Genomic DNA, 69,537 nt, shown 5'->3' with positions numbered 1-69,537 from the left:
TGAATATATAACTAAATATTCTGTGAATATTTCAAGCGTCTACCTGTTGCCGTTTTCAATATCGAGCGAAAACGAACAAAAAATCACGTTGGTTGCATGGGAGCCCCTTTAAATATTTATTTTACTATGTTTTTAGTATTTGTTGTGTCTAACTATCACGGTGCATGAGATACAGCCTGGTGGCAGACGGACAGACAGACGGACGGACGGACAGCGGAGTCTTAGTAATAGGGTCCCGTTTTACCCTTTGGGTACGGAAGCCTTAAAATGTAACCCCACTCTTTTCATCTCAAACTTCGTCAGATTGAGATGATTTTAATAAGATCTGTTACCCTAATATTACATTTTTACTGATTTTCTTAGCAACTTAATCGGTCTCTATGGTGAAGCTGACATTTTATACTCTCAAGAGGATCGAAAATAATTTAAAGAATAATATGGCAAATAAAGGACTCATCACAGAAGTATATACATTATTCTGAGCCTTTTAAAGCAGAAGATGTATTATTACGAAAATGAAAAAATAAATTTTTTCTCACATAAACTTGACATTTTTGTTTCAAATGATTAATAGCATTAATATGTACGCATTTAGGACGTGTGATGAAATCATCACACAATTGAAATGAGTAAAACATAGGTATATCGAAAATGTGTATTTGGTAAAGTTCTAAATGACCACTATGCACTATTAGCTGGGATTTTAGAATGTCATTAGTTTCTCTGTCAAAATTTTACTCCAGAGAAAGTCGAGTATTCTGCAAAACAATATAATTGAACCCTCCTTTATAACATTACGGCCATGTCTCATTGTTGCAAATATGTAAATGCTAAATTTAACTGCCTAAAATATAAATATATTTTCTAGAATAAGAAAAGATCATGGTTATGAAACTTGTTGCTTACAGAAGGAGAATTGTTTGACATTCCATATTAAGATATTTGTATTAAATAAATTACCAACAATATTTCAAAAATCTATTATTTAACGAACATAGAAGATTAGAAGAATAGACACAAACTTGCACCAAATAGTCTGTTGTAAGCCTGTAACCCCAATGTATATCTGCAAGAGTGTCGTGTGTGTGTGTGGTATGACATAGTAGAAAAACTAAAATACTAACTTAAAGATTGGGGTAAACAGTCAATGGTAATGTATGGGTGGGGTGTTATCTATTTGCATTATATTCACGTATATTATTTTTATAGATTTTTTCATGGATGTTTTATGTATTTAGGTTAGAAAATTATTCAAAAATGTTTGAGAGATCACTTATTATAGTCATTAATTAACAATTTCTAAAACATATGTTGCTCTGCTTTATTGTTAATATCACTTACGTAAAAATAAAGTGTATAACATACGAGCTTATCATCCAGAGAAGACTTGTTTCGGTTGACCTTTAGCGCAAAATTCTTAAACCACAGAATTCACGGGCCCCCCCTGGAAATCCTACAGATTTGCGCCCATGGTGGCTACCATGAAAGTCTAATTATTCGATGCATTGAATACCTTACAAATTGTTCATGTACAATGCTATGTGTATAGGCCAGTCGTCTCCGAATTAAGAGGTATTTTTCGATGATACTAGACAAACATTTTAAACAATTCATGTTGAATATCAGGTTTATAGACCAGGCATCCCCAAACCACGAGGTCGATCTTGACCTGACTGAAGTCTTGAGTACAAACATTTAACGAAACTACACACATTCAACAAAAGGTAAAAAGACACAATTCATCAATGAACATGCAATGAACATGCAATTCACATAATTGACACGCAATACACATACTTGACACGCAATACATGATATAAACACGCAATTAACATGCAATGAACAGCAATGAACAGGCAATAAACATGCAATACACATGCAATGAAAATACAATGCATACACCGAACACGCTTTGGACACGCAATACATGCAATGAACACGCAATACACACATTTGACACATAATAAACATGCAATGCACACACCGAATATGCAATGGACATTCAATATACATGCAATGGATACTAAATAAACAAGCAATGAACATACAATGAACACTCAAAGAACACACAGTACACATGCAATGAAAACGCAGCACACACACAGTACACATAATGAATGCACAGTTCACATGCAATGAACACACAGTACATAAAATACACACAGGGCATGCAATGTACTTACAATACACACACAGGAACTGCAAAGGACACACAATACACACACCGAACAAGCAATGAACGCACAATACACATACGGAACACACAAAGAACACAGAATGCACACAATGAACACACAGTCACGAGAACTCCATCTTAGTTAGAAATCAGATATCGAGGCATATAAAAACCATTTCTGAAAGCCAAAATATAACTTTTTTTAATTTTATACAAATGCAGGTAAAACATTGGTGCATGTAGCCAGCTTTCCTCAGTTCTTTTACTTCGTTGAGGTGCGAATAGTTTCCTGCCCTAAGCGAAGCCATCAGTAGTCTCATACGATCGACCAATTGCAGAAGCTAACATGTATCCTGGTTCATTGTCTGTAGCTGTAACGAATATAAATCGCTGTAGATACATTGAAAAAAATTGGCAGACATCATGAGAGAAGTGTATGTATTTTGGGTCCTTGCCAAAAACCACTTAGTTGCAGTCATTGTCAGAAATCCTTTGTTACACCGTACTTGAACAAAAAAAAATTGGTTGTCTGTAAAGTTGGTTAACGGACGATAGTTTAACGTGACAACGTCATAAAAAAACACTGATGAAATGATTGCATACTTTTATGAATAAAATTGAATCATTTTTATTGAATTATCACTATTTTGTATGGATACGAAGGAGTGAAATGAAATCTACAATTTAATTGATAAATTTACTTTTATTTGCACTCATTAATTCAAATATGTTTATTACTTTACGAAAATATTATTTTAACTATAACTTTTATACATGTTTGCTATTTAACTTCTTCCAATCTGTGTTATTCTGTTAACGATAGGACGATGATAGGAAAAGTAGGAAACGAATGCGATTGTTTCAAGTTTAATGTGCCTCGAAGAAGTCAAATCGATGGTTGTTCGAATCGAGTGGAAGAGAGATAGATGCGGCGCAAGCGTACAATGAGCGTAACGGGACACAGCGTAACGGGAAAATGTGCGTAACGGGACACTTTTTAGTGCGTGCAGCCACCGTGGATCGATTTCTTAGACGTCACGTCAAAAAAGACGACTGATAAGTCCGAACTGACAGTCAATACTGCTCTAATCACCCAAAGACAAGGGTACAATGTGCCACAACCAGACTGCTGGTTGCTAGTGAGTGCGGCTGACTCCGTATCATCGCCTGCTTCCTGTGGGGAGTCTGAACGCCACTGTGCAGTGATCACGCGAACTCTCAGCCAGCGGAGTACTGATGCCCGCCAAATACCACTCTGCGCGCTCATCTTCGCCCTTGTAACATTGCAGGGTTCCTTTTTCCAGACCTAACAAAATTTGTTTGTTTCGGCATTCCCTGCCACCAGTTCAATTTTTGCCCCAATATTTGTGAACTTCCCGTACATATGGATGGTATTTGGCTTTAAAGTGACATCTGAACATTTAGCTTGTAGTAAATAAAATCGAAAAATTAAAACTGCGAAATCCTAAGAGTCTAGATAATATTTTATTGTGATAAGCCAGCAGTTGAAGTTATTCGTGATGTTTATTAATTTTTTGTTGAAATAATATGAATGTGTTTAAATATTTGGGGGTAGTAACATTTATTTCATTTTTTTGCCGGTGTTGTTACACTGCAAATATTTTGAGGAAATATTTCTATAAAAGCTATAAGTTTTGCGGTGATTGTATAAATTTGTTGAATTAAACATTAAACATACGTTTAGTTCTATTATAAATACTTTTAATTTCTTTAACTAAAAATAAATTATTCAGCCTATTTTACATTATACATTTACCACTGTTAAACCATAAGTCGTATCAAGTTTTAAACTTAAAGCTAAATTTAGTATCCTGACTCAACCTAAATAGCAAACGCAATATTCTGGAAACACTTTTCGACTGCGTGTAACGCAAAAAAATAATAATAATGATAATTCACGGTGTCTCATTCACAAAAAAATAGGGTAAAATAAAAACATTTTCCTTAATACCTACATGGCTATAAATTTATTCAAGATTTGTAAAAACCTTTATTATATTATTCAACCTTCCATGCCACAGCATATTGCAACAGGAAAATTATTGGCTATAAGCTGAAAATTCAGCCTCTAGTCAATTAGTAATAATACCAAAATATTATACACAGTTTGTTAAAAAACTACACATAAAAACTATGGGTAATTATGTAGAACATGTAAAAGAGGCAGAAATGTAAATAGCCATATATCCGGAAATGCTTCTGTTATGACATAAACCGGAGCCCTGTTACATATTTGGAACGCTTATGGCCGGTTTCACCAATGTCCCCTAACTTTTAAGGGCTGCTTAAGGCATGTGTAAGGGCTGCCTAGCACATTGAATCGTTTCACCAACAGTTAAGTAACTCTTAAGTAATCTTAAGAATCCCTTAGTTTAAGTGGTGGAAATCGGGCCCCTAACTATTTAAGTGGCACTTACTGTCACAAAACAAGAAAAATAAAATGGATGCCGTGGAGGAATACGAAGAACTAGCCGAAGATGTACATTTTATTTTTGATATAAATGTTATTGCTGAAGTTGTGGAACATTTTTAAGGTGAACTTAATGTGAAATCCTTTAATATAAATACATTCGAGAATGTTCGCATACTCCACTTTTATTTAAGAACTCATTTAATAAGGAAGTAATTAAAGGTTTTTCTTTTGAAAAGTCTTAAAAGAACATTTATTACAAGGAATTTTGTATGTGATAAAGGAAATAAACTGATATTTTTTTTTTCATCTGCTATTAAAACTTAGTTTAAACTTAGACAAAATTACAATAGCGAATAAATTCTCCCATGCTGCGTCCTTTTCTTTGCTCGAAACAGCATCCGTCCTCTTATTTTCTATTATATTTTTATGCCTCTCAACTAGGCTCAACACCTTCATTTTCTCATCAGAAGAAAAGTTTTGCATTTTCATTCTCTTTGTTTCAAACATTTTCACACTACTTTGCAACGACCATATAGCTACTACTTTCCGTGAAAATACACTAACATCGTACCATCCAATTACCGCGAAATTAATAAACATTCAGATATTTGTTTACTGTTTAGTAAAAATATTTAATTGGCTTATGTATGTCGAGTGACAACAAGTTCGAAGTACCAACCTGAAAACTATTAGTACTTATATCTGTACGAACCCTCACTCTATGGCAAGCCAGTCCCTAACTAAGCAACCCCTACATAAGTGAATGTGACGATGGTGAAAACCAATTTCGTGAGAATTGACTTTAAGGAATGCCTAAACTTAAGCAGTCCTTTGCTGAGGGCGTGTTTAGGAGGCGTTGGTGAAAACGGCCATTAGTAGGCAAGATACACAAAAATTAATACCAGAACCAGCAATATGCAAGAAAGTTTCAAATGAACTAAGACAGTAAAAGTGCGCATTGTTTCACACCCATCTTGCACTTGTGAATGCGTGAAATTACTGCGCAAAATCACAGCGCACAAAGCACTCGCACTATGTTGGCCTAACACACGATTTCTGGTATGGCATCGCACACAACACGGGTACAGCGATCTCTCTGTACATTGTGAACGGATTCATTTCCGGACCTATGTCCACTGTCCTTTCTATTTCCTATAGGTTCCTCTGATCGCCTTTATCAGTAACACGTCACTTTCTTGAGGCGAGAGTCGTGAGTTTGTTCCCAACTCATCGGTTGGACTCAAACTTATAAGCAATGAGTAGAAACCGGAAAAATTCGCGGGTTCAATGACCTGTAGGATGAACTCCATAGTTCTACGTACACTCGGTCAAATGTCACCCACTCATTGGCTGCTGTCTTGTGAGACGTCTCAACGTATCAGCCTGTGATTCGATAAATCTATGGTCGGGCGTTTCTCATTGGCCCAGAGTCATCCAGGTAAATTGTGAGCCAATAGCAGAGGCATCACTGAGGTATAACTTTTTGTATTTTAGCCTATCGCGAAATGAATTCGCGAATTTTTCCGGTCTCTATCAATGAGTTGGCATCAGTTGGCACAACCGTGTGACGTAACAAACTGTTAACTCTGTGTATGTCCTGTATTTGTGCCCACAGTTTTACATATTTTAGGTACCGGTACACGGAACCTAGAACGGGAGGAAAGATTAAAGTTCTCGTATGTTTTATCCCAATGTGAGTAGTACCTACAATTTTTTTAATAATACCACCGAATTAATATTATAAGTCAGATAATCAGAGGCTACTTAGAACATCAAGAATACTCGCCACACTCGCTAGGCAACACAGGTCTGATGGCCCTGCCATGCCGGAGCGGCCCATATGAAATGAGCACTTTCGAACCCTCATAGATAAGGCCATGCATATTTCGCGAAAAGATTCCGAGACCAGCTGAAAGTTAAAACACTGTATCATCGTCTGTGTTTCGTGATTGGGCGATTCCTTTCAGGAACATGTCGATTGTTAAAACACCAATCACAGTAATTCAGTGCGGAAGCAAACACGTCCTGAGTGGCTTGGTCAAATAAGGCAACGACTTCTCTCGCAGACGGCCGCCTATCACAAGGAAGAAACCGCTGGTGCGGACATACCTTGTTGCAGTCTAATAGGCGTTCCGATTTATTCGCGAAAAATGCCTGCCCATACTCATAGAGTATTCGTACTCAGTCATGATGACAGAAGATGCGACACAGGCTGTGTTTGAGTTTAAAAATTTTCCACCCGTTTTAACAGAAATGGAGGTCAGAAGCATTTTCGGGACTATAGCTTAGCTAGGGATGAGAGTGTGTAGTTCATATCGCACACACATTGAAACTTACGACACAGCGAAGCAGGTGTCCAAGAAGTACGTCTCTGATTAGAATTTAAAGTAGCAATCTCACGGCTTTAATATTTAAAAAAATATATTTGAGCATTTAAAATTAGGTTATGACATTAGATTATACCTCGCATTAAATAAATAAATGTCACGAAAAAAAGTAACTTTTAATGCTGTAATCATAATACCACGACGAAGTGACCGATGCAACAGCAAAATATCGCCTATTGTGAACACGCGGTTGTAAACAAAACCTTAAAATAATAACACGCAAATGACAATAGCACTACCACCAACATACCAGTGTCACCATATTTCGAAAACACAATTGTAAGGGAAGCCTATGATGTACATTCTATATTGCACAGACCCGAATACTCACGTTGGCAAGCCTTCTTTTCACAGACAAGAGAGCCAAACCCGAAGTTCCCCGAAGTTCATGCTCGCTTTTTTTTTCCGTTCTATCTCATTGTATAAACCGGTGTGGCATTAAATTTTGGGGTCGATTAGGATATAGGTTAGCTATATTATAAATACTTTAAAACATTGAGGAAGATTGGTTATATTAGGTAAGTATAGCTACATTAAAAATACTGTAAAATCATTTTATGGTTGCTTAGAAAATAGCTTTTTAATATGTAGCTATCCAGGGCTAGGAAACCGTTTACACGATTTCACAGTATCTTTAATGTAGCTATCCTAACCAAATCAATCGTCCACAATGTTTTAAAGTATTTATAATGTAGCTAACCTAACCTAATTGACCATTAGTTACCATGAGTTTTATATTTATTTACAATGAACAAAAAAAACCGAAGATGCACGATCGGGAGTTTGGCTCTCTCGTCTGTGAAAAGAAGGCTTGCCAACGTGAGTATTCGGGTCAGTGCAATATAGAATGTACATCATAGGCTTCCCCAATTGTAACACTCGTTTCAGTTACGTCACGACCACGGTCATACAGATAGGTTTGGCAACTTCCTATCCTTTGCCTTGGCCTGTCTCGTCGGCTTAGTGAAGCTTGCGGCGGCCTGCGAAATGATGGCGCTAGTAGTAGTGGAACTCTTCATTAACATTGTTTTTAAATTGAGTTTCGTATAAAAGAACTTCACTAGGCCGACGTAGACTGAAGGTAGGTTTCCAGACCCGTCTTTATGACCGTGGTTGCGAACGTATCAAATCCTTCGAAATGGAAAATCTGTGGCCAATTTACGTCGTACAGACGTCATGGTTTTTGTGAAACGTGATTGGTAGACGGAATATTCGCGTTCACGTCATCCGTTCTATTGTGAGACCAGCATGCCAAGAGTTTTAAAATTGGTATTTATTTCTGGGGGGGGGGGGGGGATGTGGTTAACAAGCTGTTTTCGTGTAAGTCGGACGTTTGTAGGCACATACACCTTAGGGGGCCATTAATAAACATATTGAATATCTTGAAGGAAAAAATGGCACTCTACTTAATAATGCACTTGAAATATATATAAATTTTTTTCACGTGTGATAAAAGATAATTTTTTATATTTATAAACGGCCAATTCACATTAATTAGGGTTTACTGAGGGTTTAATAAATTTAGATATACCTAATATATTTTGCAGCGCAGTTGTTAAAAAATTTTTACTAACATACATAAGCGAGGATGTAAATTAATACAACAATTTTCAGGATATTTATATTCTTCACTCTTCAGGAGTAATAATAGAAGAAACTTTATTTATTCATGGTCGTTAAAGTACTGCAAACACGTTTGGTTCATTGTTATTCATTATTATTTGTGAGTCCTTTATCAGTTTGCGTGTCGTTCGTTCTAAATTATTTTCGAAGGGTTTTAAATATTCATGTTATTAGCTGTATCTATGGCGCAAACATTTCGAGTGCAGGTTATGTAATCAGCTTATGCTCCTTAGAAAAATGTAAATTGAAAGTTATCTGGGGCCAATGGCATCGCCATAGGCATGATCAGGCAGGTATTTATTAGTTTAAAAGTATAGTGAATCCACAGAGAAATATGGCGAAATATCTGAAGTAAGAGAGATGTTTGTTCCATAAATACATGTCATTTCAACCTTTTATACATAATACTTTTATATTGCTCGTATTAAAAATGAAACACGAATTTTTTTCCTATGATATAGTGTATTTTGAAGAATATATAAACTTAAATTCCCTTTAAACCAGAATTTCTAGCGAGATAACGTTAATTTTATAACAAAATAACGCAACTTATCTTAAACTCCCTATTGATTAGTGGATTAGCGCATCTAGAAATTAGCAGCTAAACAAGGACGGGCTACGGTTAGAAATTGAAAACCAATTATTACGCCAAAGCGATGTTGAAGTATTGCTTAGACTATCACTAGATTATAGTTATTTAAATATAGGCTAAATGTTTATTCACATAAAATTTGCTTCATCTTAATTTTAGATAGGTACACAACCAGGAAAAACCTTGTCCATGAGTGTTCAGGCAAGATGCCTCTTTCAGATTGTAAGGAGTAGTCATTCTCACCTCGTATGTTATATTTAGAATACTGTCTGACATGAAGTCGATTACGAAATGTAACGAATGCAGTATTATAACGAGGCTAAGACTCGTACTCTGCTTGTCATTGGGTTGTCCATAGATCTACGTATCTGACATTCCTAGCAGAATGATATTAGTTCGTCATTGCAACTCGCTTACATGAGGTAGGAAAGACATCATAAATCGTTCTGAATACTGGGAGAAAATGTCCTCTGCCTGAAATGTTCTAGTTAGCAATGAAACTTAATGGTGCACATTTTGCACATATCACTGGATGAGCATTGAGGTGAGTAGAAAATGTGGGTGAGAAGGCAACGTTGAATGAGTTACTAAAACTGGTAAGTAGATATCCTTCTGGAAATTCTGCTTCGCCCTTTTGCCATTGAGTAAAAAGTACATTGAGGCGCTTGACTTGAAAACTGGAAATTTAGTGGAAGAGTCATGAAAATGTTTGCCGCGAAAATCTTTTGGCTTACCTCATCAGATTCTTTGATTTTAGTCCATCCACAACCAATAAAACATATTTCACCTGAATCCTTCCCCATAGTCGTTTGTTGAAGTTACTCTGTTTAGAAATGGTTAGTTATTGATATTCTAGAACACCAAATACTCAAATTATATTTTGGTAATTGGCTCTACATGCACTTATTTTAAAAGTCCTTGCTTGACCTAGGATTAAGGTCTTAATGAAGCACATAACAGTATACACCAGATATGCACTCCATTTTAAGTGGTTCCATAATTAATTCCAAAACTTTCTTTATTAAACCACGAACGGTTATTTATAATTTGAGTTGTTGATAACAATAGTGCTTTAATAATTGAATGCCAATTAATGCAACTAAACTGAGATAAATATTATTGTAGGTACCAAACTATGGTATTAACAAGCCAAATATATTGTTTACGTAGGTACAGTCATACGATGGGTTGTTGGTACCATACTACTTTCCTTGAAACTAGGGACAAGTTAAGGATGGCTTCTGTAAGCACTTTTTTGCTTTTATAGTCAAGCTTTAAATACAGTTCACTGGAAAGTTCTCACAAGAAATAACCAATCTTAGAATACAATCTTGCCCTGCCATTGCTTGCAACACCGACGATAGGTAGTTTGGAACTGGGATATTTTGTAAGGAATGTCCGTGGTCTACTGTAAGATACCTCCTCAGCATCTTCTTGGACAGAAATCATGAAACTATGGGAAACCGAAATCAGGATGGCTGGACTATGATAAAAATAATAGTGATAAATTCGGTACTTGGGACCTCTGGAATGCGAGTCCAGTGTATTGGTATCTGAGCCACATCGCTCCACACACGGAATTGTTATGAAATATGCTTTAGATTGTTATGCATACGGATGAAACTCTTTCCGGTACCAAGTTTGGCTACTGTTTCCTTTCAAAGTTCTATCAAACCTGTTTTTTTTTTTAAATTTCTCTGATAATTTTACTTTAAAAGTAAGTGAATTTAGAGCCACTGTTCAAAAATAATTTAGGTAGTTACACACAACTAAGCATTTTGAGTTTTTGACGTAGTATTAAGGTAGTGGAGGGTAAGTGTGCGCATTTAGTGGAATATTTGGCATAAATATTTACCAATACGCATTTGAAGAAAATTAATAATACAGGATGATAAAATAATTATTGGAGATTGTCCTGGAGAGCCCAAGTAATTGTACAGCAGGAGATTCTCTTTTAATAAGCAAAATGGTAAAAGTCGGCATTTGCGCACACTTACCCTCTGTGGGAGGGTAAGTGTGCGCAGCATGTCGGGTAAGTGTGCGCATAATTCTTATCAGTTGTACATTGTATACTTTATATTTCTGTACCAACTGTATTCACTTTTACACATAAAATCGTACTGGACGAACATTTATACATTTATACATAAATGTAAAATATTATTTTGGTAATTAAAACATTTAGAATTTATTTTTATACAACCAATAAATCTGATGCTACTATTCCCTACACACAATACTCGCACCCAGTCAAAATCATCACATATTCTTTAAACAATAATCACAATAAAAAACTCCGCACCCTTCATAAGATGAGCAAAGTTCATGTCACAATTCACTACACTCACAACATTGCACCCAGTCCTCATCACTGCATGATTCATCACATCCAGGGCAGATGTTGTCTTGTGAAGGAGATTGCTGATCGGACGCACTTCTCGTATTGAATGTTAGTTTGCGTTTGGCTGTAAGTAACTTCGATGTTTCACATTTCTCTTCTTTGTTGTTTTTCAACAACTGAGTGTTTGACTTGATTAGCTTTCTTTCAGCTCTTGCTTTCGCATTTTCAATTTTTTTCTTTTCTTCCTCTTCTTTAGGTTTCTTTTTCCTAAGAGCAAATTTTTGTAAGGCGTTGCAGTTAAAATCTCAGATTTCTGCCCAATTCTTTTCCTTTTGGTTTGCTTTTGAGCTTTGGTCAAGGGATAAATCGCTGTGACTGAGACAGTTGGTCCTGACGAAGTACCAGCAATTGGAATAATTTCTATTTGTGACACGTTTGTGTTTTCTTGCGTCTTTGTTTCTTCTCCTGTTATTTTATCCTACAATTCTTCAACTTCTACAACTCGAAAAAATAATAATATGAACCTATGATTCCAATACAGGAATTATGTAATAGCAAAATACTAATAATAAACTAATTGAATTTCGGGAACGAGAGGCAAAGTGTACGCAGGCGGGTAAGTGTGAGTAGTATGTGAATGACGGTCCGAGATCAGGCGCCAGGCGCTGGTGCCGGTGCCGGTGTCCGCCATCTTGGATTGTGACGTCACGGCGGCAAAAATTCCTCAAAATTCCTCAAAAATGACTCAAAATGACTCAAAATTCCCCGTTTTCGAGGGAAAAATTCCCGTTTCGAGGAAAAATTAGGATTTCAAAAAACCACAAATGTCTTTTGCCTTAGAAAGAACACCAATTCCTAAAATAGGCTTAAGCATCCTTAACTCAAGCCTCAGTTAAGCCATTTCTAGGAATAAGGATACCATGACCTTTGACCTTGACCCCGGCGGCCATCTTGTATCCGCCATCTTGGATCCGCCATTTTGGATGACGTCATTTCGTTTTCTAGAAAATTCCGGCATTGTGTTATCCGCCATTTTGAATTATGACGTCACGGCGGCCATCTTGGATGAGCGTAACGGGACGTAACGTAACGGGACATAACGTAACGGGACAAGCAGATCACTGCAGCCATCTTGGATCCGCCATCTGTAAATCGAGCGCCCCACTCATGATGAAATGTTCGTCTCTGTAGCCATATTGATTTTTTTCTGTTCCGCTGCAGGCCGCCATCTTGGATACCGTCGACTTTGTTTCTGTTGTTTGTTCCTAGATAGCGCCAGCGTCGCTCTTGATTTTTTTCTGTTCCACTGGAGGCTGCCATCTTGGATACCGTCGATTTTGTTTCTGTTGTTTGTTCCTAGATAGCGCCAGCATCGCTCTTGATTTTTTTTGTTCCGCCGCAGGCCGCCATCTTGGATACCGTCGACTTTTTTTCTGTCGTTTGTTCCTAGAGAGCGCCAGCGTCGCTCTGTCTCATCACATAAGGTCGATGTTCCATTACCTACCATAGTTATTAAGAACCTTATAGACATTTTAAATTTTATTTTTTATGAAAAATATATTGGAAACGCTGTGATTCGAACCATCGCAGCTCTGATCTCTAGGTTGGAAAACATACGCCTTTAACCGCTCAGCCATCGAGACATTTACCAGACCGAAGATTAAATAAGGTATATATATAAAAATAACATGCATGTTTGGACTTGTAATTTTTTTAAATTTAAAGTAATAATAGCACCACCTGTTCGAGACAGACCCACCATCTTGTCATTTGGCCGCCATCTTGAAAATCCGTAATTTTTATGCTAGAGATGCGGGAAAAAGTTCAAAATTTATTAAATAAATTGACAATAAACATAATGTTTGATTATATCGATGTACGTCCTTGGTTCGATTCCCGGCGAGAGTAAACGGTCGATCCTTCCTCCATGAAAGCTACCTAGACTGATCTACCACCAGCAGTACCAAGGTATATATCATCAACAGGTATGACATCATGTCCGCCATCTTGTCTATATCCGCTGGAGACCACCATCTTGTTTTTCATCTGCTAGTGTGCCGATCCCATGTAGTATAATTATCTGGTCACCATACTTTTGTCAACTGTTGACATTGAACATTGACCTTGAAATTTGACCTTGACCTTGAAAATTGACCCTAACCTTGAAATTTGACCTTGACCTTGAAATTTGACCTTGACCTTGAAATTTGACCTTGACCTTGAAATTTGACCTTGACATTGAAATTTGACCTTGACCTTGAAATTTGACCTTGACCTTGAAATTTGACCTTGACCTTGAAATTTGACCTTGACATTTAAATTTGACTTTGACCTTGAAATTTTACTTTGTCCTTGTCGACCATCATGGACCCGACATTTAATGTTCAGTACATGCTACCAGGAGCGACCAACTGCTGGAGTACATCATCTTGTGTGTGTACTCATATTATAGAGTACATTTACATCTGGTTAATTTTATTTTAACCTGCTACAGTGCAGTAATCATTTATTACCGAGGTGCCCCCCGCCATCTTGAAATTCGGACGCCATCTTGAAATCATGTAATAATGTAATTGAAAAGCGGGAAAAAATACAAAATTCATCAAAAAAATCACTCATTAACTTACAAATTGAATCGATGGATCCCTGTCCACGGTTCGATTCGTGACCAGAGACAGTTGTAACTAATTATTAAATAAATGTTAGGTTCTGTTTTCCATTACCTTTCGCGGAGTTTATTAATCATTCACTCTACGAAAATCAACTCAAGTCAATATACCGGACCAACGAATTAAATCAGTGCCGATTAGCCTATTATTAAAGTCTAATTTTTCAATAATCTGAATACCATATAAGCCGTTCATGTACAAAGCAACACATAAAGATCAATTGCCTTCAGTCCATAAGACCGAGTCATGTCATTATCAGACGTATAGGCTAGTCATTTCAGGACCACATGACCTTCGTAATCCATCGTGACATTTTTATACATTCTAAAGGACCAAGTAACCGTGTAAAATATTTTAGTAACACCAAGAGGTGATAAACTAGTAAATATTCAATCACTACATTTTGTACTACGCGCAATCAACAAAAAAGGAAGCACCAACAACGAAAAGACAGCACCACCAACGAAAAGGCAGCACATTTGGAAGCACCGACAACGAAAAGGCAGCACATTTGGAAGCACCGTCATCGAAAAGGCAGCACATTTGGAAGCACCGACAACGTAAAGGAAGCACATTTGGAAGCACCGACAACGAAAAGGCAGCACATTTGGAAGCACCGACAACGAAAAGGCAGCACATTTGGAAGCACCGACAACGAAAAGGCAGCACATTTGGAAGCACCGACAACAAAAAGGCAGCACATTTGGAAGCACCGACAACGAAAAGGCAGCACATTTGGAAGCACCGACAACGAAAAGGCAGCACATTTGGAAGCACCGACAACGAAAAGGCAGTACATTTGGAAGCACCGACAACGAAAAGGCAGCACATTTAGAAGCACCGACAACGAAAAGGCAGCACATTTGAAAGCACCGACTACGAAAAGGCAGCACATTTGGAAGCACCGTCATCGAAAAGGCAGCACATTTGGAAGCACCGACAACGAAAAGGCAGCACATTTGGAAGCACCGACAACGAAAAGGCAGCACATTTGGAAGCACCGACAACGAAAAGGCAGCACATTTGGAAGCACCGACAACGAAAAGGCAGCACATTTGGAAGCACCGACTACGAAAAGGCAGCACATTTGGAAGCACCGACAACGAAAAGGCAGCACATTTGGAAGCACCGACAACGAAAAGGCAGCACATTTGGAAGCACCGACAACGAAAAGGCAGCACATTTGGAAGCACCGACTACGAAAAGGCAGCACATTTGGAAGCACAGACTACGAAAAGGCAGCACATTTGGAAGCACCGACAACGAAAAGGCAGCACATTTGGAAGCACCGACAACGAAAAGGCAGCACATTTGGAAGCACCGACAACGAAAAGGCAGCACATTTGGAAGCACCGACAACGAAAAGGCAGCACATTTGGAAGCACCGACTACGAAAAGGCAGCACATTTGGAAGCACCGACTACGAAAAGGCAGCACATTTGGAAGCACCGCCAACGAAAAGGCAGCACATTTTGGATGCATCATCGAATAAGGAAGCACATTTGGAATGCATGTAGTTCTGCTTTTCAACAACAGATATCGCCACATGTTGCTTGCAGGTAAATAATATTTAGTTATTTTATGCGGGATGCGGGATGCTCACTAACGATCGCAAAAGAAGGATGGCTTCGTTAGACTCCAAGGAAAAGGAAGTTCGTCTTGCATGTTGGTGCTCCACAGATGTCTCATGGCGTAATATTAATTTGACTGAGTAATGATATTTGTTAATTCCACCTGATAAAAATATTGCAAGTTTTGATTTAGTAGCAGAAATTATCGAATTAAATGTAACTCCAAATAAAATGACATGTCTCATTAGAACAAAAAAAAATCCATGCAGAGAGCGGTTTCTCAGAATAGTCAGAAACACTTGAAGAAACCACAGGAATGATTGCAAGAACACGAGAAAAACCATCAAAATATTGTCAAGAATAATCAGGAGCACACGAAGAAAACCGCCACAAGTTTTCTTTGATATCATTAAAATACAAAAAAATTAATAAAAAATAAAAACGAAAAAAAATTCAAACATTCTGGCTTGTACTAGAACTCTATCTTTGCTCAACAATGAGAAGTTCACAAGCTAGCAGAATGTTTGAATTTTTTTTCGTTTTTATTTTTTATTAATTTTTTTTTGTATTTTAATGCTATCAAAGAAAACTTGTGGCGGTTTTCTTCGTGTGCTCCTGATTATTCTTGCCAATATTATGATGGTTTTCTCCGTGTGCTTCCGATTATTATTGTTAATATTATAGTGGTTTTCTCAGTGTGCTCCTGATTATTCTTGACAATATTTTGATGGTTTTTCTCGTGTTCTTGCAATCATTCCTGTGGTTTCTTCAAGTGTTTCTGACTATTCTGAGAAACCGCTCTCTGCATGGATTTTTTTTTTGTTCTAATGAGACATGTCATTTTATTTGGAGTTACATTTAATTCGATAATTTCTGCTACTAAATCAAAACTTGCAATATTTTTATCAGGTGGAATTAACAAATATCATTACTCAGTCAAATTAATATTACGCCATGAGACATCTGTGGAGCACCAACATGCAAGACGAACTTCCTTTTCCTTGGAGTCTAACGAAGCCATCCTTCTTTTGCGATCGTTAGTGAGCATCCCGCATCCCGCATAAAATAACTAAATATTATTTACCTGCAAGCAACATGTGGCGATATCTGTTGTTGAAAAGCAGAACTACATGCATTCCAAATGTGCTTCCTTATTCGATGATGCATCCAAAATGTGCTGCCTTTTCGTTGGCGGTGCTTCCAAATGTGCTGCCTTTTCGTAGTCGGTGCTTCCAAATGTGCTGCCTTTTCGTAGTCGGTGCTTCCAAATGTGCTGCCTTTTCGTTGTCGGTGCTTCCAAATGTGCTGCCTTTTCGTTGTCGGTGCTTCCAAATGTGCTGCCTTTTCGTTGTCGGTGCTTCCAAATGTGCTGCCTTTTCGTTGTCGGTGCTTCCAAATGTGCTGCCTTTTCGTAGTCGGTGCTTCCAAATGTGCTGCCTTTTCGTAGTCGGTGCTTCCAAATGTGCTGCCTTTTCGTTGTCGGTGCTTCCAAATGTGCTGCCTTTTCGTTGTCGGTGCTTCCAAATGTGCTGCCTTTTTGGTGTCGGTGCTTCCAAATGTGCTGCCTTTTCGTTGTCGGTGCTTCCAAATGTGCTGCCTTTTCGTTGTCGGTGCTTCCAAATGTGCTGCCTTTTCGTTGTCGGTGCTTCCAAATGTGCTGCCTTTTCGTTGTCGGTGCTTCCAAATGTGCTGCCTTTACGTTGTCGGTGCTTCCAAATGTGCTGCCGTTTCGTTGTCGGTGCTTTCAAATGTGCTGCCTTTTCGATGACGGTGCTTCCAAATGTGCTGCCTTTTCGTAGTCGGTGCTTCCAAATGTGCTGCCTTTTCGTTGTCGGTGCTTCCAAATGTGCTGCCTTTTCGTTGTCGGTGCTTCCAAATGTGCTGCCTTTTCGTTGTCGGTGCTTCCAAATGTGCTGCCTTTTCGTTGTCGGTGCTTCCAAATGTGCTGCCTTTTCGATGACGGTGCTTCCAAATGTGCTGCCTTTTCGTAGTCGGTGCTTCCAAATGTGCTGCCTTTTCGTTGTCGGTGCTTCTAAATGTGCTGCCTTTTCGTTGTCGGTGCTTCCAAATGTGCTGCCTTTTCGTTGTCGGTGCTTCCAAATGTGCTGCCTTTTCGTTGTCGGTGCTTCCAAATGTGCTGCCTTTTCGTTGTCGGTGCTTCCAAATGTGCTGCCTTTTTGTTGTCGGTGCTTCCAAATGTGCTGCCTTTTCGTTGTCGGTGCTTCCAAATGTGCTGCCTTTTCGTTGTCGGTGCTTCCAAATGTGCTGCCTTTTCGTTGTCGGTGCTTCCAAATGTGCTTCCTTTACGTTGTCGGTGCTTCCAAATGTGCTGCCTTTTCGATGACGGTGCTTCCAAATGTGCTGCCTTTTAGTTGTCGGTGCTTCCAAATGTGCTGCCTTTTCGTTGGTGGTGCTGTCTTTTCGTTGTTGGTGCTTCCTTTTTTGTTGATTGCGCGTAGTACAAAATGTAGTGATTGAATATTTACTAGTTTATCACCTCTTGGTGTTACTAAAATATTTTACAAGGTTACTTGGTCCTTTAGAATGTATAAAAATGTCACGATGGATTACGAAGGTCATGTGGTCCTGAAATGACTAGCCTATACGTCTGATAATAACATGACTCGGTCTCATGGACTGAAGGCAATTGATCTATATGTGTGGCTTTGTACATGAACGGCTTATATGTTATTCAGATTATTGAAAAATTAGACTTTCATAATAGGCTAATCGGCACTGATTTAATTCGTTGGTCCGGTATATTGACTTGAGTTGATTTTCGTAGAGTGAATGATTAATAAACTCCGCGAAAGGTAATGGAAAACAGAACCTAACATTTATTTAATAATTAGTTACAACTGTCTCTGGTCAAGAATCGAACCGTGGACAGGGATCCATCGATTCGATTTGTAAGTTAATGAGTGATTTTTTTGATGAATTTTGGATTTTTTTCCGCTTTTCAATTACATTATTACATGATTTCAAGATGGCGTCCGAATTTCAAGATGGCGGGGGGCACCTCGGTAATAAATGATTACTGCACTGTAGCAGGTTAAAATAAAATTAACCAGATGTAAATGTACTCTATAATATGAGTACACACACAAGATGATGTACTCCAGCAGTTGGTCGCTCCTGGTAGCATGTACTGAACATTAAATGTCGGGTCCATGATGGTCGACAAGGACAAAGTAAAATTTCAAGGTCAAAGTCAAATTTAAAGGTCAAGGTCAAATTTCAAGGTGAAGGTCAAATTTCAAGGTCAAGGTCAAATTTCAAGGTCAAGGTCAAATTTCAAGGTCAAGGTCAAATTTCAAGGTCAAGGTCAAATTTCAAGGTCAAGGTCAAATTTCAAGGTCAAGGTCAAATTTCAAGGTCAAGGTCAAATTTCAATGTCAAGGTCAAATTTCAAGGTCAAGGTCAAATTTCAAGGTCAAGGTCAAATTTCAAGGTCAATGTTCAATGTCAACAGTTGACAAAAGTATGGTGACCAGATAATTATACTACATGGGATCGGCACACTAGCAGATGAAAAACAAGATGGTGGTCTCCAGCGGATATAGACAAGATGGCGGACATGATGTCATACCTGTTGATGATATATACCTTGGTACTGCTGGTGGTAGATCAGTCTAGGTAGCTTTCATGGAGGAAGGATCGACCGTTTACTCTCGCCGGGAATCGAACCAAGGACGTACATCGATATAAGCAAACATTATGTTTATTGTCAATTTATTTAATAAATTTTGAACTTTTTCCCGCATCTCTAGCATAAAAATTACGGATTTTCAAGATGGCGGCCAAATGACAAGATGGTGGGTCTGTCTCGAACAGGTGGTGCTATTATTACTTTAAATTTAAAAAAATTACAAGTCCAAACATGCATGTTATTTTTATATATATACCTTATTTAATCTTCGGTCTGGTAAATGTCTCTATGGCTGAGCGGTTAAAGGCGTATGTTTTCCAACCTAGAGATCAGAGCTGCGATGGTTCGAATCACAGCGTTTCCAATATATTTTTCATAAAAAATAAAATTTAAAATGTCGATAAGGTTCTTAATAACTATGGTAGGTAATGGAACATCGACCTAATGTGATGAGACAGAGCGACGCTGGCGCTCTCTAGGAACAAACGACAGAAACAAAGTCGACGGTATCCAAGATGGCGGCCTGCGGCGGAACAAAAAAAATCAAGAGCGATGCTGGCGCTATCTAGGAACAAACAACAGAAACAAAATCGACGGTATCCAAGATGGCAGCCTCCAGTGGAACAGAAAAAAATCAAGAGCGACGCTGGCGCTATCTAGGAACAAACAACAGAAACAAAGTCGACGGTATCCAAGATGGCGGCCTGCAGCGGAACAGAAAAAAATCAATATGGCTACAGAGACGAACATTTCATCATGAGTGGGGCGCTCGATTTACAGATGGCGGATCCAAGATGGCTGCAGTGATCTGCTTGTCCCGTTACGTTATGTCCTGTTACGTTACGTCCCGTTACGCTCATCCAAGATGGCCGCCGTGACGTCATAATTCAAAATGGCGGATAACACAATGCCGGAATTTTCTAGAAAACGAAATGACGTCATCCAAAATGGCGGATCCAAGATGGCGGATACAAGATGGCCGCCGGGGTCAAGGTCAAAGGTCATGGTATCCTTATTCCTAGAAATGGCTTAACTGAGGCTTGAGTTAAGGATGCTTAAGCCTATTTTAGGAATTGGTGTTCTTTCTAAGGCAAAAGACATTTGTGGTTTTTTGAAATCCTAATTTTTCCTCGAAACGGGAATTTTTCCCTCGAAAACGGGGAATTTTGAGTCATTTTGAGTCATTTTTGAGGAATTTTGAGGAATTTTTGCCGCCGTGACGTCACAATCCAAGATGGCGGACACCGGCACCGGCACCAGCGCCTGGCGCCTGATCTCGGACCGTCATTCACATACTACTAGTGTGCGCATTAACAATATTGGTGCGCACACTTGCACGCCTGCAACACTAGTTCATAAAAGTCCCTCTAGATGGCATAAAAAGGAACATTTTCACAAGTGAGCTACAGCAAACGTAAGCTACGCCTGCCAGTTTTTACGCGACAACTGCGAGAACACGATTGAATTATTTTCAAAGGCTTAAGCCCTTATATTAACATACCAAAATATTACATTATATACGGTGAAAACTAGTATATTACCTGTAAAAATCGCAGAATTCGATTAGGAATCTTCGCTGTTCATTCTTCTTGCTTCTTTCCCAACTCGCTACAATACTAGCATGTCAGTTGCTGCACCAGTGTTACCATTTACTGAAAAACCATCACTGCGCACACTTTCCCGCCTGCGCACACTTACCCTCCACTACCTTACTGCCAATAGCTGTTTGGGGGAAGAATTGAGGTAAATGATTTGAATTTACCATTAAAGAACTTAACAACAATTTTTATATCTTTTTTTATTTGCCTAATTTTGCAATGGCTACTGACTACCAGTATTTGAATGTCAGTTTATTATCTTACAAAAAACAATAAAAAACACACTTTTCTCTTAATAAACATGGTATTTTTTTTAGGATGCCATGTGGATGAACCTAAATCCCTATCTTGCTGACAGTAGAGGCGCTCATTTATGGTCCTTGCAGGCAGCTAGTCTGTCCCGGCTAGCTACAAAATAATACACATACCTTTTTTTAATATGAAAATCACTGTAATCGAATGAAGACAAAATGGTTTAGCAATAAAAATGGGTGCGTGTACTTATGTGTGCGCGTTGGAAGTTATACTTTCTTGGCGTAGTAAAAAAGGAACTTTAATTTTGTTTGAAAATAATTTGTATAAATAAGAAAAAGAAAAATACTATAACTACGGTCGGTAAAGTTTAAATTAAATCAAATTAAAACATTAAATAAATATTCAGTATACAATTTAATATAAAAACGTGTATAAAATTATTTTAATTTAGTAAAACTACCAAGATAAATTATAATAAATAATATAAATAAATGTGATATTTTTTTATTATAATTTATAAATTAAATTAAATTTATTTAATAATAATGTAATATTTTATAATTTATATGCAAATATATTATACATACGGGAACACAATGTCACTAATATTCATACACTTGAAAAATTTATAAACACACTTCCTATCAGTATATATTCCCAATAAATACATGTTTTTATTTGTATCGACCAGTATTCAATATCAATCACTAATGTAAAATATTTAAAAGCACAAGTATAATTTTAATTTGTATGTAGACATTTTTCTTCCTGTCAATTCTTGTTGCATGCTGCACGCACATCGTAAAAATCCTTTTTTTTTTTTTTTTGAAATTTTCATAATGCGTCTAAAGAAGTATAACCTAACCTCACTTTATTTATTTATTTATTTATTTTCTTAGCACTCAATAGACTCAGTTGATGAGCAGTGGCTCTCTGAATATAGGGCTTGTCAATATGGTTACAATTGTTATGAAATACATGTATATGATTACATACACTATTTCTAATATTTGTACAATATATACATTAGCTAGCATAAAAGTTATATTAAAAATTTCTAATAATGGATATTATGTTAAACAATTGAAATAAGTATTAATAAGCAGAGTTTGTTGAACATTAGGTCAATTAGATCAATCTGTCTATTTATAGTCCTATTCACATTAGTCACCGTAGTTCACATCATAGTTAAAATTCATTAACATAAATATACACTCAAAAAAGTTTATAGACATAATTTCTACCATTAATAATCACAATAAATAAATGTTATTAATGATACGGGCCAGTATTCAATATAAATCACTAATGTATAAGATGCAAAATCACATATATTATTTTTTATTTGTATGTAGCGATATTATTTTTTTCATCCTGCGAAAATTGCGTAAAAATAGTAAAAATTCGCTCATAAATTTTTCAGTACTTGAATGACCGAGCTTTGCTCGTTTTTTTTTTGGTAAATTGTGGGTTTTTAGAAATTATATTTAAATACAAATAGCATACTGATTAAATGATGAAATATGAATAATATTTTTTTCAGCGGTCACACGTTGTGACGCACACTTTCGTGAAACATCTAAGTCATAAGACCTTTCTGCTCGTATAATGTTAGTCAAGTTTAGCAAGCATCTTAGTTTAGCAGCACGTGTGGGACGAGCGGAAACCTGATTCATTTCATGAAGGTTTTCTTGAAATGAGTATTCACTTTCTAAAAATGAATCCTAGCTAGATCGATTTATCGCCCCCGAAACCCCCTGCATACTAAATTTCATGAAAATCGTTGGAGCCGTTTCCGAGTTACAGATTGATCAGATATATAAGTATACAAGAATTTCTCGTTTACAGATATAAGATAACGCGCCCTAAAGAAGTACAATTCACTATGCAGTGGTCATAAAAGCGACGCATGGCCAAGGGAGGAGGTATTCAGGGGAACAGATACTGATCCATAGAGACTGGAAAAATTCCCGCTTTCGATTACCTTTAGGATAGACTCCACAACCCTCTACATACTCAGGCAAATGCCACTTGCTCATTGGCTATTGACTCGTGACACTTGTCAACTGGGACGCTTGCGATTCTATAGTTTTTTGGTTGAAGGTTTCCCATTGGCTAAAAGTTTTTCAGATAAACTGTAAGCCAATCACAGAAGCAGTATAAATGTACAGTTGTTTGGATTCTAGCATATCGTGAAAATGAATCCGTGAATTTTTCCGGTCTCTACGTGATCCATCACTAGAGACCGGAAAAATTCGCGGTTTCATTTCGCGATATGCTAGAATCCAAATGTGCTTAACCTTTTGCTGCTTCAGTGATTGGACCACAAGTTGTCTGAAGGGCTCTGTGCCAGTGAATAATGCTCAACGAAAGAAGTATCGAATCAAAAGCATTCTATTTAAAAGTTGTCACGAGTCAGTAGCCAATGAGTAGAGACCGGAAAAATTCGCGGGTTCAATGACCTGTAGGATGAAAACCATAGTTCTACGTAAACTCGGTCAAATGTCACCCACTCATTGGCTGCTGTCTCGTGAGACGTCCCAACGTAGCAGCCTGTGATTCGATAAAGCTTCGGTTGGGCGTTTCTCATTGGCCCAGAGTCATCCAGGTGAGTTGTGAGCCAATAGCAGAGGCAGCACTGAGGTATAACTATTTGTATTTTAGCCTGTCGCGAAATCAACTCGCGGATTTTTTTTCCGGGACTCTACCAATGAGCATATGTAATTCGTCCCGAGTGCATGGAGGATCTTGGAGTCCATCCCGTAGGTCGTTGAATCAGAGAATGTTTCCGGTCCCTATCCGTCACTCGTGGTATGTTGTCGGTCTGACGAGGGCGCCTGGTGAGCGACTGGCGACTGAGGGACCGGCGACTCCCTCCACAGGTGCTCACGCTGCGCTGGCTGGACGCCCGGGAGAAGAGCTCGCAGCTGGGCCGCTGGCTGCTGCTGGCGCTCACGACCCTAGACGTCGCCGTGGTGGCCGTGCTGGCGGCGCTGAGCGTCTACAGGCTCTGGCTGTGGCTGCTGGGGCGCCGCCAGGTAACTCCAACCCTCGTCGTGTCGCCAGTGCACGTCCGGGTTCCAGCACACTTCATCAACAACACTTCGAACTGGGGTTTAATTTGACAAATTTGCTACTACACTACACAACAAATTTCTGAAGTAGCTTGGCTTCTGGGTATTATCTTTGAAAGATTTGTGCAATGTGATTGCATGACTTCATGTAGGATTTTGGACATACGCCATTGCTAAGCACATGCATGTTTCTAGAAGAAAACTACAAAAACACAAATGACAAAAATTAAGCAAAAAATTTCTGTTGTCAGGATATAAACACCACACAATACTCCACAACAGGAATATGGTCAACAAAAAGAAAAAAGAAAAACAAAGAAAATTGGACTAACAAATGATGAAAAATGACAAATGATGACAGCACAAAAAAAACCAAAAAATTCAGCACAACAGTTGAAACGAGACAAAAACACAGCAAAACAAAAAGACGAAAACAAACACAATAGTTTTCCAAAAAAAAAACAGAAGAGAACGAAAAAAAAAAACCACAAATGATGATAGCCCAAAAATATTGAATTTTTTTGGGTTCAATATTTTTGTGCTGTCATCATTTGTCATTTTTCATCATTTGTTAGTCCAATTTTCTTTGTTTTTCTTTTTTCTTTTTGTTGACCATATTCCTGTTGTGGAGTATTGTGTGGTGTTTATATCCTGACAACAGAAATTTTTTGTTTAATTTTTGTCATTTGTGTTTTTGTAGTTTTCTTCTACAGACATACATGTGCTTAGCAATGGCGTATGTCCAAAATCCTACATCAAGTTGGCTTCTGGGGTTGTAGCCGTGACCTCGGTGAATATTTCCACCGACGTTTTCGGTCGACATTGCAGTCGCCATCATCGCCAGTAGAGGTGACTGCTCCCTGATGATGGCGACTGCATAGTCGACCGAAAACGTCGGTGGAATATTCACCAAGGACACGGCTTCAACCCCAGAAGCCAAGCCACTTCTGACAACAGCCGTGAAAGCCTGCGAACATTATTAATAAAAATGTCTTCCAAATTTTTATGTACTATTAGCGGAGAGTAGAAGAATTTACTGTAACATTTCGCGATAAACTGAAATCCTTAAAATAAAATAAAAAAATAAAAATTTCAGGCCTGATTCAATGTCTGGCTCACAGTTTGCGTGGAAGAATCAAAGCAAATGAGAACTATTCAAGAAAATAATGATCTTATCACGACCGACCCGGCATGGCTGTCATAAGCTCGACTAAACTACTCTCTTAAGTATTAATTTTTAATTTATAGTTTTTTCTCTTGTTTTTTTTATGCGTCTTTTATAAATTATATATATATATATATATATATAGTGTATTTTTTTCTCTGTAAGAAATTAGACTACCATTTAAAAGCACATATAGAAAAAAAATCATTAATTAACTATACAGTTTTTCAGTAGTTTAAGTGCGAGCTAATTTTTTTGTTTTGTCATATTTCTAAAGTGATCACTTCTTTGTTTTTCTCTTTTATGTTTATTTTTATAATTAAAAGTAATATATTTCATTAAATTCTCTGGTTAAGATTGCTACATGTAAGAATAAGACGAATAAATAAAATAAATAGACAATAAAGAAAGGGTAACTTTAATTAGGCGCAAAGGTTTCATCCCCTTGCTCTCCTAGCTTCTAATCATTGACTTTAACACATCTTTTGAATTATTGCCGATAATTTATGCTCTATATTGTTAACTACTTGTTGGCTTCTGGTTTTAAGCCATGTCTGTGGCCTGATGTTATCCAAGATTTATTATCTAGTACCACACTCGGTCAAGCTGTGATTGGTTCTTGTATATGGCCGTGATTGCAGGAGGGTCTGGCCAATCAGGACGAGACTGCTCAGTAGGTGCAGAAGCCGCATCCAGACCCAGCTTATATCTAGCCGCCTACAGGGACCAATCACAGCTCGACCGCGAAAGACCCTCTGTAAATACAGTTCCATAACAAAAGGCCTGCAGTTGTTAGTTGCTCTTGAAGATAGCTGCAAATAATCATTCTGGAACTTCAGACACACCCTTGTTACGAACGTTGTGTCAAACCAAAACGTCAAGATGAATTCCCAGATATGCTTAAAAGAAGCTTTCCATTAACACTTTCAAGCTTACTCAAGGCTTTTTATGGCTTGTATGATAATTTGTTGCAAGCATTAATCATGATAACAAGTCTCCAAGTGTCAAGCTTTCTGAAAGGCTGCCAAGGGAAGCTTATAGATAGAGACCCGGAAATTTCACGGATTCTTCTGGCCTCAGGATAGAATTAAAAGTTATAGGCGTGCTCGACCCATGTTTACTTTCCCATTGTTGATTTCTTAGCGAGAACAATTTTATCCTTGTTATTTGGCACTACCTCATTCGCTTACTTCTCTCCTAGCTAGGCAACGTTGTTTCATGGTCGTAGAGGGGCGTGTCCAAACAACTGCGTGCCAATCATGAACACAGTGCGAGAGTGTGAAGGTTTGCATTCTAGCTTGCGACTAAATGAATCCGCGAAATTTCTGGGTCTCTACTTATAGCTAACTTTCCACAGAGTTTACATGCAGAGAAAAATCTTTATGCAAAACTTTATGCAAGCTGGTAGATAAATTTTTAGCCTATATGGTAAATCTTAGTTTAAATAAAACTTGAATAGAGTTTTCGGTGTCATGCTTGCACGACCTGCATAGATCTAGTCAATAAAAAGCTTGCCACAAGCTCATGCAAATGGGGAGATTGCAACCTTGGAAGCCTGTCATATAGAATTCTATTGTTGTTTTGAGGTACCGGCTGATACCAAGGTCACCAAGGAGGAACACCAGGCCGTGATTGTCGCGCCCGTAGCACCGGGCGTGTACTCGGCCTTCTCGGCAGGCACGCAGCTGTTTGCGGAGAGCATGCCCGAAGATGGCGACTCCCTTTTCATGGCTCTGGCCCGCCAGCTGTACGGCTCACTGCCAGGCGGCGACCAGCACCGCCAGCAGGCCACGAGGCTGCGCATCAAGGCCGTCACCCAGCTGGCGGAGCAGCGGAGGGACTACTGGCAGCTGCTGCTGGATGCCGTGGCCAGTCACGGCCCGAGGTAGCTCCCCCCTACCTCCTCCCCTCACAACTCCTGCTGGTCATGGTGACTAGCACCACGAGCAGGCCACGAGGCTGCGCATCAAGGCCGTCACCCAGTTGGCGGAGCAGCGGAGAGACTACTGGCAGCTGCTGCTGGATGCCGTGGCCAGTCACGGCCCGAGGTAGCTCCCCCCTACCTCCTCCCCTCACAACTCCTGCTGGTCATGGTGACTAGCACCACGAGCAGGCCACGAGGCTGCGCATCAAGGCCGTCACCCAGTTGGCGGAGCAGCGGAGAGACTACTGGCAGCTGCTGCTGGATGCCGTGGCCAGTCACGGCCCGAGGTAGCTCCCCCCTACCTCCTCCCCTCACAACTCCTGCTGGTCATGGTGACTAGCACCACGAGCAGGCCACGAGGCTGCGCATCAAGGCCGTCACCCAGTTTGCGGAGCAGCGGAGAGACTACTGGCAGCTGCTGCTGGATGCCGTGGCCAGTCACGGCCCGAGGTAGCTTCCCCCTACTGTCTCCCCTCACAACTCCTGCTGGTCATGGTGACTAGCACCACGAGCAGGCCACGAGGCTGCGCATCAAGGCCGTCACCCAGCTGGCGGAGCAGCGGAGAGACTACTGGCAGCTGCTGCTGGATGCCGTGGCCAGTCACGGCCCGAGGTAGCTTCCCCCTACTGTCTCCCCTCACAACTCCTGCTGGTCATGGTGACTAGCACCACGAGCAGGCCACGAGGCTGCGCATCAAGGCCGTCACCCAGCTGGCGGAGCAGCGGAGAGACTACTGGCAGCTGCTGCTGGATGCCGTGGCCAGTCACGGCCCGAGGTAGCTTCCCCCTACTGTCTCCCCTCACAACTCCTGCTGGTCATGGTGACTAGCACCACGAGCAGGCCACGAGGCTGCGCATCAAGGCCGTCACCCAGCTGGCGGAGCAGCGGAGAGACTACTGGCAGCTGCTGCTGGATGCCGTGGCCAGTCACGGCCCGAGGTAGCTTCCCCCTACTGTCTCCCCTCACAACTCCTGCTGGTCATGGTGACTAGCACCACGAGCAGGCCACGAGGCTGCGCATCAAGGCCGTCACCCAGCTGGCGGAGCAGCGGAGGGACTACTGGCAGCTGCTGCTAGTAGTATATAATAGTTCCTCCGGCGCCAGGGTCCAGGGGCGTGGAGCTGGAGCCGGTCCGCCTATTTGGATTTATGACGTCACGGCGACCATTTTGGACTCAAAAATTCCTCAAAATTCCTCAAAAATGACTCAAAATGACTCAAAAAGTCCCGTTTTGAGGAAAAACTTCCAGTATTTGTGGGAAAAATTCCCGTTTCGAGGGAAAATTTCCTGTTTTAGTCCTTAAAAATCCCAGCGGCTAGAAATGTCCATATAGAGGCTTAAGCATCTATGTCTAAAGCCTCAGATAGGCCTCTGACGTCGTCATGAAATATGTCATCTTGGAGTATGACGTCACCGTTGCAATTTCCGTTACGCATGCCATCTTTAACTTTTTTATTTACTATCTAAATGAAATGAAAATTTTTTAAAAATTATAAAATCATTAATGTAAAAAAAATTTTAATAAAAAATATTTAAAAAAAAAAACATAAATTTACGGCACGGAGCTCGGAGTCCCCGGTTCGAACTTGGTGAGGGAAAAAAATTAAAATGGCATCCAATCCTTCCCTCACAGTGGCTGGAGGCAGACTGACCCCCACCACTTTTGTTAAAGTATATATATCGTCACCTAGAATGACGTCATGTCCGCCATCTTGAAAATCCGTAATTTCAATGCTAGAAATGCGGGAAAAATTTCTAAATTCGTTAAATAAATTGGAAATAAATATACTGATTGATGAGATCGATTCCCGTCCTTGGCTCGATCCCTAGACAATGTAAAACATTTGATTTTATGTAAAAAATAATAATTTTAATAAATAATGATCAAAGTCCTAAAAGAAGCGTAGTTTCCAAATCAACCATCATCCTATAAGACAGTACGACCGTCATCTTAGATATTTGTATTTATTATCCGATTTTAATGAAAAAATTTAAAATTCATTAAATAATTCACTCATTAATTAACATATTGATTCGATCGATTACAGTGTTAGGTTCGATCTCTGAACGAAGCTAAAAAAAATTTAATTTAAATATCAGAAAAGTGTCAGGTTCGAGGAATTAAACACCGCAAGTTCTTTTACAAACATAATATTTATTACATAATTTCTATTTTACTACACGAACATTTGCGAAAACCAGCAATCTTATAATCATTTTGTTCTGCAGCGGTGTGAAATGACTAATTCTTAGCTCCAATCGGTTTATACTATACAGAGTCCAGCCAGAACCTTTACAGACATAGTCCTCTTCTTGACAGAGTTTCTGGATACCGTTTTTAACAGTTTGCTTCACATCGATATAACTTTAAATTACTGCAGCTGATGTCTTGAATGCACACTTCTTCACTTTGTCATCGAACCGATATGGCTTTCCATATATACAGTCCAACCACAAGTTATATTTCAAAGGTCCGTTTGTTGCTACATCATCAGTAAGCTGATTGATTATGTTCTGTCTGATATCATCAAGAAAATTACAAATGTCTTTCGACTCACCTAACATATTTATATAATAATAGTCTTTCAATGTTCCACGAAATGTAGACTGCGCCAAGTAGAAGCCATTATCATTCACCTGTAGAGCACCGATCACAGTGTTAGGTTTAGTTCCATGTCCAGATGCCATAACAATCGGTTGCTGCGCATCTGTTCTCATGCTTGTACGCCTACGAGTCTCCAATCTAAAGCGAGGAGTCGAAATTTCTGCAGGTAGTTCAGTAGTAGGCGCACGGACTTCACCTTTACAGTTTTTCGCATGTCGACGCAAATTATCAATTCGAGTAAACCATTCATAACACTCATCACAGCGAAACTTAATGCGAGAAGGATTCTTCATGCATTTGCTCCGCTCATGTCTTCGTGCATCATGTGAATATGCGAACGACGTATCACAGTAGCTGCAAGGATACCGCAGTGATGAAGACCAACCTTTCAGACTCGATCCAGATACTGACGTTTCCGCCGACGTACCATTTCCAGGCATACTCTTATGCACATCAATCATTCGCTGTTGTATAGACACCTTTACTTTCTACCGCGCAACAGGTCCTTTGCATGTCTCCAAGTGTTGCTGCAAATTAGCATTTCTTGTAAATTGCTTACGAAATTTCTCACAGCCAAACATTTTTCGATAAAGGTTCTTAGCACATTCTCTCTTCTCGTGTCGTCGAGCATTGCTGTTGTTTGAGAAAATCTTGTCGCAGTAACGGGAGCGATGTTCTTTCTTTGTTGTCGAATCACCATCCATTGAAGTCACCATCGAGGGCGAAACAGCGTTCGTCGATGTTTCCTGTACAGCCAGCACTACCGGCATTAAAGTCTCTTCTGCTGGTGGTATCATGTCTGATGAAGTCTCCTCCAGTGTTGTCGTCGTCGTTGCCAACGGGATCTGCTCCTTCTCCGTCGTAGCTGTCGTCAAGGTTCCCGTAGACGATGTTACAACCTCCATCGAGTTCGTCGTTAAAGTCGGTAAAGATGCCATCGAGTTCGCAAGAAATGGTAATTAATTACGTGACTAATGCACCAGAAGAAACAAACTAGGCGATCCGTACACCGTCGACGACAGTAACAAACTGAGCGACCTGCTGTCTAGGACTCACTTATATACATGCTCCGAATGGAATAATATGCTAGTCAAATCAAGATCAATTTATTATAATACTAGAGTCAAAACAACATTTAAAATAGAAGCACCATCAACAAAAAGGAAGCACATTCTGGAAGCACAATAAAAAGGCAGCACATTTGGAAGCACCGACGACGAAAAGGCAGCACATTCTGGAAGCACAATAAAAATGCAGCACATTTGGAAGCACAATAAAAAGGCAGCACATTTGAAATCACCGACAACGAAAAGGCAGCTCATTTGGAAGCACCGTCAACGAAAAGGCAGCACATTTGGAAGCACCGTCAACGAAAAGGCAGCACATTTGGAAGCACGGTCAACGAAAAGGCAGCACTGCCAACGAAAAGGCAGCACATTTGGAAGCACCGCCAACGAAAAGGCAGCACCATCGACGAAAAGGAAGCACATTTGGAAGCACAAGTAACGAGAACTAAGTCATAGTTAAAAATCAGAATACACGAAATAAAAACATTAAATTTTTATAATTCAAATTATTTATTTTATTTCTTTACATTATAAAAATGCAAGTTAAACAAGCCATTATTGTATGTAGCCAGCTTTCCTCAGTTCTTTGAGTATGAAGGATATTTATTTGAAGCACGAAGAGTTTCCTGCACAAAGCGAACCATGTAGAAGTCTTAGCCGGTCAACCAATATGTTTGGATCTTTCCATGATGTGTAATCATTCTCTTCTACCATCATCTTCCTTGCTTGTTTATTATAAATATTGTGATCTCTGGTGTATTCCGTTTTAACACCAACCTCAGGGTAACTTTCATTATCGAGATAGTGATCATCACAAGCTTGATCAGATTTATTTAATATATCAAGACGTTTCCATCGTTTCTGTCTCAGGACACCGACACAGTCTTCGATCTTGCCTGCTTTAGCTGCTTTATCACAGTCTATGCCTTTGTCAACAGCCTCAGAGTCGCTGTAGCAATCACCGTAGAAGTCATCATCTTCACTCAGATTACCGTAAGAATTTTATGCCGATGATGTCGAAGTGTCTTCATCGTCTTCATGCTTCCTTTTTAGGAGTCCATTTTTACAGAGTAGGAAAGATCTACTTGAATTCGCCTAGAATGTATTCTCACTTTTCACGTTAAGGATTCTTCCATTATCTTCATTCTTCCATAAATAATCATCGTCCTTCAATTTAAGTTTTTTGTCGAGATCAGAAGAGCCCTGAACATAATCTCTCCCAAGACAAGGAAAATTATTGCCGTAATGCAAATCGCTCTTCCATAGCCTAGTAGAGCCATCGTTGTCCTCTAGCTTGTACGCAGGCTTGGCGTTACAAGTTCTGTCATGTCTTTTTAAGCTCTCTCTCCGCGTAAACGACTTGCTACATCTAACACAACTTATCATATTACGTAGTGGATTTTTAACACAGTCATTCTTCTCGTGTTGTCTTCCATTCTTTCTCAAGATAAATTCTTTGCTGCAAAACTTACACCTGTGTCCTTTTAATACAGCAACAGACACCAAATCAGGAATCATATTAGTTACTGAGACTATTGTCAGATGCAAACTGAGTGAATTAAATTAGATACATTACTTAAATAGAATTTTTTAAATATTTCATCAGCAAGAATTAAGTTACCTCATACAAAAGAAATTGTTACATGTGGTTTCAATTATTAGCATGAGATGTCGCCACGTGTTGTGTTGAGTCATAATTTATTTAGTTCTTTTATGTGGTATGCGGGATGCTCACTAACGTAGGCAAAACAAGGATGGCTTCGCTAGACTTCAAGGAGAAGGAAGTTCGTCTTGCATGTTGGTGCTCCACAGATGTCTCATGGCATATTATTCATTTGACTGAGTAATGATATTTTTTAAATTCCACCTGATAAAAATATTGCAAGTTTTGATTTAGTAGCAGAAATTATCGAATTAAATGTAACTCCAAATAAAATGACGTGTCTCATTAGACAAAAAAATCCATGCAGAGAGCAGTTTCTCAGAATAGTCAGAAGCACTTGAAGAAACCACAGGAATGATTGCAAGAACACGGGAAAAACCATCAAAATATTGACAAGAATAATCAGGAGCACACGGAGAAAACAATCATAATATTGGCAAGAATAATCAGGAGCACACGGAGAAAACCATCATAATATTGACAAGAAAAATCAGGAGCTCACGGAGAAAACCACCATAATATTGACCAGATTAATCAGAAGCACTCGGAGAAAACCACCACATGTTTTCGTTGATATCATAAAATTACAGGAAAAAATATTTAAAAATAAATATAAATTAATTAAAAAATTAAAATAAAATAAAAAAATACATAAAATTCTGCTTGTACGAGAACACTATCTTTGCTCAACAATGATAAGTTTACAAGCTAGAAATAAAATAAAAAAATACATAAGCTTGTGATGATCACTATCTCCATAATGAAAGTTACCCTGAGGTTGGTGTTAAAACGGAATACACCAGAGATCATAATATTTATAATAAACAAGCAAGTAATATGGTGGTAGAAGAGATTGATTACACATCATGGAAAGATCCAAACATATTGGTTGACCGGCTAAGACTTCTACATGGCTCGCTTTGTGCAGGAAACAATTCGTTCATCAAAGAAATATCCTTCATACTCAAAGAACTGAGGAAAGCTGGCTACATACAATAATGGCTTGTTTTTTTTGCATTTGTATAATGTAAAGAAATAAAATAAATATTTTAAATTATAAAGATTTAATGTTTTTATTTCTTGTATTCTGATTTCTAACTAAGACTTAGTTCTCGTAACTTGTGCTTCCAAATGTGCTTCCTTTTCGTCGATGGTGCTGCCTTTTCGTTGGCGGTGCTTCCAAATGTGCTGCCTTTTCGTTGGCGGTGCTGCCTTTTCGTTGACGGTGCTTCCAAATGTGCTGCCTTTTCGTTGACGGTGCTTCCAAATGTGCTGCCTTTTCGTTGACTGTGCTTCCAAATGAGCTGCCTTTTCGTTGTCGGTGCTTCCAAATGTGCTGCCTTTTTATTGTGCTTCCAGAATGTGCTGCCTTTTCGTCGTCGGTGCTTCCAAATGTGCTGCCTTTTTATTGTGCTTCCAGAATGTGCTTCCTTTTTGTTGATGGTGCTTCTATTTTAAATGTTGTTTTGACTCTAGTATTATAATAAATTGATCTTGATTTGACTAGCGTATTATTCCATTCGGAGCATGTATATAAGTGAGTCCTAGACAACAGGTCGCTCAGTATGTTACTGTCGTCGACGGTGTACGGATCACCTAGTTTGTTTCTTCTGGTGCATTAGTCACATAACTAATTACCAGTTCTTGCAAACTCGATGGCATCTTTACCGACTTTAACGACGAACTCGATGGAGGTTGTACCATCGTCTATGGGAACCTTGACGACAGCTACGACGGAGAAGGAGCAGATCCCGTTGGCAACGACGACGACAACACTGGAGGAGACTTCATCAGACATGATACCACCAGCAGAAGAGACTTAAATGCCGGTAGTGCTGGCTGTACAGGAAACCTCGACGAACGCTGTTTCGCCCTCGATGGTGACTTCAATGGATGGTGATTCGACAACAAACAACGAACATCGCTGCTGTTACTGCGACAAGATTTTCTCAAATAACAGCAATGCTCGACGACACGAGAGGAGAGAATGTGCTAAGAACCTTTATCGAAAAATGTTTGGCTGTGAGAAATTTCGTAAGCAATTTACAAGAAATGCTAATTTGCAGCAACACTTGGAGACATGCAAAGGACCTGTTGCACGGCAGAAAGTAAAGGTGTCTATACAACAGCGAATGATTGATGTGCATAAGAGTATGCCTGGAAATGGTACGTCGGCGGCAACGTCAGTATCTGGATCGAGTCTGAAAGGTTCGTCTTCATCACCACGGTATCTTTGCAGCTACTGTGATACGTCGTTCGCATTTTCCCATGATGCACGAAGACATGAGCGGAGCAAATGCAAGAAGAATCCTTCTCGCATTAAGTTTCGCTGTGATGAGTGTTATGAATGGTTTACTCGAATTGATAATTTGCGTCGACATGCGAAAAACTGTAAAGGTGAAGTCCGTGCGCCTACTACTGAACTACCTGCAGAAATTTCGACTCCTCGCTTTAGATTGGAGACTCGTAGGCGTACAAGCATGAGAACAGATGCGCAGCAACCGATTGTTATGGCATCTGGACATGGAACTAAACCTAACACTGTGATCGGTGCTCTACAGGTGAATGATAATGGCTTCTACTTGGTGCAGTCTGCATTTCGTGGAACATTGAAAGACTATTATTATATAAATACGTTAGGTGAGTCGAAAGACATTTGTAATTTTCTTGATGATATCAGATAGAACATAATCAGCTTACTGATGATGTAGCAACAAACGGACCTTTGAAATATAACTTGTGGTTGGACTGTATATATGGAAATCCATATCCGTTCGATGACAAAGTGAAGAAGTGTGCATTCAAGACATCGGCTGCAGTAATTTACAGTTCTAACGATGTGAAGCAAACTGTTAAAAACAGTATCCAGAAACTCTGTCAAGAAGAGGAGGACTATGTCTGTAAAGGTTCTGGCTGGACTTGTCTAGTATAAACCGATTAGAGCTAAGAATTAGTTATTTCACACCGCTGCGGAACTAAATGATTATAAGATTGCTGGTTTTCGCAAATGTTCGTGTAGTAAAATAGAAATTATGTAATAAATATTATGTTTGTAAAAGAACTTGTGGTGTTTAATTCCTCGAACCTGACACTTTTCTGATATTTAAATTAATTTTTTTTAGCTTCGTTCAGAGTTCGAACCAAGGACTGGAATCGATCGAATCAATATGTTAATTAATGAGTGAATTATTTAATGAATTTTCAATTTTTCTCATTAAAATCGGGTAATAAATACAAATATCTATGATGACGGTCGTACTGTCTTATAGGTAGATGGTTGATTTGGAAACTATGCTTCTTTTAGGACTTTGATCATTTTTTATTAAAATTATTATTTTTTTCATAAAATCTAATGTTTTACATTGTCTAGGGCTCGAACCAAGGACGGGAATCGATCGCATCAATCAGTATATTTATTTCCAATTTATTTAACGAATTTAGAAATTTTTCCCGCATTTCTAGCATTGAAATTACGGATTTTCAAGATGGCGGACATGACGTCATACTAGGTGACGATATATATACTTTAACAAAAGTGGTGGGGGTCAGTCTGCCTCCAGCCACTGTGAGGGAAGAATTGGATGCCATTTTAATTTTTTTTCCCTCACCAAGTTCGAACCGGGGACTCCGAGCTCCATGCCGTAAATTTATGTTTTTTTTTTTTTAAATATTTTTTTTTAAATTTTTTTACATTAATGATTTTATAATTTTTAAAAAATTTTCATTACATTTGGATAGTAAATAAAAAAGTTAAAGATGGCATGCGTAACGGAAATTGCAACGGTGACGTCATACTCCAAGATGACATATTTCATGATGACGTCAGAGGCCTATCTGAGGCTTTAGACATAGATGCTTAAGCCTCTATATGGACATTTCTAGCCGCTGGGATTTTTAAGGACTAAAACAGGAAATTTTCCCTCAAAACGGGAATTTTTCCCTCAAATACTGGAAGTTTTTCCTCAAAACGGGACTTTTTGAGTCATTTTGAGTCATTTTTGAGGAATTTTGAGGAATTTCTAAGTCCAAAATGGTCGCCGTGACGTCACAAATCCAAGATGGCGGACCGGCTCCAGCTACACGCACCTGGACCCTGGTTCCGGAGGAACTATTATATACTACTGCTGCTGGATGCCGTGGCCAGTCACGGCCCGAAGTAGCTTCCCCCTACTGTCTCCCCTCACAACTCCTGCTGGTCATGGTGACTAGCACCACGAGCAGGCCACGAGGCTGCGCATCAAGGCCGTCACCCAGCTGGCGGAGCAGCGGAGAGACTACTGGCAGCTGATGCTGGATGCCGTGGCCAGTAATGGCCCGAGGTAGCTTCCCCCTACCTTCTCCCCTCACAACTCCTGCTGGTCATGGTGACTAGCACCACGAGCAGGCCACGAGGCTGCGCATCAAGGCCGTCACCCAGTTTGCGGAGCAGCGGAGAGACTACTGGCAGCTGCTGCTGGATGCCGTGGCCAGTCACGGCCCGAGGTAGCTTCCCCCTACCTTCTCCCCTCACAACTCCTGCTGGTCATGGTGACTAGCACCACGAGCAGGCCACGAGGCTGCGCATCAAGGCCGTCACCCAGCTGGCGGAGCAGCGGAGAGACTACTGGCAGCTGATGCTGGATGCCGTGGCCAGTAACGGCCCGAGGTAGCTTCCCCCTACATTCTCCCCTCACAACTCCTGCTGGTCATGGTGACTAGCACCACGAGCAGGCCACGAGGCTGCGCATCAAGGCCGTCACCCAGCTGGCGGAGCAGCGGAGAGACTACTGGCAGCTGCTGCTGGATGCCGTGGCCAGTCACGGCCCGAGGTAGCTCCCCCCTACCTCCTCCCCTCACAACTCCTGCTGGTCATGGTGACTAGCACCACGAGCAGGCCACGTGGCTGCGCATCAAGGCCGTCACCCAGCTGGCGGAGCAGCGGAGGGACTACTGGCAGCTGCTGCTGGATGCCGTGGCCAGTCACGGCCCGAGGTAGCTTCCCCCTACCTTCTCCCCTCACAACTCCTGCTGGTCATGGTGACTAGCACCACGAGCAGGCCACGAGGCTGCGCATCAAGGCCGTCACCCAGCTGGCGGAGCAGCGGAGGGACTACTGGCAGCTGCTGCTGGATGCCGTGGCCAGTCACGGCCCGAGGTAGCTCCCCCCTACCTCCTCCCCTCACAACTCCTGTTGGTCATGGTGACTAGCACCACGAGCAGGCCACGAGGCTGCGCATCAAGGCCGTCACCCAGCTGGCGGAGCAGCGGAGAGACTACTGGCAGCTGATGCTGGATGCCGTGGCCAGTAATGGCCCGAGGTAGCTTCCCCCTACCTTCTCCCCTCACAACTCCTGCTGGTCATGGTGACTAGCACCACGAGCAGGCCACGAGGCTGCGCATCAAGGCCGTCACCCAGCTGGCGGAGCAGCGGAGGGACTACTGGCAGCTGCTGCTGGATGCCGTGGCCAGTAACGGCCCGAGGTAGCTTCCCCCTACATTCTCCCCTCACAACTCCTGCTGGTCATGGTGACTAGCACCACGAGCAGGCCACGAGGCTGCGCATCAAGGCCGTCACCCAGTTTGCGGAGCAGCGGAGAGACTACTGGCAGCTGCTGCTGGATGCCGTGGCCAGTCACGGCCCGAGGTAGCTTCCCCCTACTGTCTCCCCTCACAACTCCTGCTGGTCATGGTGACTAGCACCACGAGCAGGCCACGAGGCTGCGCATCAAGGCCGTCACCCAGTTTGCGGAGCAGCGGAGAGACTACTGGCAGCTGCTGCTGGATGCCGTGGCCAGTCACGGCCCGAGGTAGCTTCCCCCTACTGTCTCCCCTCACAACTCCTGCTGGTCATGGTGACTAGCACCACGAGCAGGCCACGAGGCTGCGCATCAAGGCCGTCACCCAGCTGGCGGAGCAGCGGAGAGACTACTGGCAGCTGATGCTGGATGCCGTGGCCAGTAACGGCCCGAGGTAGCTTCCCCCTACCTTCTCCCCTCACAACTCCTGCTGGTCATGGTGACTAGCACCACGAGCAGGCCACGAGGCTGCGCATCAAGGCCGTCACCCAGTTTGCGGAGCAGCGGAGAGACTACTGGCAGCTGCTGCTGGATGCCGTGGCCAGTCACGGCCCGAGGTAGCTTCCCCCTACATTCTCCCCTCACAACTCCTGCTGGTCATGGTGACTAGCACCACGAGCAGGCCACGAGGCTGCGCATCAAGGCCGTCACCCAGCTGGCGGAGCAGCGGAGAGACTACTGGCAGCTGCTGCTGGATGCCGTGGCCAGTAACGGCCCGAGGTAGCTTCCCCCTACATTCTCCCCTCACAACTCCTGCTGGTCATGGTGACTAGCACCACGAGCAGGCCACGAGGCTGCGCATCAAGGCCGTCACCCAGTTTGCGGAGCAGCGGAGAGACTACTGGCAGCTGCTGCTGGATGCCGTGGCCAGTCACGGCCCGAGGTAGCTTCCCCCTACTGTCTCCCCTCACAACTCCTGCTGGTCATGGTGACTAGCACCACGAGCAGGCCACGAGGCTGCGCATCAAGGCCGTCACCCAGTTTGCGGAGCAGCGGAGAGACTACTGGCAGCTGCTGCTGGATGCCGTGGCCAGTCACGGCCCGAGGTAGCTTCCCCCTACTGTCTCCCCTCACAACTCCTGCTGGTCATGGTGACTAGCACCACGAGCAGGCCACGAGGCTGCGCATCAAGGCCGTCACCCAGCTGGCGGAGCAGCGGAGAGACTACTGGCAGCTGATGCTGGATGCCGTGGCCAGTAACGGCCCGAGGTAGCTTCCCCCTACCTTCTCCCCTCACAACTCCTGCTGGTCATGGTGACTAGCACCACGAGCAGGCCACGAGGCTGCGCATCAAGGCCGTCACCCAGTTTGCGGAGCAGCGGAGAGACTACTGGCAGCTGCTGCTGGATGCCGTGGCCAGTCACGGCCCGAGGTAGCTTCCCCCTACTGTCTCCCCTCACAACTCCTGCTGGTCATGGTGACTAGCACCACGAGCAGGCCACGAGGCTGCGCATCAAGGCCGTCACCCAGTTTGCGGAGCAGCGGAGAGACTACTGGCAGCTGCTGTTGGATGCCTTGGCCATTCACGGCCCGAGGTAGCTTCCCCCTACATTCTTTCCTCACAACACTTGTTGGTGCTGTTGAATGGATCATTCCCTGGAACCACCAGCTGGTCACCAGTCTGTACATTAAGGGCTCCGCCTACCCGGACATACATACGGTGTGCAGAGTTTCAGGAAAAACATCGCGATTTGATATCTTCTCAAGATATCACGGTGGAGTCTGCTTACAAAAAGCATTTATGAGTTCGCTGAGCGCCAAAAGTACTTTTGATTTCGGATTATTTGTAGTTTTAGAAGAGTTAAAATGGCAAAAACATATGTTTTCAGAGTAATTTTTAGCTGTAAATTATCCAGTAGAGATTCTTGAAAGCACTTAAGGTACTTGCGTTATCCTTTTATTATAATTTTTAAGTCATACAATGTTACGGTCACCGCTCAAATTTCACAGTTATCCTGTGACGACGAGACAACTGCACGTCAGTTCAGAGCCTTGTGCTTAGAGGCTATAACACGCTTGAAGCACCAGCGACCGTCGTGCTTATCATCCTGCCTCACTAACACACATACACCCCTGACGAGGCGGGCCCCTTAAGGCCATCAGTCAGCTGGGTGCATGGCAGATAAACTATTGGCAGTTGCTGAATATTGTATTTAGGCATGGCGCCAGGAAGCTCCGTCTTTCCTTCTTCCCCCACAACACCTGCTGGTCATGGTGACTATCACCAAGAGCAAACCACGAGGCTGCACATCAAGGCTGTGAACCAGCTTGTGCAGGGGTAGAAAAACTCCTGCCTGACATCGTGGCTAAGCATGACTCCAGGTAGCTCGTCTCCTTTCCTCCTGATACTTTCTAGCCTTTTGTCTAGCATAAATATCTTATTAACTGTAGCCACTCATGTCAATTGATGAGTGACTTCCTCCCTATGGTAGGATCTGCGCATATCTCATGGCTAAAGTTTATGAAACTAAGTTGGTTCAGAGTGAGATATAATATTAGAGAAACCATCGTACACAAACTTATGTGCTTAACTGCAGGATGTTGAACATTGTTTAATAATATACTAAATTAATTTCTAACACTGTAGCTTTTTTCTAACCTACATTTAGAGGTGTAGACAACTTCTAAACGTTTTGCTCACATACACATCCTATTTCGGTTTTCCATTATTCCTCAAAATTGGCAATTTAATCTGCAACTGACTCCATCTACAATTAAGTCAATATTGAACGATATAAATCTACAAGACTTCCTTTTTTCTTTAATGACGTGAGTGACCATCGCCAGAATAGAGGAAAGGTTTTTTTTCCGTTTCCTAAAACAGGCTATTGCTGATTATGTTCACCAACTTCTTTACATAGTGACTGTCTTCAATGATGTCGAAGTTGACTGTACCAACATTATACTACATTTTATTACTCATTGATGATGTGCGTGACTATCTACAGAAGAGAGTAAAGGATGGTTTTCATCATTTCCCCGAATAGACATTTGCTGGTTTTTTCCACCAACTTCTCAACATGGCGTTCGTTTACAACGTCTTTGGTATTGACTGCACTAACATTAGGAGAAATTATTTTCTCACTGACGATGTAAGAGACTATCGGTAGGTGCGACTGAAGGAGTCCTGGTCGGTGCCGACGCAGATACGCGGCGCTGAGGAGGGACCAGGCCAAGGTGAACGCCTACCTGACCGATCTGGCGACGCAGGGCTTCCCGGCGGGCGCTGAGTCGGTCAGCGCACTCGCCGACAGCGTGGGCGTCAACATCCTCGTGTACACCCACGACCTCGACTACTACTACGTGCCGAGCACCCAGAAGAAGGTCGCCCTGGAGGCGGTGATCCTGGAGCGACTGCGGGGCGCGCACGGCACGCACTACGACAGTGTTCTACTCGTTATTCCCTTCGAGGTGAGCTCGCCATGACCACTGCGTGGCTCAGATCAATTGCTTAATGAAGCAATCCCCAGCAGTCATTTCTGACTGGCTGATGGTGGAGGTCACCCGTGGGCATGCTAGTTATTTCTTTCTACAATTATACATCGGGGAAAAGAGAAACATGAAGACGAGGTTTCATATTAATTTTTAGTTATGTCTTTTATTAATTTAAAATGTAATAAACTGTTGAAAATAAATACATGCACTTGAATATTAATTCACATTGCTGTGTAATATTTCGAACCATCCCTGGATGTGAGCTTTAATTTGTACCTGAGGGTGCTTATAGCAAAGGATGGTCAGGCCAGTCAGGATGACGGTGCTAGACTGCTGGAACATTGGGCAAATCATTGCTTCAGATATGGTCTTAAGCCAGGGGCTTACATGCAGGTAAGGGGAGATATAGTGAGAGAAAGTTGTCTTATTTGTACCAAGAGTTTTAATGTCGTAACAATTTTGTATGTTTGAATAATAATATTTGTCTTCGTTATTGCCGAGATCACACATTAAGAGATTTTTCGAAGGCCATGGTATAATGTCTATCGAAAGAGTTATTTCAGCAATTGTAGCGATTCCCCCGAATATAGCAAATACTAAACACAATTGACTTCACAGGGGAATATAAACGTAGCAGCAAGACATTGATTATTTCAGGAATTCCACTGAATTTTGAAAATTTCACAGTAAAAATAATGATCTCTTTAAATTTTTTGTGATAAATTTACAGCAATAGTTCTCAAACATCCCAGCTGCTTTGTCAATAATGAGGAATCTCTGTAAATAACCAACTCGGCGAGGTGACAGATCTTCAGGAGTTCTTGTAAGTGGGTGATCAAGCAGGCGAGGTAGAACTTGGGTTTACATGAGGGAACCCTTGAAAGCGCAGGAGGACGAGGACGAGGTCGGCGCCGTCGAAAAGGAGGCTCAGAGCAGACCCGGCAGTGCTGGTGAGGGAGCGCGGCACAACGTGCGCCTAGTGCGGACCCTGGACGAACTGCTAGAGGTGGAGCGCATGCCCGCTGACGGCAACTCGCTGTTCGCGGCGCTGGCCCACCAGCTGCTGGGACGCCCGCTGAGCTCGGCCGAGCTGGGGAGGCACGCCGCCAGGCTGCGCCAAGACGTGGTCTCCTACCTCACCGCACACTGCGACGACTACTGGGACCAGTTGGTCGAAGCGGCGGACGCTCGTGACGACAGGTAGGTTGTTGTGGAGGCAATACGCGTGTTGATACAATGCAATACACGGTGTTGAGACACCCGCAGAGCTCGGCCGAGCTAATGCAGCACACAGGAAGGTACACCACGATGTGGTCTCCTACCTCACTGCATACTGCAGGTCTACTTGGACCAGTTGGTTGCGGCGGCATATGCTTGAGGCAAAGTGTAAGTGGCTGTGGAGGCATTCTCGTGTTGAGGGTGACTATATGGAACTAGGGAGTTCGTTGTGCTCAGCCCAACTTGAGCAGCATGCCACCAGGCTGTGACACAATGTGGTCTTCTACCTCCATGCACAATGCGAGGACTACGGGGACGAGATGGTCGATGCAGCAGATGCTTGTGGCAAAGAGTACGTGGCTGTGGAGGCATTCCCGTGTTGAGGGTGACTATATGGAACTAGGTAGTTCGTTGTGCTCAGCCCAACTGGAGCAGCATGCCACCAAGGTTGTGACATAATGTGGTCTTCTACCTTCGTGCACAATGCGAGTACTACTGGGACCAGTTGGTCGAGGCAGCGAATGCTCGTGAGTAGTATATAAAAGGGCTCTGAATCCAGAGTGCAGGGTGAGAAGCTGGAGATGGTGTCCACCATCATGTATTGTGACATCATGGTGGCAATCTTGGATGCCCTTGACTTTTGACCTTTATTGCAGAGGCCATCTGAAAGTCCGCCAGATTGGATATTTACATGAAAGTTTCCATCTAAGACTCTAGAAACTTCCACCATTTTGAATAATGACATATAATATGTCATGCCATCTTGGAATCTAGAACTTTTTGCTATTTTTAATTATGAAATCACAACCAACATCTTGTTGACTTACACCAGAACTAGAAATTTGTACCATTTTGGATTCCACCATTTTTATTATAATGGTGTCACAGACCATATCTTGGAACTTAAAAAATTTCTCCTTTTGGTTTTCTAGATATTTATACCATTTTGGATTTCACCATTTAGTTTTATATACCTTTCCGACATGATGAATTTCGCAATTTTAACTTACGATGTGATATCCGCCATATTAAATATCCATAATTTTCCCAAAATCGGGAAAAATTTAAATTTAAAAATTATAATTAAAATTTTAGTAAATTTTAGCAATAAAAGCACTTAAATCATGGAGCTTGGTGTCCGAAGATTGAATTAGATTAGGGCAAAATAATGGCGATATGTCATTCCTCCATAGAGGCTACTGGTAGACTGACACACTCATCACTAAAAATAAGAAATTATACTACACCGATCAGTATGACCTTACTATGCCATCTTTAAACTACCATTTGGTTTTCGTTTGCTAGAGTTAGCTGCTGCCATAGGTATTGATTTATTTTTTACCTGCTAGAGTGCAGTTGTATCAATCGCCAGATCGTCGTAGCATAAGCCATCTTGTTAGCGATCTTAGCCATCATATTGAAAATTTTTAATTACCAACCTAAAAAATTTTTAAAAATTCAAAACTTGATTTAAAAAAATTATACATTATTTTATTAATTGATTCTATCGATTCCTGTACTCGGTTCGAGTACTTTTATATGCCAAAAACTGTGATTAAAGTTTAAAAAACATTATTTCTTTTAAATTTCAAATAAATTTAAAATTTTACAATAATAGACTTAACAACATAAGTAGTATAGGTTGGCCGGTCCGGGCACAGGGTCCAGGGTCCGGTGCCGGGTGCCGAACCACCATCTTGGATTGTGACGTCACAGTGGCCATTTTTTACTCAAAAATTTCTCAAAATTCCTCAAAACTGACTCAAAATGACTCGAAAATTCCCATTTTGAGGAAAAATTTGTAGTTTTCTTCCACAAAAATTCAAAAATTAGGATTTAGAAAAACCTCGAAATAATTTTGCCTTAGAAAGAACACAAAATCCTAAAAGCAGCAAAAGGCTACGTGGCTACGAGACTACATGACTCTTAACTGACTACAATAGCACCATTCAGTGGCGAGAGTTCATTTATCTCATGCAAAATAACCTTTTTAAAGTAGTGTCGATTATTATTGTCAACAGATGACACCACATGATGCTGGTCTTCTGGCACGGTCTTCATGGTCCTCTGGCATGGTCTTCATGGTCCTCTGGCACAGTCCTCGTGGTACCCTGGCACGGTCCTCGTGGTTCTCTGTTATGGTCCCCTGGCAAGGTCCTCGTGGTACTCTGTCATGGTCCCCTGGCACGGTCCTCGTGGTCCTCTGTTATGGTCCTCTGGCACGGTCCTCGTGGTCCTCTGTTATGGTCCCCTGGCACAGTCCTCGTGGTTCTCTGTTATGGTCCCCTGGCATGGTCCTCGTGGTACTCTGTCATGGTCCCCTGGCACGGTCCTCGTGGTACTCTGTCATGGTCCCCTGGCACGGTCCTCGTGGTACTCTGTCATGGTCCCCTGGCATGGTCCTCGTGGTACTCTGTCATGGTCCCCTGACATGGTCCTCGTGGTACTCTGTCATGGTCCCCTGGCATGGTCCTCGTGGTACTCTGTCATGGTCCCCTGGCACGGTCCTCGTGGTCCTCTGTTATGGTCCCCTGGCACGGTCCTCGTGGTCCTCTGTTATGGTCCCCTGGCACAGTCCTCGTGGTTCTCTGTTATGGTCCCCTGGCATGGTCCTCGTGGTACTCTGTCATGGTCCCCTGGCACGGTCCTCGTGGTACTCTGTCATGGTCCCCTGGCACGGTCCTCGTGGTACTCTGTCATGGTCCCCTGGCATGGTCCTCGTGGTACTCTGTTATGGTCCCCTGACATGGTCCTCGTGGTACTCTGTCATGGTCCCCTGGCACAGTCCTCGTGGTTCTCTGTTATGGTCCCCTGACATGGTCCTCGTGGTACTCTGTCATGGTCCCCTGGCACAGTCCTCGTGGTTCTCTGTTATGGTCCCCTGGCATGCTCCTCGTGGTACTCTGTCATGGTCCCCTGGCATGGTCCTCGTGGTACTCTGTCATGGTCCCCTGGCACGGTCCTCGTGGTCCTCTGTTATGGTCCCCTGACATGGTCCTCGTGGTACTCTGTCATGGTCCCCTGGCACAGTCCTCGTGGTTCTCTGTTATGGTCCCCTGGCATGGTCCTCGTGGTACTCTGTCATGGTCCCCTGGCATGGTCCTCATGGTACTCTGTCATGGTCCCCTGGCACGGTCCTCGTGGTACTCTGTCATGGTCCCCTGGCATAGTCCTCGTGGTTCTCTGTTATGGTCCCCTGGCATGGTCCTCGTGGTACTCTGTCATGGTCCCCTGGCATGGTCCTCATGGTACTCTGTCATGGTCCCCTGGCACGGTCCTCGTGGTTCTCTGTTATGGTCCTATGGCACTGTCCTCATGGTACTCTGTCATGGTCCCCTGGAACGATCCTCGTGGTACTCTGTCATGGTACCCTGGCACGGTCCTCGTGGTACTCTGTCATGGTCCCCTGGCACGGTCCTCGTGGTACTCTGTCATGGTCCCCTGGCATGGTCCTCGTGGTACTCTGTCATGGTCCCCTGGCATGGTCCTCGTGGTACTCTGTTATGGTCCTATGGCACGGTCTTCATGGTACTCTGTCATGGTCCCCTGGAACGGTCCTCGTGGTTCTCTGTCATGGTCCCCTGACATGGTCCTCGTGGTACTCTGTCATGGTCCCCTGGCACAGTCCTCGTGGTTCTCTGTTATGGTCCCCTGACATGGTCCTCGTGGTACTCTGTCATGGTCCCCTGGCACGGTCCTCGTGGTACTCTGTCATGGTCCCCTGGCACGGTCCTCGTGGTACTCTGTCATGGTCCCCTGGCATGGTCCTCGTGGTACTCTGTTATGGTCCCCTGACATGGTCCTCGTGGTACTCTGTCATGGTCCCCTGGCACAGTCCTCGTGGTTTTCTGTTATGGTCCCCTGACATGGTCCTCGTGGTACTCTGTCATGGTCCCCTGGCACAGTCCTCGTGGTTCTCTGTTATGGTCCCCTGGCATGCTCCTCGTGGTACTCTGTCATGGTTCCCTGGCATGGTCCTCGTGGTACTCTGTCATGGTCCCCTGGCACGGTCCTCGTGGTTCTCTGTTATGGTCCTATGGCACGGTTCTCATGGTACACTGTCATGGTCCCCTGGAATGGTTCTCGTGGTTCTCTGTCATGGTCCCCTGGCACGGTCCTCGTGGTTCTCTGTTATGGTCCTCTGGCACGGTCCTCATGGTCCTCCGGCATGGTCTTCATGGTCCTCTGGCACGGTCCTCGTGGTACTCTGTCATGGTCCACTGGCACGGTCCTCGTGGTTCTCTGTTATGGTCCCCTGGCATGGTCCTCGTGGTACTCTGTCATGGTCCCCTGGCATGGTCCTCGTGGTACTCTGTCATGGTCCCCTGGCACGGTCCTCGTGGTTCTCTGTTATGGTCCTCTGGCACGATCCTCATGGTCCTCTGGCACGGTCTTCGTGGTCCTCTGGCACTGTCCTCGTGGTACTCTGTCATGGTACCCTGGCATGGTCCTCGTGGTTCTCTGTTATGGTCCCCTGGCATGGTCCTCGTGGTACTCTGTCATGGTCCCCTGGCACGGTCCTCGTGGTTCTCTGTTATGGTCCTCTGGCACGATCCTCATGGTCCTCTGGCACGGTCTTCGTGGTCCTCTGGCACTGTCCTCGTGGTACTCTGTCATGGTACCCTGGCATGGTCCTCGTGGTTCTCTGTTATGGTCCCCTGGCATGGTCCTCGTGGTTCTCTGTCATGGTCCCCTGGCATGGTCCTCGTGGTACTCTGTCATGGTCCCCTGGCACGGTCCTCGTGGTTCTCTGTTATGGTCCCCTGGCATGGTCCTCGTGGTACTCTGTCATGGTCCCCTGGCACGGTCCTCGTGGTTCTCTGTTATGGTCCTCTGGCACGATCCTCATGGTCCTCTGGCACGATCTTCGTGGTCCTCTGGCACTGTCCTCGTGGTACTCTGTCATGGTACCCTGGCATGGTCCTCGTGGTTCTCTGTTATGGTCCCCTGGCATGGTCCTCGTGGTACTCTGTCATGGTCCCCTGGCACGGTCCTCGTGGTTCTCTGTTATGATCCTCTGGCACGATCCTCATGGTCCTCTGGCACGATCTTCGTGGTTCTCTGGCACTGTCCTCGTGGTACTCTGTCATGGTACCCTGGCATGGTCCTCGTGGTTCTCTGTTATGGTCCCCTGGCATGGTCCTCGTGGTTCTCTGTCATAGTCCCCTGGCATGGTCCTCTTGGTACTCTGTCATGTTCCCCTGGCACGGTCCTCGTGGTTCTCTGTTATGGTCCTCTGGCACGGTCCTCATGGTCCTCTGGCACGGTCTTCATGGTCCTCTGGCACGGTCCTCGTGGTACTCTGTCATGGTACCCTGGCACGGGGCCTCGTGGTTCTCTGTTATGGTCCTCTGGCACGGTCCTCATGGTCCTCTGTCACGGTCTTCATGGTCCTCTGGCATGGTCCTCGTGGTACTCTGTCATGGTCCCCTGGCATGGTCCTCGTGGTTCTCTGTTATGGTCCCCTGGCATGGTCCTCGTGGTACTCTGTCATGGTCCCCTGGCACGGTCCTCGTGGTTCTCTGTTATGGTCCTCTGGCACGATCCTCATGGTCCTCTGGCACGATCTTCGTGGTCCTCTGGCACTGTCCTCGTGGTACTCTGTCATGGTACCCTGGCATGGTCCTCGTGGTACTCTGTCATGGTCCCCTGGCATGGTCCTCGTGGTTCTCTGTTATGGTCCCCTGGCATGGTCCTCGTGGTTCTCTGTCATGGTCCCCTGGCACGGTCCTCGCGGCCCCCATGTCCGCAGGTACGCCGACCAGCCCACGGACGAGGCCAAGGTGCAGCTCTTCCTCGCGGACCTGGCTCACGCGGGCTTCGCGGCGTGCGGCCTCGCGCTCGCCGCCGTCGCTGACATGCTGGGCGTGGACGTGCGCGTGCACGTGGAGGGGCTGCAGGACTTCCTCGTGCCGAGCGTGGACCACAGGGCCAGCAAGGAGCTGGCGGTGGTGCTGCGGTGGCGCGCCAGCGGCCTGGACCCGCCGTTCGGGCACTTCGACAGCGTCACGGGCGTCGCGTAGCGCTCTCCCGCCACGCACCAGCGTCTTGTTTCTTACATTCCCACACTAAATAAAGACTTCTTTGTTTTTAAAAAGAAAATTAAAGTGATTTCATCCCCAAGGGGTGCAAAATGGTTAATTTTAATTGAAAAAAAAAAACTTATTTCCGAATACTGAGTAAGAAATTAAGAGTGAACATAAAGCCTATAAAGTTACGAATTTTATTTTTTTGACGTGACAACGTCTAATAAATCGTTGAACGCCGGCTGCACGCACGAAAAAGTGTCCCGTTACGCACATTGTCCCCCTACGATGTGTCCCGTTAAGCACATTGTACGCTTGCACCGCATATCTCTTCCACTCTATTGGAACAATCATCGATTTGACTTTTCAATCATGTTTTTGTCGTTTGCATTATTAATATTTTGTATTTTAACGATTGTCCACCGATTTTCAGCACAATCGGCACGGTTATTTAAAAGTAATGTTTTTTTTTTCAAATATACGTTTTTGTATAAACAATGGTGTTTTACAGTTACACGTAATAATTCAAATTATACCCGGGATATTCTGCACAATGTTTTTAAAACATATTGTAACACATTTATAAATAAGTTTGGTGTATTTTTGATGTGTATTTGTTATAAAATCGTATTATAAAAACGAAATAATATTATTCCCCTACGGTACTGTCATCTACGGCAGGGGTGCAACAACAAAATTTCCATAGGGAGGGGGGGGGGGGAAAAATACCTTATTATAAAGAATGATCAATCCCCTCTTTTGAAGCGGGGGGTCCGGGGGTCCTCCCCCGGGAAAATTTATATTTCAAGGTGGAAAATGGTGCTATTTAAGCAGTTTTATTATCTAAAAATTGATTACACAGCACTTTCTTTGCCCATGTTTGCCCCCACTTCGAGGTTTCAAAGAGGGGTGGGGGGCAAAATACCCTTCCCCCCCCCCTGTTGTTGCGCCCTTGTTCAACGGTGACGGACGCGAACCGAACGAATCGCGCTATCTAGCCGCTTCCGCGGCAACCAGGCCCTCGTTAATACATATTTTCCTTTGTTTACCGCGAGGGGCGTTATTATTAATGCATTTTAAATAAAATTTCGTGCCCGAGGCCACAATTGCATATCATTTTGAGCACTGGAAGACATAAAAACGTAAAATATTCTCGACGAATTTTAATCTCGGCCCCAGCGCACTACGAGCGTCTGGGTTAGAGATTAAAGCCGAAATTCTTTCTTAAACTTACTAATACTTATTTTATTAACTGCAAGGGCTTTTTATTCAATTTTAAGTTTAATTTCACGACGAACAAATTTCGTCGTTAAATGTGTAATTGCGAAAAAGCGTAAAACATTCTCGACGAATTTGAAGTTAAATAGCAAACATGTATAAAAGTTATAGTTAAAATAATCTCTTCCTTAAAGTAATAAACATATTTGAATCAATGAGTGCAAATAAAAGTAAATTTATCAATTAAATTGTAGTTTTCTTTTCACTCCTTCTTTGTATCCATACCTAATAGTGATAATTCAATAAAAATGATTCAATTTTATTCATAAAAGTATGAAATAATTTCATCAATGTTTTGTTATGACGTTGTCACGTTAAACTATCGTCCGTAAACTGACTTTAGAGACAACCATTTATTTTAAATTTTCAGATTTAAATTGTTAACTTCGTTAAAAGGGTGTAATTTTTATTTTATTTTAAAAATACATATATCTCCATAGCAAAAAAAGATGGATGTAAGAAACAGAGTTTAAAAACAAACAATTAATAACATAGAGTGCTTTTGCCATTTTCCGATATTCGACTCCAAAGGAAATAACAAATCATATAGCCATGTAATTTAAAATGGAGGTAAGCAACTGAGCAAGAATAAGGTACGATATTAGGTTTCAACAGCAATTTTTTTTACCTTTACAGTAAGTATCATAGAACCACTTGTAAATATTTTTTTTTTTTTTTGTATTGTTCGATTTAGCGTGTAGCAATTGTTGTAACTGGCCACAGAGGGCCCAGCCCTACATGGCTAACCTCCTTGTACCCGTACTGCTAGACGCGAAGAGAGGTTGAGAGGAGGAGATCAAGAGAGAGAAGAAACGACGAGCAATGCAGTGTTGCAAGATGTACACGTTCCGTCGAGGCTCCTGTCCCGTGTACGTTACATGTGACGTCACTTTGTCGTGTCAGTCCACAGAGATACCAAAACACAACAGTTCAGATATATATATGGAGAAGATTAACTTAATACTACCTATATCACTTGTACGTTCAAAATAAACCCGGTGAGGAAATGAACGGATCAAGATTATGGTGCATAGACTATGATACCCACATAAATTAGAATTATTTCCAATGAGTGTGAAAAATAATATGTACGAAAATTTTGTTTGTCGAAAAGCAATATTATTGTGAAAGATAATATTATAGTAAAAACAGGTTTGCTGCAGAATTAATGTATTTTGGTAGCTCGTATTTTGTTGATTTAAAGTGAAACAATTTTTTTTTGGGATCGCATTTAAATATTTTCTCGAAAACTTTATTTCCTTGTTTAAACATAACAAAAATAGTTCTAAAATATCATGAGTAAATGAGTATTGTGTAGTTTTGTTTCAATAAGTAACTTACATGATATTTATTGATGTAAATTTCGTAGGGCATATGTAAGTCTATGTAAATAAAACGAAACGTATCCCTTGATAGAATATTTTAGTACACTTTAACACTCCATTCGATTGATTGTTTACCGATTTTTATTATTACACGAAATTTATATTTTAATTTTTGCATATAAAGTATACGTTTTAATTTCATTTCTCATCACAATACTTAATCAATATACGTGCACAATACATGTCAGTGAACATTTATTCATTGCAATCATACTAATATTATAAATGTGACAGTTTGGATGTTTTTTTGTTACTCAATAATGTCCGAACTGCTTAACGGATTTGGATGAAATTTGGCACTCAACTAGCTCATATCTTGTAATTACCCTTAGGGCTATGTATAACTATGAAATAACATCCCTAATGAAGCGAAAAATGGATAAATTTATTTTTATAATAGAAATAAAATCGTATAAGGTAAGTCATAGACATAGAAACCGTCATTGACTCATGTCTTTACGTCCGCCACACGGTCATGTAGTAAGGACTGTAAGCTCTTCCTATCCTTCTCCTTGGCGAGTTTCGTCCGCTGAGTGAAGCGAACGAAGTGAACTTACGACGCTAAAACAATTTCAGTTTTGAACATCGTCAATAGATGGCGTTGCCTTGAATTTAAAAAAAACGCGCTATCGTCTGGTGCGTCCGTCACGTCTTGCCTAGGGGTTACCTGCCTTCCCACAAAATGAAGCTGAAGGCTGGCGTCCCGGTTTTGCTGATGCGTGACCTTGATGCACAGAGATTATGCACCGGTACCAGGCTGGGTACCAGCTCACAGAGCTGGGTAGATACATTTTTTCTCCGAAATAGCTAAAGGAGAGTGTAGATTATCCGCATCCCAATAATTCCCAGTTATTTGCCATCATAACTTAAGAGACTCTAACTCCTCCCCAAAGTTAGCATTTAAAATGATAAATAGTAAGTCCCATGGCAGATCATTAAATGTGGCAGGGATTTATTTGGGAACTACATGCTTATCGCATGGTCAGCTCTATGGCGGTTGTTCAAGAATATCGAGTGCCCAAAACAAGAAACGATTTTAATTCTGCGACCCTGCCACATCAAAGAAGAGCAAAACTGCAGTAAAAATCATAATTATCTATCTTTTTTTGTTAGTTCCCCTCTGTATCCAATTATGAAGTCTATGCAGACGTAGTAACGAGCAAATTCGTGTTATAAAATGATATGGTACCTAATCTATGCTAAACAAAAAAAAAGGTTTGCGTAAATATAATTCTTAAACGGGTTTGTTATGTATTAAATCTTTTATATATCTTACAATCTATTCTTCCCATTTTTTTCAGTAAAAATGTTTGGAATATGACATATAGGCCTACTTACTTTAACAGTGTTAAAATATCAGCAATACCTTGAAATTGCGCAAACAAATCTGCGGGTTATTAGCTAGTACATAATAGTTCCTACAAAATATTAGATACTGTAGTTGACACCACGTCTACTCCGCGCTAGTTGCAACGTGGGCCAGAGATATTACTGGGACTTTACCTTTTTTATCTTTACATGTTCTATGCCACAGACGGCTTGTGTTGTACCATAGAGTTGATAAGTAAACATGTTGTGGTTCGTGGATTGAGTCGTAAATTAGCTGTGATTCTTTAAGAGCAAAGAAAAAAATGGGCTAAATAGGTAATTGCGCGATGGTGAAAAAGAAATTTTATTTTATTATTGCTTTTATTTTGTGGTAGTTAAAAATAATGACACTTTCTGTTTATTTCCTAACCTTCTCATAAAGGCGATCTGGGCTCTAATTTAATTTCGTAACAACTGCAGAACCAAACACACTGTACGTAGAACTACCTGAAACTAGAGGAAAGTATAGGCTTGTATTGAAGAAAAGGTTATCGTTCTTTGGATCTACTTCACTATCTAGCAGCCAAATACTAGGTACGTAGACGTTTGCAGTAGATTGTGAAATATTTACCTGCTGGGAGTATATCCTCTACTACTGCATCAACCCCTTTTTGTGATTTACACCCATATCCACAGAATAAACTGCAAATGGTCGAATGGTATATTCAGTTGTCTTCTTAACCATCAACGAGTTCCCAGTGAATATTATATATACCATAAACTACAAAGTTTGTTGCGGTTTAAATAACTATTTTAATTTATATAATTCTTTCAATGATGACGATGCTTTGCGTACGACAGCATCTCATTTTTCTTTCATATCTGCTAGGGTTTATAAAATTGTTGATTAAATTATGTCGAGGATTGCTTTGTTGTTATACAGGCTGTCTGTGAGTAGTAGTGACAGAATAGGAGCCAGGCCTACCACTTGAATCCATGCAATCAATCACGAATCTCACAAAGGCGGAAGACGTTCGTTGCTAAGCAAAAAAAAAAAAAAAAAAAAAAATCAAAGTGTTCGGAACCGTCAAGCGAAACCAAGAAACCTAGGGGCAAATAATTAGGTCCAGCATCACCCTCCCACCACATAATTTCAAATGTTTTAACACCATCACAATCAACGTACATATCTATCAGTACATTGGCGGCATAAGACATAACGTCCAGTTTTGGGGGGGAAAATGCATCTTTTACTGTAAACTTAACGCTCGTTTGACATTTTTTCTAGTGGCTTACGAATTGTCTAAGACATGTAAAAAAAATCACGTGTTTCGGGTTTAAAATTAATGAGTACTCTTTCAAATTCTTCAAACCGCTGTCATGAAAAATGTGGTATTTGTGGTTCAGTGGCTCTCAAGGTACATATATATAAAATTCTTTAATAGCAAAGAAAATTGGGCTAAAAAGGTATTTGCGCGACAGTGAACATGAAATTTTATTTTAATATTGCTTTGATTTTGTGGTACTATCGAATCATTCGATTAATAGAGTGGAATTTTAAACATATAATGAAACGGTTCTGATAAAGGCGAAAAAAAAAAGTCTTAAAAAAAAAACTAAAATCCTGCTTTAGGCCTTCAAATGTTACCATGCTGTAAATGTGATCTGATCGTATCACATAATTTGTAATGTTCCTTCTGAACTACTGAATTACTTATATTAGCAATAAGTGGGGACTGGAAAAATTTGCGGTTTTAATGACCACTAGGATAGACTCCAATATTCTCTATGTACTCGGGCAACTATCACCTGGTCATTGGCTACCGACTCGAGACACCTGTTTAACTGCGATTCTTATGATTCGTTACTTCTTTTGTTGAGTGTTTGCCATCGGCTCAAGAGTCCTTCAGGTAAATTGCGGTCCAATCACTTGAGCAGTATTAAGCTAGACGAGTTTGGATTCAAGCCTGTCTCGAAAGAAATCCGCGAATTTTTCCGGTCTCTAGCAATAGGAAGGGACGGAAAAAATTCGCGGGTTCAATGACCTGTAGGATGAACTCCATATTTCTACGTACACTCGGTCAAATGCCACCCACTGATTGGCTGCTGTCTTGTGAGATGTTCCAGCGTAGCAGTCTGTGATTCGATAAAGCTTTGGTTGGGTGTTTCCCATTGGCCCAGAGTCGTCCAGGTGAGTTGTAAGCCAATAGCAGAGGCAGCACTGAGGTATAACGATTTGTATTTTAGCCCAACGCGAAATGAATTCACGAATTTTTCCGGTCTCTAGCAATAGGCACTATTACTAGAGACCGTAAAAATTCGCGGTTTCATTTCGCGATAGGCTAGAATCCAAATGTGTTTAACCTTTTGCTGCTTCAGTGATTGGACCACAAGTGGTCTGAAGGGCTCTGTGCCAATGAATAATCCTCAACGAAAGAAGTATCGAATCAAAAGCATTCTAGTTAAAAGCATTTTAGTTAATAGTTGTCACGAGTCAGTAGCCAATAAGCAGATGTAACCTGTCCGAGTGCATAGAGGATCTTGGAGTCCATACTGTAGGTCGTTGAATCAGCGAATTTTTTCCGGTCCCTAGTGATTGGTGTTGTAACAATCGACATGCACCTGAAAGAAATTCACCCAATCACGAAACACAGGCGATGCTACAGTGTTTTAACTCATAACTAATCTCTAGAGACCGGAAAAATTCGCGAAATCATTTCGCGATAGGCTAAAATACAAATCGTTATACCTCAGTGCTACCTCTGCTATTGGCTCACAACTCACCTGGACGACTCTGAGCCAATGGGAAACACCCCACCAAAGCTTTATCGAATCACAGGCTGCTACGCTGGAACGTCTCACAAGACAGCAGCCAATCAGTGGGTGGCATTTCGACCGAAAGTTCGTAGAACTATGGAGCTCATCCTGCAGATCATTGAACGCGCGAATTTTTCCGGTTCCTATATATTAGCAATAGGTAGAGACCCGGAAATTTTGCGGATTCATTTAGTCGCAAGCTAGAATGCAAACCTTCACACTCTCGCACTGTGTTCATGATTGGCACGCAGTTGTCTGGACACGCCCCTCTACGACCGTGAGCCAACGATGCCCAGCTAGGAGAGAAGTAAGCGAATCAGGTAGTGCCAAATAACAAGGATAAAAATGTTTTCGCTAAGAAATCAACCAATGGGAAAGTAAACATGGGTCGAGCACACCTATATAACTTCGAATTCTATCCTGAGGCCAGAAGAATCCGTGATATTTCCGGGTCTCTAGCAATAGGTAGGGACACCTGTATTTCGCGATTTCATTTCATGTCAAGGTATTTCACAATACACCGTAGGTTTTTCTAAGAGTCATGGCTAGGGATTGGAAAAATTCGCGGTTTGAATGACCTCTAGGATGGACTCCACGATCCTCTATGGACGCGGGAATATTACACCAGCTCATTGGCTACTAACTCTTGACACCTGCTAACTGGGATGCTTATGATTCGATACTTCTTACGTTGAGGGTCATTCATTGGCTCACAGGTCTTCAGGCAAACTGTATTCCAATCACTGAAGCGGCAATAAGTTACACGCACTTGGATTCTAGCCTATCGCGGAATGAACCCGCGAATTTGTCCTATCTCTAGTCACGGCAAATTGTGAGGGTGCAGCAGTACGGTGTGACCACATTCTCATCGGGCCCCGTCAAGAGCGGGACGACACCTCTCACCGACCTCAGCCAATAACCACGGGAGAAAAGCTGCAGTACCTTGACACGAAATGTATTCGCGAAGTACAGGTGTCCCTAGCGATGGGCACTGTCACCAGATTGTCGTTGTTCCCAGGGGCCCAGAGGAGCGCGCCCTCCCGCCGCCCGGCCAGTCGGAGCGCAGATGCCGGCGGGCCCGGACCAGTGGCCCTCGCCGGCGCTGCTGGCGGTGGACGCGGCGCTGCTGGTGGCGGTCGCAGCCTTCGTGCTGTTCGTGGCGGTGCGCGAGGCGCGCAGCAGCCGGGCCGCCGCCGCCTCCGCCCCCGGCGCCGTCGAGCCCCAGGTCCGCCCCCGAAGAGCCTTCTGCCCGAAGTTACTCCAACTTCATGCTCGCTTTTTGACGTGACGTCTAATAAATCGATAAACACCGGCTGCACGCACTAAAAAGTGTCCCGTTACGCTCATTGTACGCTTGCGCCGCATCTATCTCTCTTCCACTCGATTGGAACATCCATCGATTTGACTTTTCCGAGGCGCATTAAACTCGAAACACCCCCATTCGTTTCCCACTTTTCCTATCATCATCCTATATCCTTAACAGAATAACACAGATTGGAAGAAGTTAAATAGCGAACATGTATAAAAGTTATAGTTGAAATAATCTCTTCGTTAAAGTAATTAACATATTTGAATTAATGAGTGCAGATAAAAGTAAATTTATCAATTAAATTGCAGATTTCATTTCACTCCTACTTTGTATCCATACAAAATAGTGATAATTTAATAAAAATGATTCAATTTTATTCATAAAATTATGCAATCATTTCATCAATGTTTTGTTATGAAGTCACGTTAAACTATCGTCCAACCAATTTTACAGACAACCAATTTTTTTTCCAATCCAATCTCTAGGGCCATGTACTTTTCCGTGAAAAAAAGATGTCTAGACTAGACCAGCAAGCACGTCGTAGCTTCGTCTGTGCTTCGTGGTTGGCTATGTTTATTACAGGTATATACATGTCTCAGCACACACCGATCTTACGCCATCCAGTTGCGGAAGCAAACGTGTCCTGAATGGCCCGGCCGAACAGGGCGATGACTTTGCTTGGAGACGTCCTCCAATCACAACAATCGCTAGCACGGGCATGCCTCGTTGCAGTCTCATGAGTGATCACTAGAGACCGGAAAAATTCGCGATTTCAAATCCCTAAAGGATAGACTCCATGATCCTCTATGAACTCGTGCAAATTACATCTGCTGATTGGTTACCGACTCGTGACACCTGTTGACTGGAATGATCGTGATTCGCTAATTCTTCTGTTAAAAATTTTTCATTGGCCCAGAGTCCTTCAGATAAACTGTGGCCCAATTACTGAAGCAAAATAATGTCAAAAGTATTTGGACTCTATCGTATCGCGAAATGAATCCGTGAATTTTACAGGTCTCTAGCGATCACGTTGTTTCGCGAAAAATACATTTCTTATTAATCACGTTCGACACATCTGTAACGTCATTGTGACCAAAATGAGCACGCAACAGATTTTCGGTTAATTTTTTTTTCTCACCGCATCACGTGAACGATGTTACTGAATTCAGCGTGATTATTTTCGATGTGTAAACATCTTAGCTCTCGGTATACGGTTTTTGGTGGGAGTAATTTCGTGAATAGATCGGAAATCACATGGAACGGAAATTTGTATCCACGGTGCTGACATCTGTGGCGGATAGCGCGAATCTAAAATTTAATTACGTATCATTCCCAACAACAAGAGGAAATAATCTGAAAGCAAACAGCGGCACAAAGTGGATTCAACCCTGTTCACCTCCCCCCACCCCAAAATTAAATCCACCGCACCCTCCTACCACACAGAATACAATTATCTGTATTTACAAAAAGATGCCTTTCGAAACGATTTGACAAGAAACAGGTTGTAATACTGCGAAAAATACATGTATTATAATTTTGTACACCACGTGGCTATGGTTATTTTTGCATACACGAAATACGTCTTTCGAAATAATACTGAGCTTTTATTACGAAATTTGGCTATTAATTTCAACATACTTTATTTTTTTTTCAAACCGCGGAAAAGATAATCGAATATTCAATATAATTGAACTTTTTTTTTGCATTATTATGCTTATTTATGTACGTAGTTATTCCTGGAAAGTTATCCGGTGAACGGTTCACAATAATTGTAATTTCTGTTCCGTTTAACAAAAAAAAAATAATTTTGTCTGTAAAGTCGGTTTACGGTCGATAGTTTAACGTGACAACGTCATAACAAAACATTGATGATACGATTGCATACTTTATGAATAAAATAGAATCATATTTATTTTAATAATAAAAGAATAAATACTTGAAATTATACTAGTAATCAGATTTTTAAAATGCAAGAATAATTAACCTTTATTGCCGAAATTGTTGTTGTAATAAGCAATGAATACCACATTAACTTTTCACTTCACTTTATAAACAGTCGAGTGGAAGAGAGATAGATGCGGCGCAAGCGTACAATGAGCGTAACGGGACACCGCGTAACGGAAAAATGTGCGTAACGGGACGCTTTTTCGTGCGTGCAAACGGCGTTCATCGATTTATTAGACGTTCTCACGTCAAAAACCGGAAGTCTGCCATGTGCGTCATTTTGGTCACAATGACGTTACAGATGTGTCGAACGTGTTTAAGAAGGCATGTATAGGGCCATGAATATTTCGCGAAAATATTCTGAGACAAGTTATAAGTAAAAACACTATAGCATCGCCTGTGTTACATGATTGGGTGAATTTCTTTCAGGTACATGTCGATTGTTACAACAACAATCACAGTAATATAGTGGCGAAGCAAATTTGTCCTAAGTGGCTGCGTCAAACAAGGCAACGACTCCTCTCGCATCCGGCGGCCAATCACAAGGAAGAAACCACTGCTGCGGGTATACCTTGCTGCAGTCTAATAGGCGTTCAGATTTATTCGCGGAAAATGCCTGCCCCTAGGCTCATTAGACTGCAACAAGCCAAGCTCGTGCTAGCGATTGTTGTAATTGGCGGACGTATCCAAGCGAAGTCATTGCCCTATTTAACTGGACCATTCAGGACGCGTTTGCTTCCAAACTGGATGGCCAAGATAGGTGTACTGAGACATGTACCTGAAATAAACTTAGCCAACAACGAAACACAGACGATGCTACAATGTGCTGGTCTGGTCTGGATATCTTTAAGCGAAAATTACATGCCCTTAGCGATTGAATAGAAAAAAAAATTATTCCGATTTCCGTCGCTTTTCAGCCCATAGTGCAGTAGCGCTATTGCGGTTCCAGCATAACACTGCCCCTAATCTTCCGTTAACATATTCCACCCCCTTATGTTCACCAAGAACACAGTACACGAGAGCGTAGACTAAGCGTGAATAGACACTAATTACGCATACTGCGCAGTAGAGCTTTATTAAGCCGAATATCGAACGTCATATTTGCCAATGGAACTGACAAACACGTGTTTTTACACTTTTTGAGGTTAAAAGTCCTCATAGCTCTCTGAATTTCCACGTTTTCATGCTGTGGGTGTCAAGAAATTTATTATTAGTGAATTAGACAAGTTATGCGTCACGAGAACTAAAAAAAAGTGTGTTATTTAGAGTCACAATTGTAAAACTTTTACATGGCCTTATGTGGCATTGTTTGAGAGCTATGCTAGTAAATCGCTAGGCAATGCAAGTCCCATAAAGTTTAATGGCACAATGAGAATCTACCTATTCATAGGATGTTTTGTGAAGGGAAGAGCAACTATGTGGAAACTCATTACTGTATGATATATGAAGGTGTAGTACCAGGTATTTACCTTTAGATTGCAATGTTTTTTATGACGTCAAATAACAGAGTTAGATTTATGACGTTATTAATCAAATATGGCCACTAAATATGCCATTTATTCATTACAATACGAATAACTCCTTCTAGAGTGCTCATACACAAATATGAATAGAAAATGTTTTGTCGTGCATGATCCAAAGAACAAAATTAGACTTAATAATTTTTTTCATAACTTCTACCGTTTGTAAGTTATGGTCCATTAAATATTTCACCATTGGTTAGGAACATATGTTAATATCAATTATTAATAGGTAAGGATTAAAAATGATTGAGCTATTATTTACTCACAATAACTTTAATAATGCCATAATATGGAGTAAACATTACTAATGATGGAGCACACTTTATTTTAACACAAGAGCTTGGAACACCCCAAAGCAAGGACAAATACATTTGTTTCAGATGAGTAAATATGAACCTCTGTAGAACCACGACAGAAAAATATGGAATGCAAAATTATTTTCGTATCTGCCCCCTCATGGCTTTTGAGTTCATCTGTTACAATACCCATTGAAGACTTTGCTGATTCCTTCCAAGATACATATAAACATCCGATAATTTTAGTTGCATATTCTGTATTGCTATCGCGGATAAGTAAGTTGTTAACTCATCTTTGGTTATGTTATAAGATAACAATAACGTCATAGAAGTGTTTCCAATGTATGTTGTATCACAAATATGGTCCTGGATTGGTTGTTTGTGGCCATTTATTTTCTTGCGCACATCATATTTCATTGAATCTTCTCTGTATGTGTCGAAAACGAAGTGGGTTTCATCACAATGTGATAGTGAATTTCCATCTTCCAGTTAAATTCGTTTGCAAGCTCACTGGAGGTTTTAACAGTGGGTGTTTATTCATGGCCTGTACTTCTGCCATACCATCATGAACTATTACAATTAATTTGTTAGACGTATCTATTACTGAATAATACAGGTTTCAGATTTCCTAGTGATTGCAGGATATCAGTTATCTCTCCCCCCACTTCAGCAATAGCAGTGACTTGACCTTTCATTTGCCTCATGAGTTTAGATTTATTGGCACACAATAACCGTGTACCATATAAGGCGAAAATTGATCGGGGACCAGAAAATATTCATAAGTACCCAGTGACTCATTCAGATCGATATCAGATCAACTTCTTGACATAATCACCAAATGTATAAACAGTGATTGATCTGCCTTTAGTTGTATGACTGTTCCTCCCAATTTAGTTGGTACTTTCTTGAAAGCAGTTTTCACAGTTCCCATTTAACTTGCTTTTTATTTGCCCAGAAATACAATTGGCCAGACTCAATTCACGCAATTTTGAAGCTGACATACAACTTTTTCTCAAATGCTGGCATTCTTGTTTCATAAATCTGAATATCTTTGCTGAAAACAGCCTGTTTGCTGATATTGATAAGGTAGTTACCATAATATGACACCAGGTCCGTTGAATTATTCAAAGTATTGAAGAAAGTAGTCAAGTCATAAATTTCGCATTTCGATAATTTAGAATATTTTCAAAGTTAACTTAATTTCCAAAAGTAATTTAATTTTGAATTGGCACAAAATACACAGTTTATAATCAATAGAAAGTCGGAATTTTTTTGGTGGAAGGAGGTAGATTCACATAAAGATAACATTGTATGTTGGACGAACTTGCCATGGTATCGACTCACTTCAAAGCTTCAAACATTCCTGTCAAAAGTCTGAAATTAAAAAAGACCGCAAATTAAACCAAACAAATACAGACATCAGTTTATATTGCAAACTTTAAATTCAATACATGTACAGTAAAAGTATAATCAATTAAGTTAACCAGGATACTAAAAAGACTAGAAAATAAATGTGGACTAAGAAATAGGTACGTGTATTAGTAAAAAGTGTTATGCCATTGTATATGGCCATTATATTCATGTTCATTTCATATCGTCATATAATTAAAAATATATTTTGTAAACAACAGCAAAATAATTTTCCCTTATTAAATAACTAATGTTAACATATGTAAAAATCCAATTATGTCAGTTTTAATGGACCATCACTCTCCAAATTTGTTCTTCGGATAATGCACGACAGAAAATGTTCTATGAACATTCTGCGCATGCGAACACTGGATGGAGTTATTCTTAATGAAATGAATAAATGTCACATTGGGCAAAAATCTTGAATTTATGATGTCATTAAAACAAAACAGTGCAATTTAAAGGTAAATACCCAGTACAACACCATTATGTAACAGACAATAAGGAGATACCACATACGAGTAGACTCACCTTTACTTCACAAAAAAATCTCATGGAATACATTATTCTTCTAGAATAATATGTAAATAATCACCATTCTACGTACCATAAATATTGTTCAGCTCTGTAAATATTTATTGGGATTGCGCAAGTTACCAGCAATAAAATTAATTTTGAGCCAACACATATTATTCTAAATAAAAGAAACATTTTGTTACAGTACTTAATAAGTTTAATTGAAAATTGTAAAATATCACGTGAAATTTACTTGATGATTCTCCAGAAGTTTATGCCACTCACATGGCTTATTTAGTACATAATTTAAAAAAAATATGTTCTAGAAATATTGGTTTTGTTCCCAATTGACGGAGTATCTAAAAACCTAAAAAAAAAAACGATGGTTTATACAACCCAATCATAGGTAAATAAAATAATGTATATGAGCCTTCATTATTTACAGTTTGTCATCACAATTTAGTGTAATGAGCTTACATCCCCTCCCCTCCCCCCAACGATGGCTCATTTTGGGGAAGGGACCATATCTCAGCATGCGGGGTAACCATTACCAAACACAGATCCGATCACTAGTATGATCCAGAGGAAAAATAAAAAGCACCGGGGGAGATTCCAGTATCTTTACGGGTAGCCCGTGATACTCCCCAATTTTGTTGATCAACACATGCTACTCGAGCCTTGTGTGTCAGACTGTAGTCACATTCCACCTGGCTGCCACACGGGTGGCCTCAACCTCACCCTACATCTCAGTGTCCCACCAACCCTTATGCATACGATCAAGGAATTCGCAAAAGATTTAACAAAATTCTATGGACATATGCCATTTCAGTTTTGCACTGTTTTCCATGGGAAAAAACCCTTCAAGAATGCAAAACAATAACTTAAACATAAAGCCACAAGGCACTAGCCTAAATCAGCTGGCGAAAAAAATTTTAAATACCGGAATCACAATATATTCAAATTAATTCAAGGTTGTTGTCCGTCTGCATTTACTGTTGTTTTTGTTGAAGCTGTTCTCGCCGTTACTAGCCCACGTTGTTAGTTTGTGCTGTTATTTTTTTTTTTAATTTTCGGAAAATATTTTGTGTTAGCTGATATTTAGAGCTTGGCATCTCTGTGGATTTATGTGTTTAATTTTTATTTTACATTATTGAGTTTTTCCCACATGCAAAGAATTGTGCTAAATGAAAAGAATCGTTTAGAGCAGATGTTCACAGACTTTTTTTTCTTCTCATAGACCCCTTTCAAAATTTAGCTGGTTCCGGAGGTAGCTGCAGCTACATTTCTGCCATATTCCCAAAACTCGACAAAAAATTTGACGATTAGATCTAACTATGGAAATTTGCGTTGCGGCTGAGTTCCAACCACGAATTAATAGTTTTCGAAACAAAAAGTGAGAATTGATCGGTTAATTAAATAATTGATGGTGCTGTGAGTGGATGTCAAAAAAGTAAAGTTGGCCAGTCAAAAACGTAATTCCATTCAACTTGACTTTTTTGACATCTACTCACAGCACAAGGAACCAATAAATTCTCACTTATTTCATATAGAAAACTCCCCATTCGGAGTGGTAAAAATAAAAATAGTATATATTTTTGTCTTGAATTTATTCAAATATGAAATTACTACACTATTATTTAGTGTTGTTATCATATTACATTGTAATATGATAACAGTCGTAATATAATTAAAAATTAATAACTTAACATAACTTATACAATGACTATCACAAATTAGTCATAATTTTAATGGGAGGGATGTACTTGATGGATTGACGGCAAATTATCAATATTTGGTTTCAGTTTTCGTGCAGCCCCGCTTACGAATTGTGAACCATCATTTTTTTTTGTCACGCCAACGTAGACTCCCTAGGGGTCTCCCACACCTGGGCCACTTTGGGAACTGAGGGTCGATAGGAAATGGCAGATGACCGACAGGTGGAAGAACCGAGACTCTGGTGCGCCGCAGGACAGCGAGGAGTTCGTTGAGCGGCTGGAGACGCTGGCCATCGAGGAGGGCCTGGCCACGGTGGCGCTGATGCCGCGCGACGCCAACTCGCTGTTCTCGGCACTGTCGCACCAGCTGTATGGCCACCAGGTGGGCTCGGAGAGGCACCGCCGCAGCGCCGCCAGGATGCGCCGCCAGGTGGCCGAGCACATGCTGCACCACCTGGGCGAGTTCTTCGAGTCGCTGCACGAGACGGCGGATGAGCGTGGCACCAGGTAGGAGTGTCCGTCTGCTCGTGCATCGCCCGTGTCGTCATCCTGCACATCTGCGACGAATGTCACATCGAGTGTCCACCTACATCACCCATGTCATCATTCTGCACATATGAAATGGATGTCACCTCAAGTGTCCACCTACATCACCCGTGTCATCATTCTGCACATCTGCAATGAATGTCACTAAGAGAACAACCCTGATAACGGACAAAGGCAGATACATACACAATCACAAAGAAGACCAGCTGAAAACAAAAGACGTCAACTGTTGAACACAAAGACTTTACTAAGAATTCCGTAACTGGAAAAAAGTCAGTACATTATCACAGCACAGACAAACTCACTGGGCTGACAACGACGAGACAGTTGAAACACGGACAAAACAACAGCCTTGGACAACACAGCGATAGACAGAGGAAACCAAACAGATAATATGAATAATACTCCGACAATAATGCGACACACATAAGACCCAGCGATGGAATTAAATACGAGAACGACAACACAGGCGAACACTGTAGGCTTCCCGAGGAAAAAAAACTGATGCTATGTTTCGGGAGTTTAAGATATGTTCCCATCATGCAAAAAACAGACTGATAGAGAACACTTGAAAACAGGTGGTTTATATACATTTGAAATGGAAAGATGTTAGTTTGTTTTCTGTGTGTTCGTGTATTCATCTTCTGTCGTTTATTCTTCGGTATTACCTATGATATATACTGCCAACTATTATGGCATGTGTCCGAAATAATGATTTGAATAAACCTTCCCCATTTCAAGAATCATTCAAACAACTTGCATTGAAATATGTTGTTAAAAAGATTTAAAAAAAACATACAATAAAAGATACATGAAACCTAGCTATTACATTTAATTTATCAATGTAACAGAACTATTATGAATTAATTAGTAACCTGCAAAATTCATTAGCTATGTGATCTGGACATGTTACACCTTTATGAATTCCAGAAGAATATTACTGTATGACGAAAATTTTTTTAATTCTGTCCAAAGAATATAATTTTATGTAAGTATATACACACATCTTGTAACCTGTTAGACGTTGGTTCGAATTTTTTAACTCATTTAAATATATATTTTAAAAGACATCCATAAAGACTAACATAAAGAGATGTTTACGACAGTAGTGGCCAATACCAGAAAAACATTTAAGTCTATAAATTAAACATATTTTATTATTTAATGCGGTGGTAGACTCTACAACAAACTTTTTAATATATGCCAATGCATCACATATCTTTTTCAATATTACCAGCAACAAGCAATACTTTATATTCATATTCAATATCATTATATTACTATTACAGGTCTCATCGTCTATTAGCACAGTTCATAACCATTGGCCTGCGAATTAGAACGTAATCCAAACAAAACAATTTTCTTTTTTACTATCACTTTCAACATCATTTTATTAACATCTAAATACATCTTAACTTACCAGTCATATCATTAGCAAATGCCAAACACCACTTTGGATCACATTTTTTTTCATGTTGCTCACTCTTCTACGATTATACAAGTCTTTCCATATATAAATGAATAAACAACACTCACATACTTGTTGTCCTAAAAGAAAAAAAAGTTACTCAGGCAAATAAGTCAAGTGAATCCTGTATAGATTATGCCACTTGTTCATTGCATCACTTGCCTGATTTTTGCCCTTAACAGTTAATGCAGTTTGCTTACGAAACACGTGCTTGACTGAATTTTAACTTGAATGTCACCTACCTGGTATTTGTTCTCGGCCCCTCATTTCCTTTGTGTGGCACAGAATCAACCGGCTCCCCCTACTTATGGAGGACTCCTTGGTTGAAGTTGACTGCAGTTTGTGAATCCTGTATAGATTGTGCCACGTGTTAATTGTATCACTTGCCTGAGTTTTGCCCTTACAAAACACGTGTTTGATTGAATTTTTAGGTGAATGTCGCTTACATGGTTTTTGCTCCCGGTCTTTCATTTCCATTGTGTGGCGCAGAACCAACCTGCTTCCCCTACTCACGGAGGACTCCTTGTGGCAGGTACAAGAGGTTCAGCTCGCCCGCCTCCAAGGTGGCGCAGCACCTCACGGACCTGGCCAAGCCCGGCACGCCGCCCGGCCGCGAGTGCCTGCGCGCGGCGGCCGACCACCTGCTGGTGAACCTGGCGGTGTACCCTCCGGGCCGAGGGGTGGAGTACATCCCGTGCCGCGCCGAGCACCTGGTCACCGACGTGGCGGCGCTCGTCCGCCGCAGCCTCGCGTTCGGCGGCGGCCACGCCGTCGACCTGTACGACAGCGTCGTGTCCATCGACCCGCGCGCCGGCGGCTCGTGAGGCCGCGCGCCTGCGTCCGTCACCCTCCTGCGTGCCTGCATCACCCTCCTGCGTAATACATGTGTGGTTCAGACAACAGCCTAGCGTCTTCCTTTATTTCCAACCCGACACCCGGTCTCACGTGTCCATCCACCGACACACGCTCCTGTGAATCCATCACAATACCTCTAAGTTTCCGACCTCAACAAGAAGGTGGTAGAACTCGTCAACGTGAATTGAGGAATGTGCTTGCTTGTGCTTTGGAATGTACTATCTGGAATTCCAGCCATTTTTGGATGGGATTTTTTTTTAACAATCAATTACGTGAGTCGGTGCGAATTTATTTGTTTTTGTGAAAATGGTAAAATGGAGTGTTGAGCTGTCATTGAATATATATATATTTTTTTAAGGCAATACGCATATGCTAAATTAACGTACTAGGAATCGGCGTCATAGTTCATCAGAGTTATATTTTGGGCATCTGAATTGAAATACCAGCTTGGGTGACGATGAACATTTGCGACACCAAAAAACTGGGAAGGGGTATTCAGCTCCAAAAAAGGCAAAGATTGTTGCATGAGCATACCACGCATCAATATTGACAAGATGAAGGCAGAAATTGCAAAAAAAAAAAAAAAAAGTCACATTTGCAGAAACAAAAAAAAAATTGTTTCACCAAGACAATGCACCAGCTCACACCTGAGAGGTTGGTATGGCGAAAATCTACGAATAACAGTTTGAAATGCTTGACCACGCTCCTTACTCACCAGATCTTAACCCAATTGACTTTTGTTTCTCTAGGCTAAAAATTGCGCTTGGACAGAGAATTTTGTCGAATGAGGAGGCCATCACGTTCACAATCAACTATTTTGAAAAAATTTATGCAAATGATTGTTAGAAAACTACGCATCCAAAATGGCTAAAAATTGTGATGGCATGTTCCAAAGTATGAGCAAACATATTCCCCAATTTTTGTTGACGAGTGCTGCTATCTTCATGTTGAGATCGGAAACTTTTCAGACAACCCTCGTATTGCATTTGTTGGCGAGTCACAAATTTCCTCATCAACAGATTTTTGCTAAACTTTATTTTCGAGCTGTAAATATTTACACCAGTGATCATTATCTTGAAATTGTGCGTGTCTTTTCACCGTTTTTAGATGAGATTTAGGAAAAAATAGTTTATAATATTTTATAGGAAACAAAAAGCTCTCGAATAATGTTAAAAACAAGGAAATTTAATATCTCCTTTGAAGTTTTAACCATAATTTTAAAGACGACATATTTGTTTCATCAAATTTTATGTCATATCATAATTTTTTTTAAAGCTTGAAAATTCTTTCATTTGGGCAGAGATCACCAAGTTCTATTTTTAAATACGAGTAAAGATGATCTATTGTCTGAATGTAGTAATTTCCGATACAATAATTCAATACTGTACACCAGTGGCTTCACAGGAGAAACTATTTTTGTAGCAGACAGTCACAATTAATAGTCACAATTAATTCAGTGGGATGTTTGCCCATGTGGAGTGGATACAAAGTTTGGGTCCAATCTAGGGATGGGGAATATTTACTGTCGCGGCGACAGCCATGCCGCGTGTCGCTGTGGTGACTTTGATTGCATGCCACAGGGCCAATCCAAAACCCGCGACAGCAAGAACATCATGTCGCTTTAATGCGTTCTCATAGAGCGCGCCAAGTCCCCATCTACTGAGCAGCGCCGCTACTCTTAGCGACACGTTATCGACACGCGACACGTGACTCGCGACATGCGACACGCGACACGCGACACACGACACGCGACACGTGACATACGACACGCGACACGCGACACGCGACATACGACACGCGACCACGCGACACACGACACGCGACACGCGACTCTCGACACGCAACACGCGACACGCGACATACGACACGCGACACGCGACACACGACACGCGACACATGACATACGACACGCGACACGCGACACGTGACACGCGACATACGACACGCGACCACGCGACACACGACACGCGACTCGTGACTCTCGACACGCAACACGCGACACGCGACATACGACACGCGACACGCGACACGCGACACGCGAATCTCGACACGCGACACGCGACACGCGACACGCGGCTCTCGACATGTGACATACGACACGCGACACGCGACACGTGACTCTCGACACACGACACGCGA

The 69,537-nt window shown here is 41.5% G+C and overlaps 1 protein-coding gene across 1 annotated transcript; it reads left to right on the top strand.

Moving 5' to 3' along the window:
- The first annotated feature begins 8,796 nt into the window (after positions 1 to 8,796).
- Positions 8,797 to 49,136, top strand: LOC134539907 (uncharacterized). The gene is made up of 6 exons (XM_063382257.1): positions 8,797 to 8,913; positions 24,178 to 24,333; positions 27,121 to 27,419; positions 41,496 to 41,760; positions 42,674 to 42,984; positions 48,755 to 49,136. The coding sequence occupies exons 1-6, from the start codon at positions 8,902 to 8,904 to the stop codon at positions 49,023 to 49,025; spliced, it is 1,314 nt and encodes a 437-aa protein (XP_063238327.1). The 5' UTR covers positions 8,797 to 8,901; the 3' UTR covers positions 49,026 to 49,136.
- Positions 49,137 to 69,537: the final 20,401 nt, after the last annotated feature.

Source organism: Bacillus rossius, chromosome 16, assembly GCF_032445375.1.
Source record: "Bacillus rossius redtenbacheri isolate Brsri chromosome 16, Brsri_v3, whole genome shotgun sequence".
NCBI lineage: Eukaryota > Metazoa > Arthropoda > Insecta > Phasmatodea > Bacillidae > Bacillus > Bacillus rossius.
Note: the sequence above shows the minus strand (reverse complement) of the source record. Positions and strands in the feature narration are given on the sequence as shown.

Bases quoted from the DNA above. Each gene is read 5' to 3' on its own strand.
- LOC134539907 (XM_063382257.1), top strand. The intron at 24,334-27,120 runs GTAACTCCAACC...TGTTGTTTTGAG, and splicing joins GGCTGCTGGGGCGCCGCCAG to GTACCGGCTGATACCAAGGT. The intron at 27,420-41,495 runs GTAGCTCCCCCC...GTGCCGACGCAG, and splicing joins GTGGCCAGTCACGGCCCGAG to ATACGCGGCGCTGAGGAGGG.